This window comes from Oncorhynchus keta, chromosome 35 (genome assembly GCF_023373465.1).
Source record: "Oncorhynchus keta strain PuntledgeMale-10-30-2019 chromosome 35, Oket_V2, whole genome shotgun sequence".
Taxonomy (NCBI): Eukaryota; Metazoa; Chordata; class Actinopteri; order Salmoniformes; family Salmonidae; genus Oncorhynchus; species Oncorhynchus keta.
Window position 1 is genome coordinate 13,995,570 of NC_068455.1, and position 72,089 is coordinate 14,067,658.

Consider the following 72,089-nt stretch of genomic DNA (forward strand, 5'->3'; position numbering starts at 1 on the left):
AGGAGGGCAGTGTAGAGGGGAGGGTGGAGAGGAGGGCAGTGTAGAGGGGAGGGTAGAGGGGAGAGGAGGGCAGTGTAGAGGGGAGGGTGGAGGGGAGAGGAGGGCAGTGTAGAGGGGAGGGTGGAGGGGAGAGGAGGGCAGTGTAGAGGGGAGGGTGGAGGGGAGAGAAGGGCAGTGTAGAGGGAAGGGTGGAGGGAGAGGAGGGGGCAGTGTAGAGGGGAGGGTGGAGGGGAGAGGAGGGCAGTGTAGAGGGAAGGGTGGAGGGGAGAGGAGGGCAGTGTAGAGGGGAGGGTGGAGGGGAGAGGAGGGCAGTGTAGAGAGAAGGGTGGAGGGAGGGTGGAGGGGAGAGGAGGGCAGTGTAGAGGGGAGGGTGGAGGGGAGGGTCGAGGGGAGAGGAGGGCAGTGTAGAGGGGAGGGTGGAGGGGAGAGAAGGGCAGTGTAGAGGGGGTGGAGGGGAGAGGAGGGCAGTGTAGAGGGGAGGGTGGAGGGGAGAGGAGGGCAGTGTAGAGGGGAGGGTGGAGGGGAGAGGAGGGCAGTGTAGAGGGGAGGGTGGAGGGGAGAGGAGGGCAGTGTAGAGGGGAGGGTGGAGGGGAGAGGAGGGCAGTGTAGAGGGGAGGGTGGAGGGGGTGGAGGGGAGAGGAGGGCAGTGTAGAGGGGAGGGTGGAGGGGAGAGGATGGCATTATAGAGGGAGGGTGGAGGGGAGGGTGGAGGGGAGAGAGGAGGGCAGTGTAGAGGGAAGGGTGGAGGGGAGGGTGAAGGGGAGAGGAGGGCAGTGTAGAGGGGAGAGTGGAGGGGAGAGGAGCGCAGTGTAGAGGGGAGGGTGGTGGGGAGAGGAGGGCAGTGTAGAGGGGAGGGTGGAGGGGAGGGTCGAGGGGAGAGGAGGGCATTGTAGAGGGGAGGGTGGAGGGGAGAGAAGGGCAGTGTTGGGGGGGGGGAGGAGGGGAGGGTGGAGGGGAGAGGATGACAGCGTAGAGGGGAGGGTGGAGGGGAGAGGAGGGCAGTGTAGAGGGGAGGGTGGAGGGGAGAGGAGGACAGTGTAGAGGGGAGGGTGGAGGGGAGAGGAGGACAGTGTAGAGGGGAGGGTGGAGGGGAGAGGAGGGCAGTGTAGAGGGGAGGGTGGAGGGGAGAGGAGGGCAGTGTAGAGGGAAGGGTGGAGGGGAGGGTGGAGGGGAGAGGAGGGCAGTGTAGAGGGGAGGGTGGAGGGGAGAGGAGGGCAGTGTAGAGGGGAGGGTGGAGGGGAGGGTGGAGGGGAGAGGAGGGCAGTGTAGAGGGGAATGGAAGGTGGAGCGGTAGGGGAGGGGAGTTGAGGGAAAGGGGTAGGGGAGAGCAGTGTAGAGGGGAAGGTAGAGTGCAGGGTACTGTGGAAGGGTGGGGAAGGTGGAGGGGAAGGGGGGTTGAGGCCTTGCCAGAGTTCTTGGTTGGGCCTGGAAAAGGACTATAAAGCCTTAGTAGCAGCCCACAACCTGTTTATGGATGGATGGCTGAGCGGCTCTGGTGTGAGGGTCCTGATCACTATCCTCTCTACTTCCTCTCCACCCTCACAGCACTCAGCACTGCAACTGTTAAATGAGAGGTGGAGGGAAAGAGGAAGAAAGAGAGAGGAAGAGGGGGGATAGAAAGATACAGTTGAAGTTGGAAGTTTACATAAACTTGGGTTGGAGTCATTAAAACTTGTTTTTCAAACCAATCCACAAATATCTTGTTAACAAAACATAGTTTTGGCCAGTCGGTTCGGACATCCACTTTGTGCATGACAACATTTTTCCAACAATTGTTTACAGACAGATAATTTCACTTATAATTCACTGTATCACAATTCCAGTGGGTCAGAAGTTTACATACACTAAGTTGACTGTGCCTTTAAACAGCTTGGAAAATTCCAGAAAATTATGTCATGGATGTAGAAGCTTCTGATAGGCCACTTGACATCATTTGAGTCAATTGGACGTGTACTTGTGGTAGTATTTCAAGGCCCACCTGTAACGGCGTTCTTCGTTTGTCAAAAGAGAGTCGGACCGAAATGCAGCGTGGTGGTTACTCATGTCTTTAATGAAGGAAGAGCGATACATGAAATAACTATTACAAAATACAAAACAACAAACGGAACGTAAAACCTAATACAGCCTATCTGGTGAACACTACACAGAGACAGGAACAATCACCCAAGAAATACACAGTGAAACCCAGGCTACCTAAATACGGTTCCCAATCAGAGACAACGAGAATCACCTGACTCTGATTGAGAACCGCCTCAGGCAGCCAAGCCTAAACAACACCCCTACTCAGCCGCGATCCCGAATACTACAAACCCCAATACGACAATACAATAACCCCATGTCACACCCTGGCCTGAACAAATAATTAAAGAAAACACAAAATACTAAGACCAAGGCGTGACACCACCTTCAAACTCAATTCCTCTTTGCTTGACATCATTGGAAAATCAAAAGAAATCAGCCAACACCTCTGAAAAATAATTGTAGGCCTCCACAAGTCTGGTTCATACTTGGGAGCAATTTCCAAACGCCTGAAGGTACCACGTTCATCTGTACAAACAATAGTATGCAAGTATAAACACCATGGGACCATGCAGCCGTCATACCGCTCAGGAAGGAGATGCGTTCTGTCTCCTAGAGATGAACGTACTTTGGTGCGAAAAGTGCAAATCCATCCCATAACAACAGCAAAGGACCTTGTGAAGATGCTGTAGGAAACAGGTCCAAAAGTACAGTGGGGAGAACAAGTATTTGATACACTGCCGAATGTGATTTTCTGGATTTTTGTTTTGTCTCTCACAGTTGAAGTGTACCTATGATAAAAATTACAGACCTCTACATGCTCTGTAAGTAGGACAACCTGCAACATCGGCAGTGTATCAAATACTTGTTCTCCCCACTGTATCTACAGTGGGGCAAAAAAAGTATTTTGTCAGCCACCAATTGTGCAAGTCCTCCCACTTAAAAACATGAGAGAGGCCTGTAATTTTAATCATAGGTACACTTCAACTATGTCATACAAAATGAGATTTTTTTTCCAGAAAATCACATTGTAGGATTTTTAATGAATTTATTTGCAAATTATGGTGTATTGTGTGTAGATTGATGAGGAAAACATTTAATTTAATCCATTTTAGAATAAGGCTGTAACGTAAGAAAACGTGAAACAAGTGAAGGGCTCTGAATAGTTTCCAAATGCACTCTATATACAGTAGAGAGAGAGAGAAAGAGAGAGACAAAGAGAGAGAAAGAGAGAGAGAAAGAGAGAGACAATTAACATTTTTCTTTTTCAGCAGCAAGCCACATGCCATGAAAAAAAGGATAGGATAACATGAAATAATGAGGTAAACATTTGAGAGATTTGCAAACATAAAAATGTATTACTTTAACATTGTGGGGTGGAATGGGTAAATGATGTATGTAATTTCCCATAAAATGGTTTTGGGCTTTTGGCATGGGGACTTGCCCACCGTCAGGAGAATGCAGTGTTGGGCAGAGCCAGGCTACAGAGCTGAACAGTCGGGGAAAAGCCCTGGTATGAGAATCACTCCAGAATATAGGCCCAATAGGCGAGGCAGATTGGAAAAATCCCTGTTCATGAAATGCCATGGGTATAACTGGTATGTGAGTTATACTTGGTATATGCATGCATGTGTGTGTGTGTGTGTGTGTGTGTGTGTGTGTTTTATAGGGACGCGTGTCTTCATCTAGACTGAGGGTGCTTCTATAGGATCTCCACCAGACCTGGAGACCAACATCTAAACAGCGATGTCCAGTTGACAGTATAACTCGTCACAAAGTCGCTTGTCATTTACCTAAATGTGCACATTGTCATCTACCTAAATGTGCACATTGTCATCTACCTAAATGTGCACATTGTCATGTACCTAAATGTGCACATTGTCATCTACCTAAATGTGCACATTGTCATGTACCTAAATGTGCACATTGTCATTTACCTAAATGTGCACATTGTCATTTACCTAAATGTGCACATTGTCATCTACCTAAATGTGCACATTGTCATGTACCTAAATGTGCACATTGTCATGTACCTAAATGTGCACATTGTCATGTAACTAAATGTGCACATTGTCATTTACCTAAATGTGCACATTGTCATTTACCTAAATGTGCACATTGTCATGTACCTAAATGTGCACATTGTCATCTACCTAAATGTGCACATTGTCATGTACCTAAATGTGCACATTGTCATGTACCTAAATGTGCACATTGTCATTTACCTAAATGTGCACATTGTCATTTACCTAAATGTGCACATTGTCATCTACCTAAATGTGCACATTGTCATCTACCTAAATGTGCACATTGTCATTTACCTAAATGTGCACATTGTCATTTACCTAAATGTGCACATTGTCATCTACCTAAATGTGCACATTGTCATCTACCTAAATGTGCACATTGTCATCTACCTAAATGTGCACATTGTCATTTACCTAAATGTGCACATTGTCATTTACCTAAATGTGCACATTGTCATCTACCTAAATGTGCACATTGTCATTTACCTAAATGTGCACATTGTCATCTACCTAAATGTGCACATTGTCATGTACCTAAATGTGCACATTGTCATCTACCTAAATGTGCACATTGTCATGTACCTAAATGTGCACATTGTCATGTACCTAAATGTGCACATTGTCATGTACCTAAATGTGCACATTGTCATGTACCTAAATGTGCACATTGTCATCTACCTAAATGTGCACATTGTCATGTACCTAAATGTGCACATTGTCATTTACCTAAATGTGCACATTGTCATTTACCTAAATGTGCACATTGTCATCTACCTAAATGTGCACATTGTCATGTACCTAAATGTGCACATTGTCATCTACCTAAATGTGCACATTGTCATTTACCTAAATGTGCACATTGTCATTTACCTAAATGTGCACATTGTCATCTACCTAAATGTGCACATTGTCATCTACCTAAATGTGCACATTGTCATCTACCTAAATGTGCACATTGTCATTTACCTAAATGTGCACATTGTCATTTACCTAAATGTGCACATTGTCATGTACCTAAATGTGCACATTGTCATGTACCTAAATGTGCACATTGTCATGTACCTAAATGTGCACATTGTCATCTACCTAAATGTGCACATTGTCATGTACCTAAATGTGCACATTGTCATGTACCTAAATGTGCACATTGTCATGTACCTAAATGTGCACATTGTCATGTACCTAAATGTGCACATTGTCATGTACCTAAATGTGCACATTGTCATGTACCTAAATGTGCACATTGTCATTTACCTAAATGTGCACATTGTCAAGCTAACAGTCATTTGCTAGTATCTTGCTACGTGTCAAATGGAGGGCTTCTTTGCAGGGGAACATGGGTAAAAAGCAGGGATTGGAACCAAAATGATTTTCCAATTGGTTCGTTCTTGTCACCAGCGTTAGGCGCATAACGACACTCACCGGGACTCCATCACCTCCTTGATTACCTGCCCTATATATATCCCTCCCTTTGGTTCCTTCCCTATATATATCCCTCCCTTTGGTTCCTTCCCTATATATATATCTCCCTTTGGTTCCTGCCCTATATATATCCCTCCCTTTGGTTCCTTCCCTATATATATCCCTCCCTTTGGTTCCTTCCCTATATATATATATCCCTCCCTTTGGTTCCTTCCCTATATATATCCCTCCCTTTGGCTCCTTCCCTATATATATCCCTCCCATTGGTTCCTGCCCTATATATATCCCTCCCTTTGGTTCCTGCCCTATATATATCCCTCCCTTTGGTTCCTTCCCCATATATATCCCTCCCTTTGGTTCCTTCCCTATATATATATCCCTCCCTTTGGTTCCTTCCCTATATATATCCCTCCCTTTGGTTCCTGCCCTATATATATCCCTCCCTTTGGCTCCTTCCCTATATATATCCCTCCCTTTGGTTCCTGCCCTATATATATCCCTCCCTTTGGCTCCTTCCCTATATATATCCCTCCCTTTGGTTCCTTCCCTATATATATCCCTCCCTTTGGTTTCTTCCCTATATATATCCCTCCCTTTGGTTCCTGCCCTATATACATCCCTCCCTTTGGTTCCTTCCTTATATATATCCCTCCCTATGTTTCCTGCCCTATATATATCCCTCCCTTTGGTTCCTGCCCTATATATATCCCTCCCTTTGGTTCCTGCCCTATATATATCCCTCCCTTTGGTTCCTGCCCTATATATATCCCTCCCTTTGGTTCCTGCCCTATATATATCCCTCTTTTTGGTTCCTGCCCTATATATATCCCTCCCTTTGGTTCCTGCCCTATATTTATCCATCCCTTTGGTTCCTTCCCTATATATATCCCTCCCTTTGGTTCCTGCCCTATATATATCCCTCCCTTTGGTTTCTTCCCTATATATATCCCTCCCTTTGGTTCCTGCCCTATATATATCCCTCCCTTTGGTTCCTTCCCTATATATATCCCTCCCTTTGGTTCCTGCCCTATATTTATCCCTCCCTTTGGTTCCTGCCCTATATATGACTCTCCCTTTGTTTCCTGCCCTATATATATCCCTCCCTTTGGTTTCTTCCCTATATATATATATCTCCCTTTGGTTCCTGCCCTATATATGACTCTCCCTTTGGTTCCTGCCCTATATATATCCCTCCCTTTGGTTCCTGCCCTATATATATCCCTCCCTTTGGTTCCTTCCCTATATATATCCCTCCCTTTGGTTCCTGCCCTATATATATCCCTCCCTTTGGTTCCTGCCCTATATATATCCCTCCCTTTGGTTCCTTCCCCAGTTGTCATTGTTCCTGTACTATGTCGGTGCGTTGTTCGTGTTCTTTGTTTTGTTATTTTATTTATTAAAGGTATTCACTCCCTGAACTTGCACTATTGGTTAGAGCCTGTAAGTAAGCATTTCACTGTAAGGTTGTATTCAGCACACGCAACAAATAAACTTTGATTTGATTTTAACTTGCTTCCCAACTTCCAGCGTACATTGTTCCAGAATGACGACTCAACAAATGGAAGCATCAGGGAGTGTTTTTTTTTTGGGTGGGGGGGTTGATGTTGGGTCCGGATGTTGGAGCCGGAGCTACCTGGGAGGCCTCAGCCAGTTTGTACTGTAGGCTCCCATGCCTCAACGGGTTCGATAGGCTCCCATGCCGAAGCTGGGTGAACAGGTTCCCGTGCCTCAGCCGAGGCAACCAGGGAGGGCTCAGCCAGCTCATCAGGTTCACTCCTCAGCTGGTTCGTCAGGTTTCTGGGCCTCAGTAGAAGCGACCGGTCCGTTCCGAATCCCTAGGATCGTCCCTGTGGCTGGAGCCGAAAGCGCTGGGGACTGGGTACTGTCACGCTCTAGAACCAAAATATGTACAGGTTTATGTTGTTCCTTTCTCTTCCTTTTGAAACATCTGAAATTCTGGGTAGTGACCAGGAAGGAGGTGACTGGTGGGTTCCTGCCAAACAGGCGATAAGTGACCATAATCTTCCTTCTATTCATTGTGTCTCTGCTGGTCGTTGATCCCTTTGTGCAGTCTTGCCAACTCCTATGGTCGAAGTCATTGTAAAGCTATGAATACAGTACCAGACCAGTGATAATGGGCTCAAGTCACCAAACATCCATGCCAACCCAGTTTCATCTGCTGTATTAATGGATAATCAACGTGATCAGTGAGATCAGTGGTCCCCTCTACCACACGCTAAATTCAGCTCCAAGAACCAAACGGTAATAGTCTGTCATGATAGACATACTGAATAACTACTGTACTGTAAGTCAATCTGTGTTAAAAGCACATCACATTCCAGCACTGGAAGCATTCAGCCTCAATCAGCCATTATAAAGTCAGATTCTTCATTCTCACTGCATCTCTCAGATCAGTCTGTTATTGGGTTTAATGGTTTCCCTCACAGATTCCCTCAGTGTGTACACAGCTGCTCTGCAATACGGCTTCATTCTAATTTAGCTCCATTAACTATATTGTCTATAAACAACACAGTGTCTCCTTGGGATTTGTCCAGGAAGCCAATTATCACGAGAGACCAATACCACAGAGAGAGAAGTTAGGGCCTATGGTACAGGGTATTCATCTGGGCTCTAGCTATGCTGTTGGTAGAACTATTTGGTCAGGACAGGCCAGAGTCTCCCATCATTGATATAAATTCAAACAAAAATATTTTGTTTGGCAAAATCAGGTAGTTGTCGATTACTACCGTAAACATTTGGCCAAATTAATCCTCCAGTCACATGAATTGATCTCACCAACAGTCCCTCTCAGTTAGTGGCATTTTGCCAAAGATTTATGTTACTATGAATAGTGTTGTCTTGAAAGCTGAGAGCCACGGCATCTTTTTTCCTTCAGTTAAACTAATGACGTGATTATCAAACATTTCAAACTCCAAACCTGTCTGTCTGCCAGTACACTAAGCCTTTTCAAACACAGAACTGCTGGGAAAGAACCTGTTGCAACAGGTGACCAACGAAAAGAAGGAGCCACGTCCATGAAACTTTCCCTTCTGGGAAAAAGAGGGAGGAAAGCCACACGCACAGATTTACACACTCACTGCTTCTCTCTCTCTCTCTCTCTCTCACACACACACACACACACACACACACACACACACACACACACACACACACACACACACACACACACACACACACACACACACACACACACACACACACACACACACACACACACACACAGATCCCGATGATAAGTGGGAAACCAAACAGAGAAATCAACTTACAAAATAACAATCCGATAGATTCATCCATGACTTCACAGACCCAGTCTGAGCCTAGCCTGCATCCCAAATGGCTACCTATTCCCTACGTAGTGCAGGAGTCTAATGGGCCCACTCAGACACACAAACAACATTAGGAGTCGGTTTATCATTCATTAATCATTGACTACCCGTGTAGCTCAGGGGGACAGCAGTGGACTGGAGATCACATTCTCATGGAATAAAGCACGTTTTCCCTCTCATAGTTTTAGCTGTAGAAGGATTTCATCTCCATAAAATATAGAAAACAGAGCAGGGCTGAGAGAGAGAGAGAGTGAGAGATATGAGAGAAAGAGGGAGAGTAGAGAGAGAGAGAGAGAGAGAGAGAGAGAGAGAGAGAGAGAGAGTGAGAGATATGAGAGAAAGAGGGAGAGTAGAGAGAGAGAGAGAGAGAGAGAGAGAGAGATGAGAGAAAGAGGGAGAGTAGAGAGAGAGAGAGAGAGAGAGAGAGAGAGAGAGAGAGAGAGAGAGAGATGAGAGAAAGAGGGAGAGTAGAGAGAGAGAGAGAGAAATAGAGAGAGAGAGAAATAGAGAGAGAGAGAGAGTGAGAGATATGAGAGAAAGAGGGAGAGTAGAGAGAGAGAGAGAGAGAGAGAGAGAGAGATGAGAGAAAGAGGGAGAGAGAGAGAGAGAGAGAGAGAGAGAGAGAGAGAGAGAGAGAGAGATGAGAGAAAGAGGGAGAGTAGAGAGAGAGAGAGAGAAATAGAGAGAGAGAGAAATAGAGAGAGAGAGATAGACCCAGGGCAACCATCCACACTTTGGAAGGAGAGGATCCAAAGCAGGACTATGTAGGACGTTCAACTCAAGGGGCCACATCATCAAGCTAAACCTAAACCATCTTTTATAGTCTCCCGCGCTGTACGTCCATCCTTTACACAAACCTTACATCTATGTTCCTGCATCCAGTGGCGACCCGTCATTCAGGTCAGGAAGGGCAGAGTAGTGTTACATCTATGTGCCTACTCCACCGTGTTACATCTATGTGCCTACTCCACCGTGTTACATCTATGTTCCTACTCCACAGTGTTACATCTATGTTCCTACTCCATAGTGTTACATCTATGTTCCTACTCCACAGTGTTACATCTATGTTCCTACTCCACAGTGTTACATCTATGTTCCTACTCCACAGTGTTACATCTATGTTCCTACTCCACAGTGTTACATCTATGTTCCTACTCCATAGTGTTACATCTATGTGCCTACTCCATAGTGTTACATCTATGTGCCTACTCCATAGTGTTACATCTATGTGCCTACTCCATAGTGTTACATCTATGTGCCTACTCCACCATGTTACATCTATGTTCCTACTCCACCGTGTTACATCTATGTGCCTACTCCATAGTGTTACATCTATGTTCCAACTCCATAGTGTTACATCTATGTGCCTACTCCACAGTGTTACATCTATGTGCCTACTCCACCATGTTACATCTATGTGCCTACTCCACCGTGTTACATCTATGTGCCTACTCCACCGTGTTACATCTATGTGCCTACTCCATAGTGTTACATCTATGTTCCAACTCCATAGTGTTACATCTATGTTCCAACTCCATAGTGTTACATCTATGTTCCTACTCCACCGTGTTACATCTATGTGCCTACTCCATAGTGTTACATCTATGTTCCTACTCCACAGTGTTACATCTATGTTCCTACTCCACAGTGTTACATCTATGTTCCTACTCCATAGTGTTACATCTATGTTCCTACTCCACAGTGTTACATCTATGTTCCTACTCCACAGTGTTACATCTATGTTCCTACTCCATAGTGTTACATCTATGTTCCTACTCCACAGTGTTACATCTATCTTCCTACTCCACCGTGTTACATCTATGTTCCTACTCCATAGTGTTACATCTATGTTCCTACTCCACAGTGTTACATCTATGTTCCTACTCCACAGTGTTACATCTATGTTCCTACTCCACAGTGTTACATCTATGTTCCTACTCCATAGTGTTACATCTATGTGCCTACTCCACCGTGTTACATCTATGTGCCTACTCCACAGTGTTACATCTATGTTCCTACTCCACAGTGTTACATCTATGTTCCTACTCCATAGTGTTACATCTATGTGCCTACTCCACCGTGTTACATCTATGTGCCTACTCCACAGTGTTACATCTATGTTCCTACTCCATAGTGTTACATCTATGTGCCTACTCCACCGTGTTACATCTATGTGCCTACTCCACAGTGTTACATCTATGTTCCTACTCCACAGTGTTACATCTATGTTCCTACTCCATAGTGTTACATCTATGTGCCTACTCCACCGTGTTACATCTATGTGCCTACTCCATAGTGTTACATCTATGTGCCTACTCCACCGTGTTACATCTATGTGCCTACTCCATAGTGTTACATCTATGTGCCTACTCCATAGTGTTACATCTATGTTCCTACTCCATCGTGTTACATCTATGTGCCTACTCCATAGTGTTACATCTATGTTCCTACTCCACCGTGTTACATCTATGTGCCTACTCCACCATGTTACATCTATGTTCCTACTCCACCGTGTTACATCTATGTGCCTACTCCACCGTGTTACATCTATGTGCCTACTCCACAGTGTTACATCTATGTTCCTACTCCACAGTGTTACATCTATGTTCCTACTCCATAGTGTTACATCTATGTGCCTACTCCACCGTGTTACATCTATGTTAGTGTTACATCTATGTGCCTACTCCACCGTGTTACATCTATGTGCCTACTCCATAGTGTTACATCTATGTGCCTACTCCATAGTGTTACATCTATGTTCCTACTCCATCGTGTTACATCTATGTGCCTACTCCATAGTGTTACATCTATGTTCCTACTCCACCGTGTTACATCTATGTGCCTACTCCACCATGTTACATCTATGTTCCTACTCCATCGTGTTACATCTATTCTCCTACTTAATTGTGTTAATTCTATATTCCTACTCCATTGTGTTAAATCACAGTGACCTGGTGTAGAGCAGTAATACCACAGTGACCTGGTGTAGAGCTGTAATACCACAGTGACCTGGTGTAGAGCTGTAATACCACAGTGATCTGGTGTAGAGCTGTAATACCACAGTGACCTGGTGGAGAGCAGTAATACCACAGTGACCTGGTGTAGAGCAGTAATACCACAGTGACCTGGTGTAGAGCTGTAATACCACAGTGACCTGGTGTAGAGCTGTAATACCACAGTGATCTGGTGTAGAGCTGTAATACCACAGTGACCTGGTGGAGAGCAGTAATACCACAGTGACCTGGTGTAGAGCAGTAATACCACAGTGACCTGGTGGAGAGCAGTAATACCACAGTGACCTGGTGTAAAGCAGTAATACTGCTATAATACCACAGTGATCTGGTGTAGAGCAGTAATACCACAGTGACCTGGTGGAGAGCAGTAATACCACAGTGCCCTGGTGGAGAGCAGTAATACTGCTATAATACCACAGTGATCTGGTATAGAGCAGGAATACCACAGTGACCTGGTGGAGAGCAGTAATACCACAGTGACCTGGTGTAAAGTGGTAATACTACTGTAATACCAGTGACCTGCCATCTGGTTGGGGTATGTTGCGCTGTGTTGCCTGATTTGGTGAAATATTATGGATTCAATTATTTAGAGTTTATTTTGTCTATAGAGTCACAATGGCACTGACAGGTCCTGTCATCCAGGGTTGCTACGCCTGCACACACACATACACCAGCATGGGCGTATGCACACACACACACACACACACACACACACACACACACACACACACACACACACACACACACACACACACACACACACACACACACACACACACACACACACACACACACACACACACACACACACACACACACACACACACACACACACACACACACACACACACACACACACACATACTGAACATACACACACACTGAACATTAACACATTGTGGGCACACACACACAGCTTGTCTGGAATCCAGCCATGTACAGTAACACACTCAGAGATAATATTATACTTCACCACAATGAGCCCTGTCCCAAATATCAGCGTACTTCATACCATCATCAAAACTATCAACTGGCAAACAAAAAAAATGAACAGCTATGATTTGAAATGACACAGATTTAGATTTCACATGACGGCATCTCAGGTTTTTTTGGATAGAATGCCTGTTTTGAATTGCCAGCAGTTTCCATTGTGTGCCGGCGATTAACATGGGTTTGTGATGGACCGTGATACAGTAAGGACTAGGACGAGCATGAATAAGAACAGCTAGTGACTCCCCACACCTTCATTGTTTATTGTGGACAAGCCAGGAGCCACAGCTGTGTGAGTCCTAGCAAGCAGCAACATGGACACGAGCAACCCTCCCCCTTCAACATGCCACAGAGTCCGACAAGCAGCAACATGGACACGAGCAACCCTTCCCCTTCACCATGCCACAGAGTCCTAGCAAGCAGCAACATGGACACGAGCAACCCTCCCCATTCAACATGCCACAGAGTCCTAGCAAGCAGCAACATGGACACGAGCAACCCTCCCCATTCAACATGCCACAGAGTCCTAGCAAGCAGCAACATGGACACGAGCAACCCTCCCCCTTCAACATGCCACAGAGTCCGACAAGCAGCAACATGGACACGAGCAACCCTCCCCCTTCAACATGCCACAGAGTCCGACAAGCAGCAACATGGACACGAGCAACCCTCCCCCTTCACCATACCACAGAGTCCTAGCAAGCAGCAACATGGACACGAGCAACCCTTCCCCTTCACCATGCCACAGAGTCCTAGCAAGCAGCAACATGGACACGAGCAACCCTCCCCATTCAACATGCCACAGAGTCCGACAAGCAGCAACATGGACACGAGCAACCCTCCCCATTCAACATGCCACAGAGTCCGACAAGCAGCAACATGGACACGAGCAACCCTCCCCCTTCAACATGCCACAGAGTCCTAGCAAGCAGCAACATGGACACGAGCAACCCTCCCCCTTCAACATGCCACAGAGTCCTAGCAAGCAGCAACATGGACACGAGCAACCCTCCCCATTCAACATGCCACAGAGTCCTAGCAAGCAGCAACATGGACACGAGCAACCCTTCCCCTTCAACATGCCACAGAGTCCGACAAGCAGCAACATGGACACGAGCAACCCTCCCCCTTCAACATGCCACAGAGTCCGACAAGCAGCAACATGGACACGAGCAACCCTCCCCATTCAACATGCCACAGAGTCCTAGCAAGCAGCAACATGGACACGAGCAACCCTCCCCCTTCAACATACCACAGAGTCCTAGCAAGCAGCAACATGGACACGAGCAACCCTCCCTCTTCAACATGCCACAGAGTCCGACAAGTTGTCTGACAGGAAAAAGAGACACCATCATATATGATTCAGATCAGATGATTATCGGAGTTGGTTTTGGCTCAGGGAGCTAGGCAGTTTGCTCCCATGCAGAAGTGAGAATGAAAAACAGCCTTGTGCCATGGGAGCCAGGGAGGGATTGCTCAACGTGAACACACAGGTGTCATCCATCAAACAGAGACCGAGGAGACACATGGTGAATGACTGTGATTCCTAGTAGTCATAGCGACCAGGTCACATCCACAAGAAGCTGGAATTCCCCTGTGAGATTGACACACACATATGAATGCACATACAGGGTAGGCTACACATGTAGCACAACATTTGTTGTTTAATCTCATATTTGACATTGGCATATTTCCAGTGCGATTCCTCTGGGCCAGTTCCAACAGTGTTCTCATCACTTGTGACATTACCACACGGTAATGGTGAGGTGCATTGACTCTAAGAGAAGAGTCTAATTGCTACAGAGCCGCATGGCAGACACTTTTGTTCAATTGTCTGATACGATATGCCCTGCTGAACATATAGTTGAACCAGTAGTGAGAACCAGTATCTGATTGCCGATGCCTCCATGTTCCTCTATTGACACGTCAGATGTGGAATGCAAAACACCCTCTCAGCTCCACAGAACCATTACTCATCCTGTTAGAACAAGGCTCCCCCTGTATAAAGCCTTACTGTTGCTCTTTCATTTTTACTTAACACCTACTTTTCTTAAAACTGCATTGTTGGTTAAGGGGGTGTAAGTAAGTATTTCACTGTAAAGTCTACACCTGTACGTGACAAATAAAATGTGATTTGATGATCCATCAACACACGGACGACTTTCAGGTTCCAGGAAGGCCAGGACATAAATAACTGGGTGAAGGGTAAAGTATGTATGCAAAGGACATTGTAAGGACAGCCTACTGTTCCTGGTTAGTCCCACAGGCATAGTAACACACTAATGATTCAAGGGCACTTAAAGAAGCAACTATACAGTACTTCTATATAGTCAAATAGCAAAAAGGAAGGACCCATGTTTTTGTCACAAACTATTATAAAGTGAACACATTATTTAACGTGCCTGTGCATGAATAAAAGCAATGGACTCTAAAATATTCCAGAACATTTCCTAACAAAAATGTATGCCATTTAACAGACGTTATTTACAGTAACTCCCATTAGTGCAGGAATACCATTTCATATGGGTGGATCAAGTGCAATAAGTTGACTCCACACCTATAAATGAAAGGGTTTCAGAAAGCACATTATTCAGACAGTAGATGAGACAGTCCGAACGGGAAATGGAGAATAGAAATGTAAAATAGGACTCCCATACGACTGGATCTGTGCTGGACCAATAAACCAAACATATTACTTATAGCAGAAGTCCCACACTTAACAGTGAAACGGTGAGAGAACCAACCATGTTTTTACAGCAAACAGCAGACTCACCGATTCAAATAACATCCTATTACAGTGAAATTGGGAATGTAGACCATTTTCCAACCAAAGGGGCCACAGACCCATCTGTCAAACGCATATAGTCTGTGTCCCTAATATATCCTTTTGTCTATATAGTGCAATACTTATTGCCAGTACGCAATAGGGCTATGATCAAAAGTAGTGCACTATATAGGGAAGATAGTGCCATTTGGGAAACAGAAAATAATCACCTAATTTGGGGTAGAGTGGAGGTGAAATATGCAGTAAAGTACACATACACTGGTGGATATTAAAATGTAATTAACGGCTTTAGCAGAGGAAACACAAGTGAATTAATGCAGAAACAGGCACCCATTAATAACAGTGATTTATGTTCCTATTTCAGAGCTCCTCTCATGTCAGGGAGTCTAGGGATATGTCCTAACTGCACCCTATTCCCTATACAATGCACTACTTTAGACCAGAGCCCTATTCCATTTACAGTGCCCTACTTTAGACCAGAGCCCTATTCCCTATACAGTGCACTACTATAGACCAGAGCCCTATTCCCTATACAGTGCACTACTTTAGACCAGAGCCCTATTCCCTTTACAGTGCACTACTTTAGACCAGAGCCCTATTCCATTTACAGTGCCCTACTTTAGACCAGAGCCCTATTCCATTTACAGTACACTACTATAGACCAGAGCCCTATTCCCTATACAGTGCACTACTTTAGACCAGAGCCCTATTCCCTATACAGTGCACTACTTTAGACCAGAGCCCTATTCCCTATACACTGCACTACTTTAGACCAGAGCCCTATTCCCTTTACAGTGCACTACTTTAGACCAGAGCCCTATTCCCTTTACAGTGCCCTACTTTAGACCAGAGCCCTATTCCCTTTACAGTGCCCTACTTTAGACCAGAGCCCTATTCCCTTTACAGTGCCCTACTTTAGACCAGAGCCCTATTCCCTTTACAGTGCCCTACTTTAGACCAGAGCCCTATTCCCTTTACAGTGCCCTACTTTAGACCAGAGCCCTATTCCCTTTACAGTGCCCTACTTTAGACCAGAGCCCTATTCCCTTTACAGTGCCCTACTTTAGACCAGAGCCCTATTCCCTTTACAGTGCCCTACTTTAGACCAGAGCCCTATTCCCTTTACAGTGCACTACTTTAGACCAGAGCCCTATTCCCTTTACAGTGCCCTACTTTAGACCAGAGCCCTATTCCCTTTACAGTGCCCTACTTTAGACCAGAGCCCTATTCCCTTTACAGTGCCCTACTTTAGACCAGAGCCCTATTCCCTTTACAGTGCACTACTTTAGACCAGAGCCCTATTCCCTTTACAGTGCCCTACTTTAGACCAGAGCCCTATTCCCTTTACAGTGCCCTACTTTAGACCAGAGCCCTATTCCCTTTACAGTGCACTACTTTAGACCAGAGCCCTATTCCCTTTACAGTGCCCTACTTTAGACCAGAGCCCTATTCCCTTTACAGTGCCCTACTTTAGACCAGAGCCCTATTCCCTTTACAGTGCCCTACTTTAGACCAGAGCCCTATTCCCTTTACAGTGCACTACTTTAGACCAGAGCCCTATTCCCTTTACAGTGCCCTACTTTAGACCAGAGCCCTATTCCCTTTACAGTGCCCTACTTTAGACCAGAGCCCTATTCCCTTTACAGTGCCCTACTTTAGACCAGAGCCCTATTCCCTTTACAGTGCCCTACTTTAGACCAGAGCCCTATTCCCTTTACAGTGCCCTACTTTAGACCAGAGCCCTATTCCATTTACAGTGCCCTACTTTAGACCAGAGCCCTATTCCCTTTACAGTGCCCTACTTTAGACCAGAGCCCTATTCCCTTTACAGTGCCCTACTTTAGACCAGAGCCCTATTCCCTTTACAGTGCCCTACTTTAGACCAGAGCCCTATTCCCTTTACAGTGCCCTACTTTAGACCAGAGCCCTATTCCCTTTACAGTGCCCTACTTTAGACCAGAGCCCTATTCCCTTTACAGTGCCCTACTTTAGACCAGAGCCCTATTCCCTTTACAGTGCACTACTTTAGACCAGAGCCCTATTCCCTTTACAGTGCCCTACTTTAGACCAGAGCCCTATTCCCTTTACAGTGCCCTACTTTAGACCAGAGCCCTATTCCCTTTACAGTGCACTACTTTAGACCAGAGCCCTATTCCCTTTACAGTGCCCTACTTTAGACCAGAGCCCTATTCCCTTTACAGTGCCCTACTTTAGACCAGAGCCCTATTCCCTTTACAGTGCCCTACTTTAGACCAGAGCCCTATTCCCTTTACAGTGCCCTACTTTAGACCAGAGCCCTATTCCCTTTACAGTGCCCTACTTTAGACCAGAGCCCTATTCCCTTTACAATGCCCTACTTTAGACCAGAGCCCTATTCCCTTTACAGTGCCCTACTTTAGACCAGAGCCCTATTCCCTTTACAGTGCCCTACTTTAGACCAGAGCCCTATTCCCTTTACAGTGCACTACTTTAGACCAGAGCCCTATTCCCTTTACAGTGCCCTACTTTAGACCAGAGCCCTATTCCCTTTACAGTGCCCTACTTTAGACCAGAGCCCTATTCCCTTTACAGTGCCCTACTTTAGACCAGAGCCCTATTCCCTTTACAGTGCCCTACTTTAGACCAGAGCCCTATTCCCTTTACAGTGCCCTACTTTAGACCAGAGCCCTATTCCCTTTACAATGCCCTACTTTAGACCAGAGCCCTATTCCCTTTACAGTGCCCTACTTTAGACCAGAGCCCTATTCCCTTTACAGTGCACTACTTTCGTACTTTAGCCGTATGGGACGCGTATCTATCATTCTGTTCTCAGCGTATATGAGCGAAAGAGAAAAAATTATAACCAGTTGGGTAAAAAAACATGCAGGCCCCTAAAACAAATACTGGCTTTACGGTAGGAATTATGAAGGAATTTACATATAAAAAAACAAGAGTTATTCTGTAAATGGTTCATTCAGCACCATCTGGAAAGGTAAACGCTACAGCACCAAAAACACAACACACACTGACAGAGAAAACACAACACACAAACACATAGAGAGACAGGGCTGTAAATGAAGAGGAGAGACAGAGTTAGACAGAGGCAGAAAGAGAGAAGAACACAGCTATTAATCACTAAAATCCCCCAATCAGACTTCCTGTCTCTGGGAGCGGCGCAAAGCATCATCCCTCCCAGTTAACCGCCCAAACACGCACGCACACACACACACGCACGCACGCACGCACGCACGCACGCACGCACACACACACACACACACACACACACACACACACACACACACACACACACACACACACACACACACACACACACACACACACACACACACACCATATCCAGTTAAGTCCTGAACAGTCCCTAATTCTGCTCTTGAGAAAGCTCAAATGGCACTTACAAAAACAAGCGGGCCCTCCTCCAATGACAGGGGGGATTTTATTGAGGGCCCCTGTCGAGAGCTGAGCCGGGGATGCATCTGCCCCTACTCTGCAAATACACAGGCATTCCTGGGGCCTGCCCTGGACGAGGCCCTGACTACTGTGTGTGTGTGTGTGTGTGTGTGTGTGTGTGTGTGTGTGTGTGTGTGTGTGTGTGTGTGTGTGTGTGTGTGTGTGTGTGTGTGTGTGTGTGTGTGTGTGTGTGTGTGTGTGTGTGTGTGTGTCATTACTGCTGGCTGCTACTGCTTTATCTGCTATCAGCACCGCCAACCTCTCTGTGGGCTGGGACAGTAGTAGAGTGGTGTCAACTATCACTGGGAATGAGGGAGAGGGAGAGGGAGAGAGAGAGAGAGAGAGAGAGAGAGAGAGAGAGAGAGAGAGAGAGAGAGAGAGAGAGAGAGAGAGAGAGAGAGAGAGAGAGAGAGAGAGAGAGAGAGAGAGGGAGAGAGATGGAGGGAGAGGGAAGGAGAGAGAGGGAGGGAGAGGGAGAGAGATGGAGGGAGAGGGAGGGAGATGGAGGGAGAGGGAAGGAGAGAGAGGGAGGGAGAGGGAGAGAGATGGAGGGAGAGGGAAGGAGAGAGAGGGAGGGAGATGGAGGGAGAGGGAGAGAGAGAGAGAGAGAGAGAGAGAGAGAGAGAGAGAGGGGGGTAGAGCGAGAAGAGAGTGTCTCCTTTCATTCTCAGGTCAACAGCTATGAATCAGTTGAAATGAAAGGAGGGAAGGAACGAGGGAAAGGGAGGTTGTGATGTATCCTCCTCCACTCTGAAACTCCTCTTCAAGCAAGACAAGACAGAACGTTGATCACATCCAATAGGGACAGATGTTTCTGGCTTATATCTACCAAGTGAAGTCAAGCACACCATTACTGGTGAAATACAAGATAACAGGGTGTGTCTCACAGCTGAGGTGTGTTTAAAGTGTAGAAAGCGTTTATCACTGGGCCCTGGTAACTGAACCATATGTGCCACAGAGAGAGACAAAGGTAAGATTAACCATGAGTCTCTGAGGTGAATATGATGCCAGATGAATATGACAGCACTGACAAAGGTAGCTGTGAGGGCATGCTCCTGTGATTGTCACAAAGTGACAGTTGTCACAGGTGTCACTGGGCCACCACTGTCAATTTCGCCGGTGCTAGATTGTCTGTATGCGTGTTAGATAGTCTCAAATCGTGTTAGATAGTCTCTGCCAACCGAACACACTGAAGAGAGGAGAGGAAGAGGATTAACGAATGAAAAACCCTGTTGTAACTGATGTCTGAGAGGAAGTGCTCCATGTCACCCTTTTAAACAAATGACTTCCAACTACACCAGGGCACGTGTCAGGATACTCTAGAGATGATCCAACAATGGCAGAAATCAGGACCAAGTTTGGGAACCCCTGATGTAGATGCATGGGCTCCGATGCGATAAAGGAATGATACTTTTAGAGTGAAACGATTCGGTGCGATTCTATTTGATTAGTGGAATGAATCGATGCGAATTGGTTTGATTTTATACGCTATGATGCACTTACAATTATTGCAAGAACACATTCATTTTCCATTCTAAATTAATATTTGCTACTGATGAAGTTTAGGAGCTCAGCTCAGGGTTGTCAATTGGGTATGGTAGTCAAGACAAAAAAAGTAGACTTAAATCATTCCAACCCAAAATGCAACGGCTGTTTAGCGTAATTGTAAGAGCTGTTTGAAATTTCAGCCTGTTTTGGTGGGATGGAGCTTTGGCCTGCCTGGTGACATCACCAAAAAGAAAGGGCGTTCCAAACCTTCTTCCCGCTCAGACCACTCCCAAGACCACTCTCAAGCTATTTCTGTACATTTCTGACAATTTTAATTGAAAACAATCACAGTAATTTTTAACCAAAAATGCTCATTTAAGAAAGGAGAGAGCAGAGACAGTGCCAGATTGTTTGCTTTGTCTGTCAGCCATTTAAGCAACTTGCTGATTGATTTGAATTTAACATTGACATTTGAACTCAGCCTTGTTAGCCTCACGGCCAGCTGCACCAGTTACTTTCACATTGATGCAAATGGGGCACGTCCAATAGACTAGGGCAAGAAGCTTCCGCTAAAGTAAACGGAAAAGTAAACGGAATACAATTTTCCAGTATTAGTTATGTAATTACTTGTGTCTATACAGAAACAAACACAATCATTGAAAATACTACTCCAGAGAGCAAATAGCGGTCAGTGAAAATCACTTAGGCCTTTAGGCATATCGCAATATTTAAAAAATACAATTGTAGGAAAAACAGTTCAGAAAGCAAATGGCTATTGCTGAAAAGAGAAGACAAAGAAAAGTCTTATATGTCTGCTCTATAAAACTCCTCAACTCCCAATTGAGCGAAGAGTAGCCTTATCATGACACAAGGCGAGACCCAGATGCAGACACAGGAGGCAGATGGTTTGAGTTCTGGTATTTATTATAATCCAAGGGATAGACAAAAGGCAGGTCAGGGACAGGCAAGTGTTCACAGCCAGGGCAGAGTCCTGTATAGGGCGGCAGAGAGGCTCGAGGTCAGGGGCAGGCAGAGTTGTCAGGCAGGCGGGCTCAGAGTCAGGACAGGCAAGGGTCAAAACCAAGAGGACGAGAAAAAGAGCGACTGGAAAAACCAGGCGCTGAGAGAAAACTGCTGGTTGACTTGGCAAACAAGACAAACTGGCACAAACAGACAGAAAACACAGGTATAAATACCCAGGGGATAATTAGGAAGATGGGCGACACCTGGATGGGGGTGGAGACAAGCACAAGGACAAGTGAAACAGATCAGGGTGTGACAAGCCTATCTTATTGGCACCAGCTGAGAGCATCGGCCATATCCCCGGTGAGTGCACACATATTCACTGTCGTTATCATTGGATCAGTACCACTGGAAAGTGTTTTAGGGGACAATAATTCCCTCCTCCAGGCTAGATGGACGAGTGTCTCCCCTTTTCCTAGGCCTGGATTGGATGGTTACATTGCATTGTTCCACAGACCTTTAAAACTAAAACTGTGGAGATAATTAATGGCTTATTCTTTTCTTTGTTCTCCAAATAGCATTGTTTTTATTTTGTCGAAATGCAGTAAATGATCTTCAACTTCCCCCCAAAAATCATCTGAATTTAAGGTGCCATGCAGATGTAGGCTAGGAATATTAGAACAGGGAAGGAGGAGGCCTACATGTCGTTGGCGCGAGCAGCTGCGTCTCCCACGCAGTGAGCACAGTTGTTATCTGAAATGTTGATCAATGTCATATACAGTTACATGCAGAAAAATGTGATAGGCTGAAGGAAAGGACACATCAATTCTGTCACAAGAGGTATATTCGGAATAAGGCAGAAAAATATTATATAAGTAAAAAAATGTTTGTGAACTCATAGCGTTTGAATCTGGGGGTTTTTCTTACCGATGCATGCTTCATTTGGATCGGTTTGACTCCCGCTGACCACTCATCTTAAAACTTCTTATGGCTGGGGGCAGTATTGAGTAGCTTGGATGAATAAGGTGCCCAGAGTAAATTTCCTGCTACTCAGGCCCAGTTCCTAATGTATGCATATTATTAGTAGATTTGAATAGAAAACACTCTGAAGTTTCTAAAACTGTTTGAATGATGTCTGTGAGTATAACAGAACTCATATGGCAGGCAAACACCTGAGAAAAAATCCAACCAGGAAGTGGGAAATCTGAGGTTTGTAGGTTTGCCTATCCAATATACAGTGTCTATGGGGTCATGTTGCACTTCCTAAGGCTTCCACTAGATGTCAACAGTCTTTAGAACCTTGTTTGAGGATTCTACTGTGAGGTGAGGGCTAGTAAGAGCTGAATGAGTCAGGGCTCTGCCAGAGTGGCACGAGCTGATCACGTGCATTCACATGAGAGTTAGCTCTGTTCCATTGCATTTCTACAGACAAAGGAATTCTCCGGTTGAAACATTATTGAAGATTTATGATAAAAACATTCTAAAGATTGATTCTATACTTCGTTTGACATGTTTCTACGAACTGTAATATTACTTTTTGTCTGAACTTTCACCTGGACTTGCCCTCGCGTCGTGAGTTTGGATTGTGTACTAAACGCGTTAATAAAAAGGAGGTAATTGGACATAAATTATGGACTTTATCGAACAAATCAAACATTTATTGGGATTCCTGGGAGTGCATTCGGATGAAGATCATCAAAGGTAATTTATAATGTTATTTCTGACTTCAGTTGACTCCTCAACATGGCGGATATCTGTATGGCGTGTTTTGTTGTCTGAGCACTGTACTCAGATTCTTGCATGGTGTGCTTTTTCTGTAAGTTAAAAAAAAAATCTGACACAGTGGTTGCATTAAAGAGAAGTGGATGTAAAATTCCATGCATAACAGTTGTATCTTTTATCAATGTGTATTATGAGTATTTCTGTAAATTGAAGTGGCTCTCTGCAAAATCACCGGATGTTTTGGAACTACTGAACATAACGTGCCAATGTAAACTAAGATGTTTGGATATAAATATGAACTTTATTGAACAAAACATACATGTATTGTGTAACACGAAGTCCTATGAGTGTCATCTGATCAAAGGTTAGTGATTAATTTGATCTCTATTTCTGCTTTTTATGACTCCTCTCTTTGGCTGGAAAAATGGCTGTGTTTTTCTGTGACGATGTACTAACCTAACATAATCGTTTGGTGTGCTTTCGTCGTAAAGCCTTTTTGTAATCGGACACTGTGGTGGGATTAACAACAAGTTTATCTTTAAAATGGTAAGAAATATTTGGAGGTTTGAGGAATTTTAATTATGAGATTTCTGTTGTTTGAATATGGTGCCCTGCACATTCACTGGCTGTTGTCAACTCGATCTTAGCCGATCTCACCCATAAGAGGTATTAAACATTTGAACCGGGACCGGACCCTTTCTGCGAATCATTATATCCCAAATGACCTTCCACTAACACTTTTTTTACTGTGTACACATACATGCTATTTAGCTGTCAAGCAATATTATATACAGTTGAAGTCGGACGTTTACATACACCTTAGCCAAATACATTTAAACTAAGTTTTTCACAATTCCTGACATTTAATCCTAGTAAAAATTCCCTGTCTTAGGTCAGTTAGGATCCCCACTTTATTTTAAGAATGTGAAATGTCAGAATAATAGTAGAGAGAATGATTTATTTCAGCTTTTATTTCTTTCATCACACTCTCAGTGGGTCAGAAGTTTACACTCAATTAGTATTTGGTAGCATTGCCTTTAAATTGTTTAACTTGGGTCAAATGTTTCGGGTAGCCTTCCACAAGCTTCCCACAATAAGTTGGGTGAATTTTGGCCCATTCCTCTTGACAGAGCTGGTGTAACTGAATCAGATTTCTAGACCTCCTTGTTCGCACACGCTTTTTCAGTTCTGCCCTCAAATGTTCTATAGGATTGTGGTCAGGGCTTTGTGATGGCCACTCCAATACCTTGACTTTTGCCACAACTTTGGAAGTATGATTGGCGTCATTGTCCATTTGGAAGACCCATTTGCGACCAAGCTTTAACTTCCTGACTGATGTCTTGAGATGTTGCTTCAATATATCCACATAATTTTGCTTCCTCATGATGCCATCTATTTTGTGAAGTGCAAAGCACCCCCACGTCATGATGCTGCCACCCCCGTGCTTCACGGTTGGGATGGTTTTCTTCGGCTTGCAAGCTCCCCCTTTTTCCTACAAACATAACGATGGTCATTATGGCCAAACAGTTCTACTTTTGTTTCATCAGACCAGAGGGCATTTCTCCAAAAAGTACAAAAGTCCCCATGTGCAGTTGCAAACCATAGTCTGGCTTTTTTATGGCGGTTTTGGAGCAGTGGCTTCTTCCTTGCTGAGCGGCCTTTAAGGTTATGTCGATATAGGACTCATTTTACTGTGGAAATAGATACTTTTGTACCTGTTTCCTCCAGCATCTTCACAGGGTCCTTTGCTGTTGTTCTGGGATTGATTTGCAGTTTTCGAACTAAAGTATGTTCATCTCTAGCAGACAGAATGCGTCTCCTTCCTGAGTGGTATGACGGCTGTGTGGTCCCATGGTGTTTGTACTTGCGTACTATTGTTTGTACAGATGAACGTGGTACCTTTAGTCGTTTGGAAATTGCTCCCAAGGATGAACCAGACTTGTGGAGGTCTACAATTATTTGTGTTGGCTGATTTCTTTTGATTTTCCCAGGATGTCAAGCAGAGGTACTGAGTTTTGAAGGTAGGCTTTGAAATACTTCCACAGGTACACCTCCAATTGACTCAAATGATGTCAGTTAGCCTATCAGAAGCTTCTAAAGCCATGACATCATTTTCTGGAATTTTCCAAGCTGTTTAAAGGCACAGTCAACTTAGTGTATGTAAACTTCTGACCCACTGGAATTGTGATACAGTGAATTATAAGTGAAATAATCTGTCTGTAAATAATTGTTGGAAAAATTACTTGCGTCATACACAAAGTAGATGTCCTAACCGACTTGCCAAAACAATAGTTTGTTAAAACTTCTTACGGCTGAAATCTCGCTAATGGAATCGATATGACAACAGCCAGTGAAAGTGCAGGGCGCCAAATTCAAACAACAGAAATCTCATAATTAACATTCTTCAAACATACAAGTATTATACACCATTTTAAAGATAAACTGTTGTTAATCCCACCACAGTGTCCGATTTCAAAAAGGCTTTACGACGAAAGCATACCATGCGATTATGTTAGGTCAGCACCTATTCACAGAAAAACACAGACATTTTTCCAGCCAAAGAGAGGAGTCACAAAAAGCAGAAATAGAGATAAAATTAATCACTAGCCTTTGATGATCTTCATCAGATGACATTCATAGGACTTCATGTTACACAATACATGTATGTTTTGTTCGATAAAGTTCATATTTATATCCAAAAATCTTAGTTTACATTGGCGTGTTATGTTCACTAGTTCCAAAACATCTGGTGATTTTGCAGAGAGCCACTTCAATTTACTCATAATACTTAATGCAACCGCTGCGTCAGATTTCAAAAACGCTTTATGGAAAAAGCACACCATGCAATAAACTGAGTACAGCGCTCAGAGACCAAAACAAGCCATACAGATACCCGCCATGTTGCGGAGTCAACAGAATTCAGAAATAGCATTATAAATATTCACTTACCTTTGATGATCTTCAACAGAATGCACTCCCAGGAATTCCAGTTCCACAATAAATGTTTGTTTTGTTCGATAAAGTCCATAATTTATGTCCAAATACCTCCTTTTTGTTCGCGCGTTTAGCCCAGTAATCCAAATGCTCAATGCGCGATCGCTTAGTTCAGACAAAAAGTCCAAAAGGTTATATTACAGTTCATAGAAACATGTCAAACGATGTACAGAATCAATATTTAGGATGTTTTTATCATAAATCTTCAATAATGTTTCAACCGGACAATTCCTTTATCTTTAGAAAGGAAAAGAAACGCAGCTAACTCTCACGGGCGCTCGCCTGACTGAGCTTATGGCATTCTGCCAGACACCTGACTCAATCAGCTCTTATTCTCTCCCCGTTCACAGTAGAAGCCTGAAACAAGGTTCTAAAGACTGTTGACATCTATTGGAAGCCTTAGGAAGTGCAGTCGGACCAAATTTTACATTGTATATTGGATAGGCAAAGACTTGAAAACCTACAAACCTCAGATATCCCACTTCCTGGTGGATTTTTTTCTCAGGTTTTTGCCTGCCATATGAGTTCTGTTATACTCACAGACATCCTTCAAACAGTTTTAGAAACTTCATAGTGTTTTCTATCCAAATCTACTAATACTATGCATATATTAGCATCTGGGACAGAGTAGCAGGCAGTTTACTTTGGGCACCTTATTCATCCAAGCTACTCAATACTGCCCCCAGCCATAAGAAATGTGTGGAGTGGTTGAAAAACAAGTTTTAATGACTCCAACCTAAGTCTATGTAAACTTCTGACTTCAACTGTATGTACTGGTAAAAAAATGACCTTCAATGTTGGTTTACAGTATGTTACAAATTGAGTTAAGAACGTGCTGTAAACTCACTCCACAGCTAGCTTGAAATGTCACCAATGGGGCTATACAATTGGATACTTTAGCTCAAACGCTTAGTACGTTGCCAAGGAGAGCGGTCACGTGTGTATGTCGAGCAGAGAACCACTGGTTTGAGCTTGCTATGGGAACAGGGACAGTGGAAGAAGTTAAACTCTTAGCAGCACATGGAGGTCCGTTTCACTGAAACAATCTACTAAATCAGTCATTGAAGTCTAATTCTTTCCTGATCTAAACTGGTCACATAACCTTAATACAATATATTGAGTAAACAGTAGAGGCTCAGCTCCTCACCAAACAAATGAGATGTCATTCAGTAAACCCAGCCAGCCAGAACCCTTAACACACACACACACACACACACAGAGAGAGAGACAATAGTGGTTATATTCAGGATTAGTCCATAGCATCAGTGTCACCAAAGATCAACAGTATCACAATGACTAGACCATTGAGGAACCCTTTAAAACCAAGATAACAACAATGGTGCTAAACCTCAAACAGTAGTTCCTGTCACACCAAAAGGCTATGACCAAGTATGTTTCCCAACTGCATTTATAGTTCCATAATAATTTTAAATACAATTGATGTTATTGCAACCATTGCCATACTTGATTTCCTGTCCATCTGCCAGTCAGCAGAAAAGGCCCTGGGTTATGAATCTGTTGGCTGGCACATATTTAATTTGAGCCCTACATGGGTGTGTGTCACTGGAGGCTGTTGAGGGGAGGACGGTTCATAATAATGGCCGGAACAGAGCAAATGGAATGGCATCAAACGCCTGGAAACCATGGAAACCATGTGTTTGATGTATTTGTTACCATTGGACTAATTATGCTCCAGTCATTACCACGAGCCCGTCCCCCCCAATTAAGGTGCCACCAACCTCCTGTGGTGTATGTGTGTGTCAAATCAAATCAAATTTGATTACATGCTCAAATTTACTTACGGGCCCTTCCCAACAATGCAGAGAGAAAAATATGATTAACGATAACTTGGCTATATATAGGGAGTACCAGTACCAAGTCGACGTGCAGGGGTACGAGGTAATTTAGGTAGATATGTACATGTTGGTACCGGTAAAGGGACTAGGCAACAGGACAGATAATAAACACTAGCAGCAGTGTATGTGATGAGTCAAAAGTGTTAGTACCAAAATTATCAATGCAGATAGTCTGGGTAATTATTGGTGAACTATTTAACTAACTATATAACAGTCTTAGGGCTTGAGGGTAGAAGCTGTTCAGGGTCCTGCTGGTGCATCGGTACCGCTTGCCGTGCGGTAGCAAAAATAAACTTCTATTGTTTGGGTGGCTGGAGTCTTTGACCATTTTCAGGGCCTTCCTCTGACACTGCCTGGAATAGAGGTCCTGGATGGCAGGTAGCTTGGCCCCAGTGATGTACTGTGCCGTACGGACTACCCTCTGTAGTGCCTGTGTGTGTGTGTACGTGTGTGTTTGTTGGACAGGGATTCCATCCATCAGGAGACGAACTGTGTCATTACTGTCACCTAGTGGACAGAGAGATGAGTAGAAAGATAGGTAGAGAGAACGAGAGAGGGAGATAGGATATATATATATATATATATACGTATATATAGCCTATATAGAGAGAGAGACCTAACATAGTAAAAAGATGGATAAAAGGCCACTTTTAGAGAGATAATGTATCATTGCACAATAAGACGATACACAGTGGAGAGAGAAACGGAGAGGTATAGCAACGTTCACACCACATCTCTGGTCAGTTCTCTTTGTGCCGCGAACTGACTGGAGAGCCAGCTTCTTGACCGAAGAGAAGAGAGCCCAGTCCACTTTCTCTCAGAAGCTCACCTGAGTCCATAAAAGCTGATAATGGGTGTGATTATGGGTAGAGTTAGGGTTAGTAGAGTTAGGGTTAGTAGGGTTAGTAGGGTTAGTAGAGTTAGGGTTAGTAGAGTTAGTAGGGTTAGGGTTAGTAGAGTTAGTAGGGTTAGTAGAGTTAGTAGGGTTAGGGTTAGTAGGGTTAGTAGAGTTAGTAGGGTTAGGGTTAGTAGAGTTAGTAGGGTTAGTAGAGTTAGGGTTAGTAGAGTTAGGGTTAGTAGAGTTAGGGTTAGTAGAGTTAGTAGGGTTAGTAGGGTTAGAGTTAGTAGGGTTCGTAGGGTAAGTAGGGTTAGTAGGGTTAGTAGAGTTAGGGTTAGTAGGGTTAGTAGAGTTAGGGTTAGAGTTAGTAGGGTTAGTAGAGTTAGTAGGGTTGGGGTTAGTAGGGTTAGTGGAGTTAATAGGGTTAGTAGGGTTAGTAGAGTTAGAGTTAGTAGAATTAGTGGAGTTATAGTTAGTAGGGTTAGAGTTAGTAGGGCTAGTAGGGTTAGTAGAGTTAGTAGGGTTAGTAGAGTTAGTAGGGTTCGTAGAGTTAGTAGGGTTAGAGTTTGTAGGGTTAGTAGAGTTAGTAGGGCTAGAGTTAGTAGGGTTAGGGTTAGTAGAGTTAGTAGGGTTAGTAGAGTTAGTAGGGTTAGCAGAGTTAGTAGGGTTAGGGTTAGTAGAGTTAGTAGGGTTAGTAGAGTTAGTAGAGTTATTAGGGTAAGTATAGTTAGTAGGGTTAGTAGAGTTAGTAGGGTTAGTAGAGTTATTCGGGTTAGTAGAGTTAGTAGGGTTAGTAGAGTTATTAGGGTTAGTAGAGTTATTAGGGTTAGTAGAGTTAGTAGGGTTAGTATAGTTAGTAGGGTTAGGGTAAGTAGAGTTAGTAGGGTTAGGGTTAGTATAGTTAGTAGGGTTAGGGTTAGTATAGTTAGTAGGGTTAGGGTTAGTAGAGTTAGTAGGGTTCGTAGAGTTAGTAGGGTTAGGGTTAGTAGAGTTAGTAGGGTTAGAGTTAGTAGGGTTAGTAGGGTTAGTAGAGTTAGGGTTAGTAGGGTTAGTAGAGTTAGGGTTAGTAGGGTTAGCAGGGTTAGTAGAGTTAGTAGAGTTAGTAGCGTTAGTAGGGTTAGTAGAGTTAGTAGGGTTAGTAGAGTTAGGGTTAGTAGAGTTAGTAGGGTTAGTAGGGTTAGTAGAGTTAGTAGGGTTAGTCGAGTTAGGGTTAGTAGAGCTAGAGTTAGTAGGGTTAGTAGGGTTTGTAGAGTTAGGGTTAGTAGGGTTAGTAGGGTTAGGGTTAGTAGAGTTAGGGTTAGAAGGGTTAGGGTTAGTAAGGTTAGAGTTAGTAGGGTTAGTAGAGTTAGTGTTAGTAGTGTTAGGGTTAGTAGGGTTAGAGTAAATAGGGTTAGTAGGGTTAGAGTTAGTAGGGTTAGTAGAGTTAGGGTTAGTAGGGCTAGTAGGTAAGGGTTAGTAGGGTTAGTAGGGTTAGAGTTAGAAGGGTTAGTAGGGTTAGAGTTAGTAGGATTAGTAGGGTTAGGGTTAGTAGAGTTAGTAGGGTTAGTAGAGTTAGGGTTAGTAGAGTTAGTAGGGTTAGTAGAGTTAGGGTTAGTAGGGCTAGTAGGTTAGGCTTAGTAGGGTTAGTAGGGTTAGAGTTATAAGGGTTAGTAGGGTTAGAAGGGTTATAGTTAGTAGGGTTAGAGTTAGTAGGGTTAGTAGTGTTAGTAGGGTTAGTAGGGTTAGAGTTAGTAGGGCTAGTAGGTTAGGGTTAGAAGGGTTAGTAGAGTTAGTGTTAGTAGGGCTAGTAGGTTAAGGTTAGTAGGGTTAGTAGAGTTAGGGTTAGTAGGGCTAGTAGGGTTAGGGTTAGTAGGGTTAGTAGAGTTATGGTTAGAAGGGTTAGTAGAGTTATGGTTAGGAGGGTTAGTAGAGTTATGGTTAGAAGGGTTAGTAGAGTTATGGTTAGGAGGGTTAGTAGAGTTATGGTTAGAAGGGTTAGTAGAGTTATGGTTAGTAGGGTTAGTAGGTTAGGGTTAGTAGGGCTAGTCGGTTAGGGTTAGTAGGGTTAGAGTTAGAAGGGTTAGTAGGGTTAGGGTTGGTAGGGTTAGTAGAGTTAGGGTTAGAAGGGTTAGTAGATTTATGGTTAGAAGGGTTAGTAGAGTTATGGTTAGTAGAGTTAGTAGGGTTAGTAGAGTTAGAGTTAGTAGGGTAAGTAGGGTTAGTAGAGTTAGAGTTAGTAGGGTTAGTAGTGTTAGTAGGGTTTGTAGGGTTAGGGTTCGTAGGGTTAGTAGAGTTAGAGTTAGTAGGGTTAGTAGTGTTAGTAGAGTTAGTAGGGTTAGGGTTGGTAGAGTTAGTAGAGTTAGGGTTAGTAGGGCTAGTAGGGTTAGGGTTAGTAGGGTTAGTAGAGTTAGGGTTAGTAGAGTTATGGTTAGAAGGGTTAGGGTTAGTCGGGTTAGAGTTAGTAGGGTTAGTAGAGTGGCCCTGTCGTTCCACCCTGCTCCAGCGGCCAAGGTCCGGAAATCCAGCGCAAAGCCCTGCTCGCTCCTCGTCCCCTGCTGGAGATGGAACAACCTCTCACCTGCTGCTCGGCCCCCCGGAGGATGATCCAACACGGGCCGGAAACGGCGGGTGAACTCCGGGTAGTGGCCCTTTGCTGAGTCGGGCCCGTTCCAGACGGCATTGACCCACTCCAGGGCTCTACTCGTCAGGCAGGAGACGAGGACACTCACGCTCTCCTCGTCCGAGGGAGCAGGCTGAACGGTGGACAGGTAAGAGCTCTAGTTGTAGCAGAAATCCCTGGTACCCCGCCGCCGCTCCATCGTACTCCCTCAGAGGCATGATACACAGAGCGCTGGCACCGGATCCCGCTGGAGGAGATGGTAGAGTTGCTGGTGGGAGGGTAGGTGGGGTAGTAGGGAGACCACTCCTCTCCCAACGATCCACCCTCTCCATCATTTGATCCATCGCTGGTCTGATGCGATGGAGGGTGGACGTATGATGAAGGACTCTCCTCCATCGTGGGGAGAGGGGTGGTCGCTGCTCCTGCTGACTCCATATAGTGGTGCGGGCTTCTGTAACGTTGGGAGAGTGATGGGTGTGGAGTCAGACGCAGAGAGCAGAAGGTAGATGGGAAAAAACGCTTTAATGTCCTCAAGCACAGTAACAGGTACAAACATGGGTGAAGCCCAAACCACAGGCGCAACAAACCCAAAACCACTCTTACCAAAATACCGGACAGCGAAAACCCAAAGTACACAAACACCACTAACGTAAAATAACCACAAGCACGCACAAACACCACTAACGTAAAATAACCACAAGCACGCACAAACACCACTAACGTAAAATAACCACAAGCACGCACAAACACCACTAACGTAAAATAACCACAAGCACGCACAAACACCACTAACGTAAAATAACCACAAGCACGCACAAACACCACTAACGTAAAATAACCACAAGCACGCACAAACACCACTAACGTAAAATAACCACAAGCACGCAGAAACACCACTAACGTAAAATAACCACAAGCACGCAGAAACACCACTAACGTAAAATAACCACAAGCACGCACAAACACCACTAACATAAAATAACCACAAGCACGCACAAACACCACTAACATAAAATAACCACAAGCACGCAGAAACACCACTAACGTAAAATAACCACAAGCCCGCACAAACACCAGCGGGCTAAACAAACTTAAATAACACCCATCCCAAAACCCCAACAAGGAACAGGTGAAAACAATTCGACAAAAACAAACTAAAAGGAAAAATGGATCGGTGGCAGCTAATAGACCGGCGACGACGACCGCCGAGCGCCACCCGAGCAGGAAGGGGAGACACCTTCAGTGGCAGCTAATAGACCGGCGACGACGACCGCCGAGCGCCACCCGAGCAGGAAGGGGAGACACCTTCAGTGGCAGCTAATAGACCGGCGACGACGACCGCCGAGCGCCACCCGAGCAGGAAGGGGAGACACCTTCAGTGGCAGCTAATAGACCGGCGACGATGACCGCCGAGCGCCACCCGAACAGGAAGGGGAGACACCTTCAGTGGCAGCTAATAGACCGGCGACGATGACCGCCGAGCGCCACCCGAGCAGGAAGGGGAGACACCTTCAGTGGCAGCTAATAGACCGGCGACGATGACCGCCGAGCGCCACCCGAGCAGGAAGGGGAGACACCTTCAGTGGCAGCTAATAGACCGGCGACGACGAGCGCCGAGCGTCACCCGAGCAGGAAGGGGAGACACCTTCAGTGGCAGCTAATAGACCGGCGACGACGACCGCCGAGCGCCACCCGAGCAGGAAGGGGAGACACCTTCTGTGGCAGCTAATAGACCGGCGACGACGACCGCCGGCGCCACCCGAGCAGGAAGGGAGACACCTTCGGTGGCAGCTAATAGACCGGCGACGACGACCGCCGAGCGCCACCCGAGCAGGAAGGGGAGACACCTTCAGTGACAGCTAATAGACCGGCGACGCGACCGCAGAGCGCCACCCGAGCAGGAAGGGGAGACACCTTCAGTGGCAGCTAATAGACCGGCGACGACGACCGCCGAGCGCCACCCGAGCAGGAAGGGGAGACACCTTCAGTGGCAGCTAATAGACCGGCGACGACGACCGCCGAGCGCCACCCGAGCAGGAAGGGGAGACACCTTCAGTGGCAGCTAATAGACCGGCGACGACGACCGCCGAGCGCCACCCGAGCAGGAAGGGGAGACACCTTCAGTGGCAGCTAATAGACCGGCGACGACGACCGCCGAGCGCCACCCGAGCAGGAAGGGGAGACACCTTCAGTGGCAGCTAATAGACCGGCGACGACGACCGCCGAGCGCCACCCGAGCAGGAAGGGGAGACACCTTCGGTGGCAGCTAATAGACCGGCGACGACGACCGCCGAGCGCCACCCGAGCAGGAAGGGGAGACACCTTCGGTGGCAGCTAATAGACCGGCGACGATGACCGCCGAGCGCCACCCGAGCAGGAAGGGGAGACACCTTCAGTGACAGCTAATAGACCGGCGACGACGACCGCCGAGCGCCACCCGAGCAGGAAGGGGAGACACCTTCAGTGGCAGCTAATAGACCGGCGACGACGACCGCCGAGCGCCACCCGAGCAGGAAGGGGAGACACCTTCAGTGGCAGCTAATAGACCGGCGACGACGAGTGCCGAGCGTCACCCGAGCAGGAAGGGGAGACACCTTCAGTGGCAGCTAATAGACCGGCGACGATGACCGCCGAGCGCCACCCGAGCAGGAAGGGGAGACACCTTCAGTGGCAGCTAATAGACCGGCGACGATGACCGCCGAGCGCCACCCGAGCAGGAAGGGGAGACACCTTCAGTGGCAGCTAATAGACCGGCGACGACGACCGCCGAGCGCCACCCGAGCAGGAAGGGGAGACACCTTCAGTGGCAGCTAATAGACCGGCGAAGACGACCGCCGAGCGCCACCCGAGCAGGAAGGGGAGACACCTTCAGTGGCAGCTAATAGACCGGCGACGACGAGCGCCGAGCGCCACCCGAGCAGGAAGGGGAGACACCTTCAGTGACAGCTAATAGACCGGCGACGACGACCGCCGAGCGCCACCCGAGCAGGAAGGGGAGACACCTTCAGTGGCAGCTAATAGACCGGCGACGACGACCGCCGAGCGCCACCCGAACAGGAAGGGGAGCCACCTTTAGTGGCAGCTAATAGACCGGCGACGACGACCGCCGAGCGCCACCCGAGCAGGAAGGGGAGACACCTTCAGTGGCAGCTAATAGACCGGCGACGACGACCGCCGAGCGCCACCCGAGCAGGAAGGGGAGACACCTTCAGTGGCAGCTAATAGACCGGCGACGACGACCGCCGAGCGCCACCCGAGCAGGAAGGGGAGACACCTTCAGTGGCAGCTAATAGACCGGCGACGACGACCGCCGAGCGCCACCCGAGCAGGAAGGGGAGACACCTTCGGTGGCAGCTAATAGACCGGCGACGACGACCGCCGAGCGCCACCCGAGCAGGAAGGGGAGACACCTTCGGTGGCAGCTAATAGACCGGCGACGACGACCGCCGAGCGCCACCCGAGCAGGAAGGGGAGACACCTTCAGTGACAGCTAATAGACCGGCGACGACGACCGCCGAGCGCCACCCGAGCAGGAAGGGGAGACACCTTCAGTGGCAGCTAATAGACCGGCGACGACGACCGCCGAGAGCCACCCGAGCAGGAAGGGGAGACACCTTCAGTGGCAGCTAATAGACCGGCGACGACGACCGCCGAGCGCCACCCGAGCAGGAAGGGGAGACACCTTCAGTGGCAGCTAATAGACCGGCGACGACGACCGCCGAGCGCCACCCGAGCAGGAAGGGGAGACACCTTCAGTGGCAGCTAATAGACCGGCGACGACGACCGCCGAGCGCCACCCGAGCAGGAAGGGGAGACACCTTCAGTGGCAGCTAATAGACCGGCGACGACGACCGCCGAGCGCCACCCGAGCAGGAAGGGGAGACACCTTCGGTGGCAGCTAATAGACCGGCGACGACGACCGCCGAGCGCCACCCGAGCAGGAAGGGGAGACACCTTCAGTGGCAGCTAATAGACCGGCGACGATGACCGCCGAGTGCCACCCGAGCAGGAAGGGGAGACACCTTCAGTGACAGCTAATAGACCGGCGACGACGACCGCCGAGCGCCACCCGAGCAGGAAGGGGAGACACCTTCAGTGGCAGCTAATAGACCGGCGACGACGACCGCCGAGCGCCACCCGAGCAGGAAGGGGAGACACCTTCAGTGGCAGCTAATAGACCGGCGACGATGACCGCCGAGCGCCACCCGAGCAGGAAGGGGAGACACCTTCAGTGACAGCTAATAGACCGGCGACGACGACCGCCGAGCGCCACCCGAGCAGGAAGGGGAGACACCTTCAGTGGCAGCTAATAGACCGGCGACGACGAGCGCCGAGCGCCACCCGAGCAGGAAGGGGAGACACCTTCAGTGGCAGCTAATAGACCGGCGACGACGAGCGCCGAGCGCCACCCGAGCAGGAAGGGAGACACCTTCGGTGGCAGCTAATAGACCGGCGACGACGACCGCCGAGCGCCACCCGAGCAGGAAGGGGAGACACCTTCGGTGGCAGCTAATAGACCGGCGACGGCGACCGCCGAGCGCCACCCGAGCAGGAAGGGGAGACACCTTCGGTGGCAGCTAATAGACCGGCGGCGACCGCCGAGCGCCACCCGAACAGGAAGGGGAGCCACCTTCAGTGGCAGCTAATAGACCGGCGACGACGAGCGCCGAGCGCCACCCGAGCAGGAAGGGGAGACACCTTCGGTGGCAGCTAATAGACCGGCGACGACGACCGCCGAGCGCCACCCGAGCAGGAAGGGGAGACACCTTCAGTGGCAGCTAATAGACCGGCGACGACGACCGCCGAGCGCCACCCGAACAGGAAGGGGAGACACCTTCAGTGGCAGCTAATAGACCGGCGACGATGACCGCCGAGCGCCACCCGAGCAGGAAGGGGAGACACCTTCAGTGGCAGCTAATAGACCGGCGACGACGACCGCCGAGCGCCACCCGAACAGGAAGGGGAGACACCTTCAGTGGCAGCTAATAGACCGGCGACGCCGAGCGCCGAGCGCCACCCGAGCAGGAAGGGGAGACACCTTCAGTGGCAGCTAATAGACCGGCGACGACGAGCGCCGAGCGCCACCCGAGCAGGAAGGGGAGACACCTTCAGTGGCAGCTAATAGACCGGCGACGACGAGTGCCGAGCGCCACCCGAGCAGGAAGGGGAGACACCTTCAGTGGCAGCTAATAGACCGGCGACGACGACCGCCGAGCGCCACCCGAGCAGGAAGGGGAGACACCTTCAGTGGCAGCTAATAGACCGGCGACGACGAGTGCCGAGCGCCACCCGAACAGGAAGGGGAGACACCTTCAGTGGCAGCTAATAGACCGGCGACGACGAGCGCCGAGCGCCACCCGAGCAGGAAGGGGAGACACCTTCAGTGGCAGCTAATAGACCGGCGACGACGAGTGCCGCGCCACCCGAGCAGGAAGGGGAGACACCTTCAGTGGCAGCTAATAGACCGCGGCGAGCGACCGCCGAGCGCCACCCGAGCAGGAAGGGAGACACCTTCAGTGGCAGCTAATAGACCGGCGACGACGACCGCCGAGCGCCACCCGAGCAGGAAGGGGAGACACCTTCAGTGGCAGCTAATAGACCGGCGACGACGAGCGCCGAGCGCCACCCGAGCAGGAAGGGGAGACACCTTCAGTGGCAGCTAATAGACCGGCGACGACGACCGCCGAGCGCCACCCGAACAGGAAGGGGAGACACCTTCGGTGGTATTCGTGACACAGACATTAACAGACAGACATTAACAAAGAGACAGACATTAACAGACAGACATTAACAAAGGGACAGACATTAACAGACATATATTAACAGACAGACAGACAGACATTAACAGACAAACAGACATTAACAGAGAGACAGACATTAACAGACATATATTAACAGACAGACAGACAGACATTAACAGACAAACATATATTAACAGACAGACAGACAGACATTAACAGACAAACAGATATTAACAGTACATTATCTTAGCAGCTTGGAGAGAGCATCACATGGCTGGTGTGGTTAAAATGGGTTTTCAGAAGGATATGCCTATGCAACCAGACCCAAAAACCTGATCAGAGGTTCTGGGTGACTCTGAGAGCCATCCCTGCCAGCTCCCCAGCTCACCTTTACTCAATCTGGGGCCAGGGGCCCACTGCAGCCCTGGAGCCTACCTGAGAGCCCTGGGGACCTACCACATCCATCCTGGAAGGAGACCGATCCTCGAGTACAATACATTACAGATCCACTGGTGGGGCTACCCTCCTTCCTTTAGTGTGAGAGTCAGAGGCAGGAAGCCATTACTGAAGTGTAAATGCAGTCAGCCATCACTGGCCAAACACAGTCCCAACATGTTTCACCACTCATACAAACACAGTCCCAACATGTTTCACCACCCATACAAACACAGTCCCAACATGTTTCACCACTCATACAAACACAGTCCCAACATGTTTCACCACCCATACAAACACAGTCCCAACATGTTTCACCACTCAAACAAACACAGTCCCAACATGTTTCACCACCCATACAAACACAGTTCCAACATGTTTCACCACTCATACAAACACAGTTCCAACATGTTTCACCACCCATACAAACACAGTTCCAACATGTTTCACCACTCATACAAACACAGTCCCAACATGTTTCACCACTCATACAAACACAGTCCCAACATGTTTCACCACTCATACAAACACAGTCCCAACATGTTTCACCACTCATACAAACACAGTTCCAACATGTTTCACCACCCATACAAACACAGTTCCAACATGTTTCACCACTCATACATACACAGTTCCAACATGTTTCACCACCCATACAAACACAATTCCAACATGTTTCACCACCCATACAAACACAGTCCCAACATGTTTCACCACCCATACAAACACAGTTCCAACATGTTTCACCACCCACACAAACACAGTCCCAACATGTTTCACCACCCATACAAACACAGTCCCAACATGTTTCACCACCCATACAAACACAGTCCCAACATGTTTCACCACCCACACAAACACAGTCCCAACATGTTTCACCACCCATACAAACACAGTCCCAACATGTTTCACCACCCATACAAACACAGTCCCAACATGTTTCACCACTCATACAAACACAGTCCCAACATGTTTCACCACCCATACAAACACAGTCCCAACATGTTTCACCACTCATACAAACACAGTCCCAACATGTTTCACCACTCATACAAACACAGTCCCAACATGTTTCACCACCCATACAAACACAGTCCCAAATGTTTCACCACCCATACAAACACAGTCCCAACATGTTTCACCACTCATACAAACACAGTCCCAACATGTTTCACCACTCATACAAACACAGTCCCAACATGTTTCACCACCCATACAAACACAGTCCCAACATGTTTCACCACCCATACAAACACAGTCCCAACATGTTTCACCACTCATACAAACACAGTCCCAACATGTTTCACCACTCATACAAACACAGTCCCAACATGTTTCACCATCCATATAAACACAGTCCCAACATGTTTCACCACCCATACAAACACAGTCCCAACATGTTTCACCACTCATACAAACACAGTCCCAACATGTTTCACCACCCATACAAACACAGTCCCAACATGTTTCACCACCCATACAAACACAGTCTCAACATGTTTCACCACTCATACAAACACAGTCCAACATGTTTCACCACTCATACAAACACAGTCCCAACATGTTTCACCACCCATATAAACACAGTCCCAACATGTTTCACCACCCATACAAACACAGTCCCAACATGTTTCACCACTCATACAAACACAGTCCCAACATGTTTCACCACCCATACAAACACAGTCCCAACATGTTTCACCACCCATACAAACACAGTCCCAACATGTTTCACCACCCATACAAACACAGTCCCAACATGTTTCACCACTCAAACAAACACAGTCCCAACATGTTTCACCACCCATACAAACACAGTTCCAACATGTTTCACCACCCATACAAACACAGTCCCAACATGTTTCACCACCCATACAAACACAGTCCCAACATGTTTCACCACCCATACAAACACAGTCCCAACATGTTTCACCACCCATACAAACACAGTCCCAACATGTTTCACCACCCATACAAACACAGCAGCAGGGCTTGCTGCTAACAATGGTCTAGGTCTGAGAGAGAATGAGAGTGAGAGAGTGATAGTGAGAGAGAAAACATGCTATTCCCTCTGACTTTCCCCTAGAGAAAAAAAGAAGAGAGACAGAGAGAGAGAGAGAGAGAGAGGAGAAAAAGAGAGTTCCCTCCATTGTTCTTTCTCTCCAGCTTTTTCCCCAAACATTACATAAGTCAGCTCCGTGTGCACGCTGGTGGTTTAGACCTGATGAGAGTGTGTGATTATGTTACATACGGCAGTGGTTTAATCCAATAATTATCCAATCAGCAGAGTGCTCTGTGTTGTGGGGGTGATTTATAGGCATTATTTAAATCAAGTTAATTAACAGTCCCTGGCAGGGGGTAGAGTGACAAAGTGTGTGTCATGTTGTGTGTGTCATGTTGGGTGTGTCATGTTGGGTGTGTCATGGTGTGTGTGTCATGGTGTGTGTGTCATGGTGTGTGTGTCATGTTGGGTGTGTCATGGTGTGTGTGTCATGTTGGGTGTGTCATGTTGGGTGTGTCATGGTGTGTGTGTCATGGTGTGTGTGTCATGGTGTGTGTGTCATGGTGGGTGTGTCATGGTGGGTGTGTCATGGTGTGTGTGTCATGGTGTGTGTGTCATGGTGGGTGTGTCATGGTGTGTGTGTCATGGTGTGTGTGTCATGGTGGGTGTGTCATGGTGGGTGTGTCATGTTGTGAGTGTCATGGTGTGTGTGTCATGGTGGGTGTGTCATGTTGTGAGTGTCATGGTGTGTGTGTGTCATGTTGTGTGTGTCATGGTGTGTTTGTGTCAGTGTGTGTGCCGTATGGCTCTAGGCCATACGAGGGAAACACGCTTGCCTGTCGACCCGTCCGCCAGCCTGTCGACCCGCCCGCCCGCCTGTCGACCCGCCCGCCCGCCTGTCGACCCGCCCGCCCGCATGTCGACCCGTCCGCCTGTCGACCCACCCGCCCGCCTGTCAACCCGCCCGCCCGCCTGTCGACCCGCCCGCCCGCCCGCCTGCCCAGAAATCAACATCTAAGAGCAGAGGAAGAAGGTTATCATAGAGGGGAGTGATTGGGACAACAGTAGTGTGAAGGTAGGAGGAGTTAGAGAGCTGAGTGGGAGTGTGGGGTGACAGAAGGGAAAGTTGTAGGGGTGTGAGGGGAAAATCAGGGTGGGAGAGGGTAACAGAGAGGGTGAGAGAGAGTGGTGGTGGTGGTGGTAGTAGTGGTGGTAGTATGAGGGTAGTAGGCGGTGGTAGTAGTGCCAGTGGTGGTGGTAGTGATGGTAGTAGTGGTGGTATAGGTGGTGATGTAAGGGTTTGGGTGGTGGTGGTGGTAGTGGTGTGAGAGTAATGGTGGTAGTGGTGGTGGTAGTAGTAGTGGTGTTGATAATAGTGGTGGTGGTTGTAGTAGTGGTGGTAGGGGTTGTAGTAGTGGTTGTAGTGGTGATTGTAGTGGTGGTAGTAGTGGTGGTGTGAGGGTACTGTAGTGGCGGTAGTGGTGGTGGTGTGAGGGTGGTGGTGGTAGTGGTGGTGGAAATAGTGGTGGTGATAGTGGTGGTCGTGGTGGTGGAAATAGTGGTGGTGGTAGTAGTGGTGGTGGTGGTAGTTGTAGAAGTGGTGGTGATGTGAGGTTATTGGTGTTCGTGGTGGTGATGGTGGTAGTAGTGGTGGTAGTGGTGTGAGGGTAGTGGTACTGGTAGTAGTGGTGGTGGTGTGAGGGTAGTGGTGGTGTGAGGGTAGTGGTACTGGTAGTAGTGGTGGTGGTGTGAGGGTAGTGGTACTGGTAGTAGTGGTGGTGGTGTGAGGGTAGTGGTACTGGTAGTAGTGGTGGTGGTGTGAGGGTAGTGGTGGTGTGAGGGTAGTGGTACTGGTAGTAGTGGTGGTGGTGTGAGGGTAGTGGTGGTGTGAGGGTAGTGGTACTGGTAGTAGTGGTGGTGGTGTGAGGGTAGTGGTGGTGTGAGGGTAGTGGTACTGGTAGTAGTGGTGGTGGTGTGAGGGTAGTGGTGGTAGAGGTGGAGGTGATCAAATAAAAAAAATCTAATGTATTTTTTAGCCCTTGTTACATCAGCTGATGCCACCAAGTGTGTTACAGAAACCCAGCCTAAAACCCCAAACAACAAAGCAGGTGTAGAAGTGGTGTGAGGTTAGTGGTAGTAGTGGTGGTGTTAGTAGTGTGAGGTTAGTGGTAGTAGTGGTGGTGTTAGTGGTGTGAGGTTAGTGGTAGTAGTGGTGGTGTTAGTGGTGTGAGGTTAGTGGTAGTAGTGGTGGTGTTAGTGGTAGTAGTGGTGGTGTTAGTGGTGTGAGGTTAGTGGTAGTAGTGGTGGTGTTAGTGGTGTGAGGTTAGTGGTAGTAGTGGTGGTGTTAGTGGTGGTGTTAGTGGTAGTAGTGGTGGTGTTAGTGGTGTGAGGTTAGTGGTAGTAGTGGTGGTGTTAGTGGTGTGAGGTTAGTGGTAGTGGTGGTAGTGGTGAGTTAGTGGTAGTAGTGGTGGTGTTCGTGGTGTGAGGTTAGTGGTAGTAGTGGTGGTGTTAGTGGTGTGAGGTTAGTGGTAGTAGTGGTGGTGTTAGTAGTGTGAGGTTAGTGGTAGTAGTGGTGGTGTTAGTGGTGTGAGGTTAGTGGTAGTAGTGGTGGTGTTAGTGGTGTGAGGTTAGTGGTAGTAGTGGTGGTGTTAGTGGTGTGAGGTTAGTGGTAGTAGTGGTGGTGTTAGTGGTGTGAGGTTAGTGGTAGTAGTGGTGGTGTTAGTGGTGTGAGGTTAGTGGTAGTAGTGGTGGTGTTAGTGGTGTGAGGTTAGTGGTAGTAGTGGTGGTGTTAGTGGTGTGAGGTTAGTGGTAGTAGTGGTGGTGTTAGTGGTGTGTGGTGTGAGGTTAGTGGTAGTAGTGGTGGTGTTAGTGGTGTGAGGTTAGTGGTAGTAGTGGTGGTGTTAGTGGTGTGAGGTTAGTGGTAGTAGTGGTGGTGTTAGTGGTGTGAGGTTAGTGGTAGTAGTGGTGGTGTTAGTGGTGTGAGGTTAGTGGTAGTAGTTAGTGGTGTGAGGTTAGTGGTAGTAGTGGTGTGTTAGTGGTGTGAGGTTAGTGGTAGTAGTGGTGGTGTTAGTGGTGTGAGGTTAGTGGTAGTAGTGGTGGTGTTAGTGGTGTGAGGTTAGTGGTAGTAGTGGTGGTGTTAGTGGTGTGAGGTTAGTGGTAGTAGTGGTGGTGTTAGTGGTGTGAGGTTAGTGGTAGTAGTGGTGGTGTTAGTGGTGTGAGGTTAGTGGTAGTAGTGGTGGTGTTAGTGGTGTGAGGTTAGTGGTAGTAGTGGTGGTGTTAGTGGTGTGAGGTTAGTGGTAGTAGTGGTGGTGTTAGTGGTGTGAGGTTAGTGGTAGTAGTGGTGGTGTTAGTGGTGTGAGGTTAGTGGTAGTAGTGGTGGTGTTAGTGGTGTGAGGTTAGTGGTAGTAGTGGTGGTGTTAGTGGTGTAGTGGTGGTGTTAGGTTAGTGGTAGTAGTGGTGGTGTTAGTGGTGTGAGGTTAGTGGTAGTAGTGGTGGTGTTAGTGGTGTGAGGTTAGTGGTAGTAGTGGTGGTGTTAGTGGTGGGTTAGTGGTAGTAGTGGTGGTAGTAGTGGTGGTGTTAGTGGTAGTAGTGGTGGTGTTAGTGGTGTGAGGTTAGTGGTAGTAGTGGTGGTGTTAGTGGTGTGAGGTTAGTGGTAGTAGTGGTGGTGTTAGTGGTGTGAGGTTAGTGGTAGTAGTGGTGGTGTTAGTGGTGTGGGGTTAGTGGTAGTAGTGGTGGTGTTAGTGGTGTGAGGTTAGTGGTAGTAGTGGTGGTGTTAGTGGTGTGAGGTTAGTGGTAGTAGTGGTGGTGTTAGTGGTGTGAGGTTAGTGGTAGTAGTGGTGGTGTTAGTGGTGTGAGGTTAGTGGTAGTAGTGGTGGTAGTAGTGGTGGTGTTAGTGGTAGTAGTGGTGGTGTTAGTGGTGTGAGGTTAGTGGTAGTAGTGGTGGTGTGGTAGTGGTGGTGTTAGTGTGTGAGGTTAGTGGTAGTAGTGGTGGTGTTAGTGGTGTGAGGTTAGTGGTAGTAGTGGTGGTGTTAGTGGTGTGAGGTTAGTGGTAGTAGTGGTGGTGTTAGTGGTGTGAGGTTAGTGGTAGTAGTGGTGGTGTTAGTGGTGTGAGGTTAGTGGTAGTAGTGGTGGTGTTAGTGGTGTGAGGTTAGTGGTAGTAGTGGTGGTGTTAGTGGTGTGAGGTTAGTGGTAGTAGTGGTGGTGTTAGTGGTGTGAGGTTAGTGGTAGTAGTGGTGGTGTTAGTGGTGTGAGGTTAGTGGTAGTAGTAGTGGTGTTAGTAGTGTGAGGTTAGTGGTAGTAGTGGTGGTGTTAGTGGTGTGAGGTTAGTGGTAGTAGTGGTGGTGTTAGTGGTGTGAGGTTAGTGGTAGTAGTGGTGGTGTTAGTAGTGTGAGGTTAGTGGTAGTAGTGGTGGTGTTAGTGGTGTGAGGTTAGTGGTAGTAGTGGTGGTGTTAGTGGTGTGAGGTTAGTGGTAGTAGTGGTGGTGTTAGTGGTGTGAGGTTAGTGGTAGTAGTGGTGGTGTTAGTGGTGTGAGGTTAGTGGTAGTAGTGGTGGTGTTAGTGGTGTGAGGTTAGTGGTAGTAGTGGTGGTGTTAGTAGTGTGAGGTTAGTGGTAGTAGTGGTGGTGTTAGTGGTGTGAGGTTAGTGGTAGTAGTGGTGGTGTTAGTGGTGTGAGGTTAGTGGTAGTAGTGGTGGTGTTAGTGGTGTGAGGTTAGTGGTAGTAGTGGTGGTGTTAGTGGTGTGAGGTTAGTGGTAGTAGTGGTGGTGTTAGTGGTGTGAGGTTAGTGGTAGTAGTGGTGGTGTTAGTGGTGTGAGGTTAGTGGTAGTAGTGGTGGTGTTAGTGGTGTGAGGTTAGTGGTAGTAGTGGTGGTGTTAGTGGTGTGAGGTTAGTGGTAGTAGTGGTGGTGTTAGTGGTGTGAGGTTAGTGGTAGTAGTGGTGGTGTTAGTGGTGTGAGGTTAGTGGTAGTAGTGGTGGTGTTAGTGGTGTGAGGTTAGTGGTAGTAGTGGTGGTGTTAGTGGTGTGAGGTTAGTGGTAGTAGTGGTGGTGTTAGTGGTGTGAGGTTAGTGGTAGTAGTGGTGGTGTTAGTGGTGTGAGGTTAGTGGTAGTAGTGGTGGTGTTAGTAGTGTGAGGTTAGTGGTAGTAGTGGTGGTGTTAGTGGTGTGAGGTTAGTGGTAGTAGTGGTGGTGTTAGTGGTGTGAGGTTAGTGGTAGTAGTGGTGGTGTTAGTGGTGTGAGGTTAGTGGTAGTAGTGGTGGTGTTAGTGGTGTGAGGTTAGTGGTAGTAGTGGTGGTGTTAGTGGTGTGAGGTTAGTGGTAGTAGTGGTGGTGTTAGTGGTGTGAGGTTAGTGGTAGTAGTGGTGGTGTTAGTGGTGTGAGGTTAGTGGTAGTAGTGGTGGTGTTAGTGGTGTGAGGTTAGTGGTAGTAGTGGTGGTGTTAGTAGTGTGAGGTTAGTGGTAGTAGTGGTGGTGTTAGTGGTGTGAGGTTAGTGGTAGTAGTGGTGGTGTTAGTGGTGTGAGGTTAGTGGTAGTAGTGGTGGTGTTAGTGGTGTGAGGTTAGTGGTAGTAGTGGTGGTGTTAGTGGTGTGAGGTTAGTGGTAGTAGTGGTGGTGTTAGTGGTGTGAGGTTAGTGGTAGTAGTGGTGGTGTTAGTGGTGTGAGGTTAGTGGTAGTAGTGGTGGTGTTAGTGGTGTGAGGTTAGTGGTAGTAGTGGTGGTGTTAGTGGTGTGAGGTTAGTGGTAGTAGTGGTGGTGTTAGTGGTGTGAGGTTAGTGGTAGTAGTGGTGGTGTTAGTGGTGTGAGGTTAGTGGTAGTAGTGGTGGTGTTAGTGGTGTGAGGTTAGTGGTAGTAGTGGTGGTGTTAGTGGTGTGAGGTTAGTGGTAGTAGTGGTGGTGTTAGTGGTGTGAGGTTAGTGGTAGTAGTGGTGGTGTTAGTGGTGTGAGGTTAGTGGTAGTAGTGGTGGTGTTAGTGGTGTGAGGTTAGTGGTAGTAGTGGTGGTGTTAGTGGTGTGAGGTTAGTGGTAGTAGTGGTGGTGTTAGTGGTGTGAGGTTAGTGGTAGTAGTGGTGGTGTTAGTGGTGTGAGGTTAGTGGTAGTAGTGGTGGTGTTAGTGGTGTGAGGTTAGTGGTAGTAGTGGTGGTGTTAGTGGTGTGAGGTTAGTGGTAGTAGTGGTGGTGTTAGTGGTGTGAGGTTAGTGGTAGTAGTGGTGGTGTTAGTGGTGTGAGGTTAGTGGTAGTAGTGGTGGTGTTAGTAGTGTGAGGTTAGTGGTAGTAGTGGTGGTGTTAGTGGTGTGAGGTTAGTGGTAGTAGTGGTGGTGTTAGTAGTGTGAGGTTAGTGGTAGTAGTAGTGGTGTTAGTAGTGTGAGGTTAGTGGTAGTAGTGGTGGTGTTAGTGGTGTGAGGTTAGTGGTAGTAGTGGTGGTGTTAGTGGTGTGAGGTTAGTGGTAGTAGTGGTGGTGTTAGTGGTGTGAGGGTAGTGGTAGTAGTGGTGGTGTTAGTGGTGTGAGGTTAGTGGTAGTAGTGGTGGTTAGTGGTAGTGGTGTTAGTGGTGTGAGGTTAGTGGTATGAGGGTAGTGGTGGTGGTGGTAGTAGTAGTGGTGGTGGTATTCTGCTGGTGGTGATGGTGGTGGTGGTGATACTGTAGTGGTGGTAGTAGTGGTAGAGGTGGTGGTGGTAACTGTAGTGGTGGTAACTGTAGTGGTGGTGGTATTAGTGGGGGTAGATAAGGTGGTGATGTGAGGGTGGTGGTAGTAGTTGTAGTGAGGGTGGCTATAGCTGTTTGTTGTGCCTGCTCTGCTTAGACAGATGTTGGAGATTAAGTTCAACATGTCCCTCTCTGGTCTCCAGCAGGCAGCTGCCCGGGATGGCTCACTCTGTGTGTGTGTGTCCGTCCATACGTCTGTGTGTTTCTCTCTCTCTCTCTCTCTCTCTCTCTCTCTCTCTCTCTCTCTCTCTCTCTCTCTCTCTCTCTCTCTCTCTCTCTCTCTCTCTCTCTCTCTCTCTCTCTCTCTCTCTCTCTCTCTCTCTCTCTCTCTCTCTCTCTCTCTCTCTCTCTCTCTCTCTCTCTCTCGATGAGGGGAGCAGAGCAACAGGATGGATCAGCAGCAGGCAGACAGGCGATCAGGGAGGTTGGCTATAATGACACACCAGGGACACATTAGCTTCCTGTCCATCAGAATTCCATCACGAAGAGCACTGATTTACAGCTCCAACGACCAGCCTGCTGCCCCACCGCCCGACACACAAAGACAACAAACCGCCCCTCTGTAGGGGTTAAAGGGGGATACCTAGTCAGTTGTACAACTGAATGGATTCAACTGAAATGTGTCTTCTGCATTTAACCCCTCCGAATCAGAGAGGTGCCGGGGGGCTGCCTTAATCGACATCCACAGCGCCCCCGGGAACAGTGGGTTAACTGCCTTGCTCAGGATTTTTACCTTGTGAACTAGGGGATTCGATCCAGCAACCTTTCAGTTACTGGCCCGATGCTCTAACCACTAGGCTACCTGCCGGGTGCGTGTGTGTGGTGAGAGAGAGTATAAACGAGGTCTTGGAACACTCATGTGTGTTACATCTCAATACACACAAGTCTTCCTAGATGAATGTGTGCTGTAAGACTTGTTGGTGTAAGACTTGATGGTGTGTGAACACATCTAGATGACATCCAGCCACAACCGGATTGTCCACAATGTTGCAGGAGGAATAAGATGGACAGACCCATTGAAGAAGACGCCACCTCCAAACACAACAGGGATTAATCACACAGAGTAAATTATAAGCACCTGTGTGTATGAGTGGCCGGATGGCCAGCACAACCCTCACCTCTCCTCTCCCACTGTCTGACTCTGCATGCTTTCACTCTCTCTCCTAGACAGTTCCCCCTCCCCTCAACTCATGCAGAGAGAAAATCCTGCAGAAAAGAAATGAAAAAATAAATGCCTCAAAACACTCAATCATTTTAACTTCAAGTTTCCGAAAATTCTCATGATTTATGTAAGAATTCTTGAGCTTGAGCAGCAAAATAGCAACGATAAAGGACTGTAAGTGCAGATGAGATGGTCCATGGTGAATCAGAGAAAGGCTACATATCAAATGTGAAACATTAAATCCTCTGTTGCCAACGAAAAGTGTTGTATTTCTGCATTACTAAGTTAATTGCAATACAGAAGCTTTAGGTTATGTGGAATTCCGTTTTTCACCATCTAATTCACGGAATGTGCTCAACGGAAAAAGTATGATTCAACTTTCCAACTCAAAGGGGACTTGGACTGTGGCCCTCTGTGCAAACTAAGCTCACTTGAATACATTATGCTAATGAGGTATGCTAACGAGCTATCCCTGCTGAAAGGCACGCAGACTGATGGGAGGAAATATGAGTGTGATTAATGTGAGCTTATTGAGCTGTGCACAATGTTCCCCAGCTTCAGTTGAACCAGTCGCCTGACATCAGGCTCAAGCAGCCTATGTGTGTGTGTGTGTGTGTGTGTGTGTGTGTGTGTGTGTGTGTGTGTGTGTGTGTGTGTGTGTGTGTGTGTGTGTGTGTGTGTGTGTGTGTGTGTGTGTGTGTGTGAAGACGTGTGTCCCCTCTCCCTCCACTGTGCTCGACACTTCACAGCAAATAACCAACAGACCTCTCCAACACAAGACGTCTCAGATTAGACCTGCATAAATCTAAAAGGCACAGAGCAAATGAGAACCATACTCCGCCCTGACAGCTTATAACTTATACAATGAGAGTGATGTCTATCCTGTTTTAACTGTATACATATCAAACACTGCAGCCCGCTGGACTGAAACACAAGCATGTGTGAGCACACACACACACACACACACACACACACACACACACACACACACACAGACAGACAGACAGACAGACAGACAGACAGACAGACAGACAGACAGACAGACAGACAGACAGACAGACAGACAGACAGACAGACAGACAGACAGACAGACACATACAGACAGACAGACAGACAGACAGACAGACAGACAGACAGACAGACAGACAGACAGACAGACAGACAGACACACATACAGACAGACAGACAGACAGACAGACAGACAGACAGACAGACAGACACACATACAGACAGACACACATACACATACAGACAGACAGACACACATACAGACAGACAGACACACATACACACACACACATACAGACACACACACACACACACACACATACACACACACACACACGCACACGCACACGCACACGCACACACACACACACACACACACACACACACACACACACACACACACACACACACACACACACACACACACACACACACACACACACACACGTACAAACACACACACACACACACACGTACAAACACACGCCGGTACATGTGGCTGTCTGTGGTCCCCCAGCTATATTAAACTATCCAGACAAGAGCCGTGCCCACAGTGCAGACGGTTTCCCTGGAGACTGTATCTCAGGAGACAGACCATCTCACAAACGGGACAGAGACTCTTGAGCTGCTTTTGTTTACGGTCACAGCCCCTGCCCCTTGCCCTGCTGCTTAGCATAAAGGAGAGAGAGGGGAAGAGAGAGAGAGAGAGAGAGAGAGAGGGAGGGAGGGAGGGAGGGAGGGAGGGAAGGAAGGAAGGAGAGAGGGGAGGGTGATAGAGAGAGTGAGCGAGAGGGAGAAGGGGAGAAGAGAGGAGAATGAAAAGGAGGGAAAGAGAAAGCAAGTGAGAGAGGAAAAGGGGAAAGCAGCAGTATAGTGGTGATCTGATCCCCAGGCCCCCAGGTACCTGCCTCTACAGTGTAGTGGTGATCTGATCCCCAGGCCCTCAGGTACCTGCCTCTACAGCCACTCTCCCTTCCCCCTCTCCCCTCTCTCCATTTCCCCCTCTCCCCCTCACTCCATTTCCCCCTCTCCTTCCCTTTTCTCTCTCTCCTTCCATTATCGCCTCTCTCTCTCCCTCCCTTCTCCTCTCTCCTCTTGCTCCCTTTCCCTCTCCCCTTTCTGCCCCCCCCCCCCCACTCCCCTCTCTCTCCAAATGTTTACTTTGGACCAGCCTGACCTCCAACTGGTTGCAATTGCCCCTCTGCATGGACGAGTTAGAGAGAGAACATGAAACTTTCCCTTCTGGGAAAAAGAGGGAGGAAAGCCACACGCACAGATTTACACACTCACTGCTTCTCTCACTCTCTCACACACACACACACACACACACACACACACACACACACACACACACACACACACACACACACACACACACACACACACACACACACACACACACACACACACACACACACACACACACACACACACACACACACACACACACACAGATCCCGATGATAAGTGGGAAACCAAACAGAGAAATCAACTTACAAAATAACAATCCGATAGATTCATCCACTGCCTCTCTCTCACACACACAGATACTAAAACACATCCAGTATGTATAAACAGAGATACAAAAACACAGAAACACCAAAACAGGCATATTGTTTACAACAGTAAAAAGGCAAATCACTACACCTCATACAGTGATTGGGACCTTCACCGGTATAAAAAAAAACAAAAAGGAGTTTAAAATAAGGGAATATTCTTATACAAGCTGGGAGGATGCATTAGGTGATGGAAGTGGATAACAAATATCATCAGGGTAAAAAGAGTCTGAGCCAAAGTCTCAAGTGGCAGAGGTCACTGCTACAGCAGGCCTGGTGCCACTCACAACCAGTAGAGAAGAGACTGACACAGAAAGAGGCCTGGGCACACACAGTCAACCACTACTCCACGCCACACCAACCCCACAGTCCCTACAGCCTGGCCGTGGACACAACCCTTCTGTCTACCTGCCTGCCTGCCTGCCTGCCTGTCCAACACACAACCACTACAGCCTGGCCGTGGACACAACCCTTCTGTCTACCTGCCTGCCTGCCTGTCCAACACACAACCACTACAGCCTGGCCGTGGACACAACCCTTCTGTCTACCTGCCTGCCTGCCTGTCCAACACACAACCACTACAGCCTGGCCGTGGACACAACCCTTCTGTCTAACAGCCTGCCTGCCTGTCCAACACACAACCACTACAGCCTGGCCGTGGACACAACCCTTCTGTCTAACAGCCTCCCTGCCTGTCCAACACACAACCACTACAGCCTGGCCCTGGACACAACCCTTCTGTCTAACAGCCTGCCTGCCTGCCTGTCCAACACACAACCACTACAGCCTGGCCCTGGACACAACCCTTCTGTCGAACAGCCTGCCTGCCTGTCCAACACACAACCACTACAGCCTGGCCCTGGACACAACCCTTCTGTCTAACAGCCTGCCTGCCTGTCCAACACACAACTATCCTGTCTGTCTAATAGCAGTAAAACAGAAAAACTTGACAAGCCAGGGAGAGAGAGAGAGGAAGAGAGGGAATGAGAGAGTGAGAGTGAAGGAGGGAGAGAGAGAGATAGAAGGAGAGAGAGGGAAGGCGAGAGGGAGAGAGAGAGGTAGAGAGAGAGGGAAGGAGAGCGAGAGAGAGGTAGACAGAGGAGAGAGAGAGAGAGAGAGAGAGAGAGAGAGAGAGAGGGGAAGGAAGGAAGGAAGGAAGGAAGGAAGGAAGGAAGGAAGGAGAGAGAGAGAGAGAGAGAGAGAGAGAGAGAGAGAGAGAGAGAGAGAGAGAGAGAGAGAGAGAGAGAGAGAGAGAGAGAGAGAGAAGGGGAAGGAAGGAAGGAAGGAAGGAAGGAAGGAAGGAAGGAAGGAAGGAAGGAAGGAAGGAAGGAAGGAAGGAAGGAAGGAAGGAAGGAAGGAAGGAAGGAAGGAAGGAAAGAAAGAAAGAAAGAAAGAAGGAGAGAGAGAGAGAAGGAATGAAGGAAAGAGAGAGTGAGTGAAAGAGAGAGCGAGAGAGAGGTCTAGTTCTGGGTCTAGACCCTGTGGACTAAATAAAACCTCCAAATTCTCATGAACTGCTCCATATGAGTATTACACCCCTGACTCTGAGCACCCCTTCCCAGGGAATGGAACTCATCTTGGGGCTAAAACATTAGCATGGATGCCTCCTCCTCCTATTCCTGAAAGCTTCTGGTGCAGCCTGCCTGGGTCCAACACACACACACACACACGCACGCACGCACACACACACACACACACACACACACACACACACACACACACACACACACACACGCACGCACGCACGCACACTCACACACACACACACACACACATACACACACACACACACACACACACACACACACACACACACACACACACACACACACACACACACACACACACACACACACACACACACACACACACACACACACACACACACACACACACACTCCAGGGTTCTATAATGGTCCTGGTGTTCCACTGAGCCAGGCCCTGGATTCCACTACAACACTAATGATGCTAACCCTCAATCTACCTTCCAAAATATGGATGACAGAATACGCTTATGATGAAAAATTCCCTGGAAAATGTAAATGAGTGGGGTCGGCAAGCTAAATGAGATGATTGCTGCTACCCCCTATAAGTGAGTGAGTATGTGTGTTTCTGTGTGTGTGCGTGTGCGTGTATATATATGTGTGTGTGTTTCTGTGTGTGTGCGTGTACAGGGGCATCATGCAATCCCAAAATCTGTGGCTGCACAAAGTACCTGAGGAAAGCTGGGGGGTGGTCTGGAGGTTGGAAAATTTTGCATTTTTTAAAGACCTGAACCAGCTTTTTTCCTGCACTCTAGAGCCATAATCATTATGCTTAATTCATTCTATGTAAAAAGAAATATGTATATTTTTCGGAATACCTCTTGAGCTGTCTGTATCCTCATGACTGGTGGTTATTTCTTTAGGAGAAACTAAATATGCTTCTCTGCATCTCTGCTAAATATCTGGGTAAAATATTGAAAGGAATGTGAGTTGTATTCAGCACATTTAGTTATTGCTTGCTACCAACCTTGCCAGCAGGCATGCCAGCTAAGATAGTTAGACAAATTAGCTACTCTAATTTGATTAATAGCCTGAAATATATTTTTGGTAGCTAGTTTTGGAACCTATCTGGGCTAAAGCCAACTTCTTAAAATTGCTAGGTGGCTAGTCATATTACAGAGAAGCAACAACAAAACAAATACATGTACTATATACTGTATATACTGTATACAGATACATGTACTATATATATACATATGTACTATATATATATACTGCATAAATACATGTATTATATATATATAGATATACACACACTGCTTAAATACATGTACTATATATACATATATTATAGTACATGTATATATACTGTATAAATATATGTACTATATATATACTGTATAAATACATGTACTATATATATATATATATATAAATACAAAAAAATACAATTAAGTACATTTTAATCTCAATTTGTAACACAATAAAATGTGGAACAAGTTGAGGGCTTGTGAATACTTCCTAAAGGCACTGTACACGCATAGAGGCGTTGTGCACATAGGGGGCACAGGGGCACGTGCCCCCTCAGATTTGACCTGTTTCCAAAAAAATATATATATATATATAGAAATATATATATATACTTTTTAAACAGGACAAATCTGGGCCTCCAGAGTTTAAGGCACTGCATCGCAACCTCCGTGATCGGGAGTCCCATAATGTGGCGCACAATTTGCCCAGCGTCGTCTGGGTTAGGATTTGGCCGGGGGGGCTTTACTTGGCTCATCTCGCTCGAAGAACTCCTTGTAGCGGTTCGGGCGCCTGCAGGCTGACCTCGGGCGTCAGTTGAATGGCGTTTCCTCCAATACATTGGTGCAGGCGGGTGTTAAGAAGCGTGGGTTAAGCCTCCCGAACCTTAAGCCTCCTTTGGGGAGTTGTAGTGATGAGATAAGATCGACATTGGGGAGAAAAAGGGGGTAACCCCCCCCACAAAAAAAACAGGACAAATCTCAGGAGAATTTCTAAAAACATAATTCCACTTTTACATTATGGGGTATTGTGTGAAGATCAGTGAAACAACAATCTAAATGTAATACATTTTATATTCAAGCTGTTAAAAAAAGTAAAAGGCTGTGAATACTTTCTGAAGGCACTGTATACAGTGGGGCAATTTAGTCAGCCACCAATTGTGCAAGTTCTCCCACTTAAAAATATGAGAGAGGCCTGTAATTTTCATCATAGGTACACTTCAACTATGACAGACAAAATGAGAAAAAAAATATCCAGAAAATCACATTGTAGAATTTTTTGTTAATTTATTTGCAAATTATGGTGGAAAATAAGTATTTGGTCAATAACAAAAGTTTATCTCAATACTTTGTTATATACCCTTTGTTTGCAATTACAGAGGTCAAATGTTTTCTGTAAGTCTTCACAAGGTTTTCACACACTGTTGCTGGTATTTTGGCCCATTCCTCCATGCAGATCTCCTCTAGAGCAGTGATGTTTTGGGGCTGTTGCTGGGCAACACAGACTTTCAACTCCCTCCAAAGATTTTCTATGGGGTTGAGATCTGGAGACTGGCTAGGCCATTCCAGGACCTTGAAATGCTTCTTACGAAGCCACTCCTTCGTTGCCCGGGCGGTGTGTTTGGGATCATTGTCATGCTGAAAGACCCAGTCACATTTCATCTTCAATGCCCTTGCTGATGGAAGGAGGTTTTCACTCAAAATCTTATGATACATGGCCCCATTCATTCTTTCCTTTACACGGATCAGTCGTTCTGGTCCCTTTGCAGAAAAACAGCCCCAAAGCATGATGTTTCCACCCCCATGCTTCACAGTAGGTATGGTGTTCTTTGGATGCAACTCAGCATTCTTTGACCTCCAAACACAACGAGTTGAGTTATTACCAAAAAGTTATATTTTGGTTTCATCTGACCATATGACATTCTCCCAATCTTCTTCTCGATCATCCAAATGCCCTCTAGCAAACTTCGGATGGGCCTGGACATGTACTGGCTTAAGCAGGGGGACACGTCTGGCAGTGCAAGATTTGTGTCCCTGGTGGCGTAGTGTGTTTCTGATGGTAGGCTTTGTTACTTTGGTCCCAGCTCTCTGCAGGTCATTCAATAGGTCCCACGGTGTGGTTCTGGGATTTTTGCTCACCGTTCTTGTGATCATTTTGACCCCACGGGGTGAGATCTTGCGTGGAGCCCCAGATCGAGGGAGATTAACAGTGGTCTTGTATGTCTTCCATTTCCTAATAATTGCTCCCACAGTTGATTTCTTCAAACCAAGCTGCTTACCTATTGCAGATTCAGTCTTCCCAGCCTGGTGCAGGTCTACAATTTTGTTTCTGGTGTCCTTTGACAGCTCTTTGATCTTGGCCATAGTGGAGTTTGGAGTGTGACTGTTTGAGGTTGTGGACAGGTGTCTTTTACAGGGATAACAAGTTCAAACAGGTGTCATTAATACAGGTAATGAGTGGAGGATAGAGAAGCCTCTTAAAGAAGAAGTTACAGGTCTGTGAGAGCTAGAAATCTTGCTTGTTTGTAGGTGACCAAATACTTATTTTCCACCATAATTTGCAAATAAATAAATAAAAAATCCTACAATGTGATTTCCTGGATTTTTTTTCTTCTTCTCATTTTGTCTGTCATAGTTGAAGTGTACCTATGATGAAAATTACAGGCCTCTCATCTTTTTAAGTGTGAGAACTTGCACAATTGGTGGCTGACTAAATACTTTTTTGCCCCACTGTATGTGTGTGTGTATAAGTATGTTGCTTGGACATAAAGGTGCACTGCACAGTTCATTATACTACTACCACTACTGAGAAAACACTGCATAGTTCATTATACTACTACCACTACTGAGAAAACACTGCACAGTTCATTATACTACTACCACTACTGAGAAAACACTGCATAGTTCATTATACTACTACCACTACTGAGAAAACACTGCATAGTTCATTATACTACTACCACTGCTGAGAAAACACTGCATAGTTCATTATACTACTACCACTACTGAGAAAACACTGCATAGTTCATTATACTACTACCACTACTGAGAAAACACTGCATAGTTCATTATACTACTACCACTACTGAGAAAACACTACATAGTTCATTATACTACTACCACTACTGAGAAAACACTGCATAGTTCATTATACTACTACCACTGCTGAGAAAACACTGCATAGTTCATTATACTACTTACTACCACTGCTGAGAAAACACTGCATAGTTCATTATACTACTACCACTGCTGAGAAAACACTGCATAGTTCATTATACTACTACCACTGCTGAGAAAACACTGCATAGTTCATTATACTACTACCACTACTGAGAAAACACTGCATAGTTCATTATACTACTACCACTGCTGAGAAAACACTGCATAGTTCATTATACTACTACCACTGCTGAGAAAACACTGCATAGTTCATTATACTACTACCACTGCTGAGAAAACACTGCATAGTTCATTATACTACTACCACTGCTGAGAAAACACTGCATAGTTCATTATACTACTACCACTGCTGAGAAAACACTGCATAGTTCATTATACTACTACCACTACTGAGAAAACACTGCATAGTTCATTATACTACTACCACTGCTGAGAAAACACTGCATAGTTCATTATACTACTACCACTGCTGAGAAAACACTGCATAGTTCATTATACTACTACCACTGCTGAGAAAACACTGCATAGTTCATTATACTACTACCACTACTGAGAAAACACTGCACAGTTCATTATACTACTACCACTGCTGAGAAAACACCGCAGCTCTGCCACCCAGTGAATACAAATCAGGAGGAGTTGAATCTGGTTATTATTATTCAATAAAACGCACATTTAAACCAAAAACATAACCATGCACCACTCCCCTGACAGCCCTCTCATTGAACCCACTCAACAGCATACACTACACCTGAGCACAGACAGACGCAGGGCTGCACGGCACGCTAGGCTGGAAACAGAGAGAGAAGGCAAGAGGGAGGGGAGCAGGGGGAGGCAGGTTGGCATTTGACTCCAGGGCAGTCATTACTCAACATTGTCACCATGCACAAACACAAATTATTGAATTATAACTACGGATGTAAGCGAGTGAGTGAGTCCTGGCCAGACTAACTCAGCTAAGACAGGGAGGGAGGGAGGTAGGTAGGTAGGTAGAGCAATCACAGACTAGCTGGTCTGGGGAGGTTCAGGTCAGTATGGGTCAAACTGGCCTGGTGGTTAGATGTCAATGGGAGTTACTCTCTACCTGGGTTGGCTATGTTTACACCCTCTTTAACAGGGGTTCTCAAAGTGGGTTCCAGAGGTACATATTAGTTTAATGAATATTACTAACAACAACAGATTAAACGGAATTTGAAAAAAGGATCAGAGTAATATGTTTAGAGGGTGTAATACAATACAATACAATGTAATAATATGAATCTACAATGAATGGTCTTAACTCTGGGCAACATGAGCCTGGGAGGCTCACAGGGATATTGGTATCCACAGTACTCCATCAATACTTCTTGTATCCACTTTTTTTTTTTTGATAAATGCACTCATTTAAGCCTTAAAACGGCAAAGTACTCTCTGCCTGATGGCAAAATTTGTAGAATTTCAGGATATTAGCTTAAAAGCCGCAACGGTCACGGCCGTCAAAAGAAGTGGACCAAAGTGCAGCGTGGTGAGCGTACGTCTTATTTTATTTTAAAATGTCGCCAAAAAAACATAAGCAGAAATAAACAGCCTACCCACACTGAAGGAGGGGAAAAGGGCTACCTAAGTATGATTCCCAATCAGAGACAACGATAGACAGCTGTCCCTGATTGAGAACCATACCCGGCCAAAACAAAGAAATAAAGAAACAGAACACAAAACATTGAATGCCCACCCCACATCACACCCTGACCTAACCAAATAGAGAAATAAAACGGCTCTCTAAGGTCAGGGCGGGACAGCAACAAAAAAAAATATCTCTCATCCATGACGGAATTGTAAGAAATTTGCGTGAAAACGGCAAAATGTAACACTTCATATTAACTAAGGTCCCTTAGTAAGGGAAAGTGAAAGGGGGATTCCTAGTCAGTTGTACAACTGAATGCATTCAACTGAAATGTGTCTTCCACATTTAACCCAACCCCTCTGAAACAGAGAGGTGCGGAGGGCTGTCATAATCGACATCCACATCTTTGGCGCCCGGGAAACAGTGGGTTAACTGCCTTGCTCAGGGGCAGAACGACAGATTATAACCTTGACAGCTCGGGGATAATAAACCATGTATAAACTGTTTGTAAAGAGTTTACTTTCCACGTATTAATCATTATTCCTACATTTGTAAATGTCAATAAGCAATCTCTCAATGGTCAATTACCCATTTATAAACCCTCTGTCACGCCCACAGTATTCTGTGTTTTCTTTATTATGTTGGTTAGGCCAGGGTGTGACATGGGTGATTTGTGTCTTGTTTTGTCTAGGGGTTTTGTAGTCTATGGGGTTGTGTTCAGTTGAGTGTTCTAGGTAAGTCTATGGTTGCCTGGAGTGGTTCTCAATCAGAGGCAGGTGTCTATTGTTGTCTCTGATTGGGAACCATATTTAGGCAGCCATATTCTTTAGGTATCTTGTGGGTGATTGTTCCTGTCTGTGTTTTGTACCAGTTAGGACTGTTTCGGTTTTTCCACGTTTTCTATTTTGTATAGTGTTCACGGTTTCATCGTTCATTAAAGATGTTTATATATAACCATGCTGCATTTTGGTCCTCCTCTCCTTCCCAGGAAGAAAACCGTTACACCCTCTTATATTTAAAGGAACTGCCTTTGTCGGCTAGCTGATGCTAAAGCAGCCCATTGGTTTCCATTAAAATGTGATGCCTAACATTGGGGTAAGTTGCTGCCGGAAGTGTTGTGGAATCCAATGGGCTGCTTTAGCATTAGCTAGCCTAACATTCTGATAAAAAGTTGAATTAAAATAGTGTTTACAAATATGTAAATTACCATTTAGATATTTGCTTATTAACATTTACAAATGTAGGAACAATGATTCATAAAATGGTAAGTAAACTCTTTACAAACTGTTTATAAAGTTTATTAAGGGACCCTGATATAAAGTTTAACCAACGTTCTCGCCAATGCCGAGAAATGGACCTTTAAAAGGTTTCATCCGGGCGATGCACTGCCCAAGTCATAGTACCACTCCTTGTATGCTATTTTTATCTCACTCCAGTTGTGTTCTGATTATGAGGAGGTCCCTATCGGTCCCTGGCTCCAAATAAGTTTGAGAACCCTTTACAACCACCGTGGTTATTATTTGACCCTGCTGGTCATCTATGAATGTTTGTACGTCTTGAAGAACAATCTGGCCTTAATGGCCATGTACTTAAAATAACTGCCCAGTGTTTCCAGATTTCTATAAACTATTACCTTTAATTAATTACAATATGAGTGAACGTTTCCATATTTTCTGTGTTGGATGGTGTGACAGTCGAGCTGACAACATCAGGAAAACAATGTGCACGCTACAATGGGGGTAGAAGTCCATGCTTTGACGTGATTCAGGATGGCCAGATAGCCAGCAACAATGACAAGAAGCTGCCATGTGGAGGATCGTAGGTGGCTCGTTTTATCTTGTTCTTGATAACAATTTGTTTAAAGGTGTTTTCACTGTTGCTAATTAGAATTCGCTAACTAGCAAGTGTAATGATACATTTGAGGGACAACAAGCACACATTGTGAAATTATTATTAATTTAACTAGGCAACTCGGTTAAGAACAAACAGCCTAGGAACAGTGGGTTAACTGCCTTGTTCAGGGGCAGAACGACACATTTTTACCAGCTCTGGGATTTGATCTAGCAACCTTTACGGTTACTGGCCCAATGCTCTAACCCCTAGGCTACCTGCCACCCAATGTATTTAAGTTTTCAATAAACATTGTAAACTTAATATAGTTTACATGTTAACAATCTAAGCCAAACCCATCTGTTTTGCCCCACAGTTGCGCACGCTTCGGTTTTGTTGCTAAACAAACAACCTATCTATACCGGTCATTAAAAATATTAATGTGAGTAGATCTCTGATTGGCCAGCTCATCCTCCTCAGGAGGATGACATCATCCTCTATGAGGAAATAGCAAGCAATTTTTAAACGGTCTGTTTGAGACACTAGTTTGAGGTGGTTATTTTTACTTCATGTCTCATCGCTGCAACTCCCCAACAGGCTCTGGAGAGGCGAAGGTCAAGTCATGCGTACTCTGAAACATGACACGCCAAACCGTGCTTCTTAACACCAGCTCGCTTAATCCTTAAACCAGCTGCACCAAAGTGTCTGTCACGCCCTGGTCGAAGTGTTTTGTGTTTATCTTCATTTATTTGGTCAGGCCAGGGTGTGACATGGATTTTTGTATGTGGTGTGTATGTAGTGGGATTGTAGCTTAGTGGGGTGTTCTAGGTAAGTCTATGGCTGTCTGAAGTGGTTCTCAATCAGAGGCAGGTGTTTATTGTTGTCTCTGATTGGGAACCATATTTACGCAGCCATATTCTTTGGTTGTGTTGTGGGTGATTGTCCTTAGTGTCCTGATGTCCTTGTTCTGTGTTAGTTTACACAAAGTATAGGCTGTTTCGGTTTTCGTTACGTTTATTGTTTTGTAGTGTTTGTGTTTATTTGTGTTTACGTTGTTTATTAAACATGGATCGCAATCTACACGCTGCGTTTTGGTCCGACTCTCCTTCACCACTAGAAAACCGTCACAGAATCACCCACCACAGGACCAAGCAGCGTGTCAACAGGCAGGAGCCGCAGGAGAAGCAACAAAGGCAGCAACAGCGGCGCAATGAGGATTGGACATGGGACGATATATTGGATGGCAAGGGTTGCTACACATGGGAGGAGATCCTGGCGGGAAGGGATCGCCTTCCATGGGAACAGGTGGAGGCAGCGAGGAGAGCAGAGGCAGCCGGAGAGAGGAGCCGGCGATATGAGGGAACACGGTTGGCAAGGAAGCCCGGGAGTCAGCCCCAAAAATTTATTGGGGGGGGCTCACAGGGAGTATGGCTACGCCAGGTAGGAGACCTGCGCAAACTCCCTGTGCTTACCGGGGGGCTAGAGAGACCGGGCAGGCACCGTGTTATGCTGTGGTGCGCACGGTGTCTCCAGTGCGGGTGCATAGCCCGGTGCGGTATAGTCCAGCTCCGCGTATCGGCCGGGCTAGATTGTGCGTCGAGCCAAATGCCATGAAGCCGGCTCTACGCATCTGGTCCCCAGTGCGTCTCCTTGGGCCGGCTTACATGGCACCAGCCTTGCGCTCGGTGTCTCCGGTTCGCCTGCATAGCCCAGTACGGGCTATTCCACCTCGCAGCACTGGCAGGGCGACCGAGAGTATTCAACCAGGTAAGGTTGGGCAGGCTCGGTGCTCAAGAGCTCCAGTGCGCCTGCACGGTCGGGTATATCCAGTACCACCTCCACACCCCAGCCCTCCGGTAGCAGCTCCCTGCACCAGGCTTCCTGTGCGTGTCCTCGGTTCAGTACCACCAGTGCCAGCACCACGCATCAGGCCTACAGTGCGCCTCGCCTCTCCTGCGCTGTCGGAGTCTCCCGCCTCTCCAGCGCTGCCGGAGTCTCCCGCCTGTTCAGCGCAGCTAGAGCCTTCTTCCTCTACAGCGCTGCTGGAATCTCCTGTCTGTTCAGCGCAGCCAGAGCTGTCAGCCTGCATGGAGCAGTCAGCGCTGTCAGCCTGCATGGAGCAGCCAGAGCTGCCAGTCTACATGGAGCAGCCAGAGCTGTCAGTCTGCATGGAGCAGTCAGAGCTGTCAGTCTGCAAGGAGCTGTCAGTCTGCAAGGAGCTGCCAGTCTGCAAGGTGCTGCCAGCCTGCATGGAGCAGCCAGAGCTGTCAGTCTGCAAGGTGCTGCCAGCCTGGATGGAACAGCCAGAGCTGTCAATCTGCATGGAGCAGTCAGAGCTGTCAGTCTGCATGAAGCAGCCACAGCTGTCAGTCTGCATGAAGCAGCCAGAGCTATCAGTCTGCAAGGAGCTGTCAGTCTGCAAGGAGCTGCCAGTCTGCAAGGAGCTGCCAGTCTGCAAGGAGCTGCCAGTCTGCAAGGAGCTGTCAGTCTGCAAGGAGCTGTCAGTCTGCAAGGAGCTGCCAGTCTGCAAGGAGCTGCCAGTCTGCAAGGAGCTGCCAGAGCTGCTAGTCTGTAAGAAGCCGCCAGAGCTGTCAGCCTACATGGAGCAGCCAGAGCCGCCAGTCAGCGTGGAGCAGTCAGAGCCGCCAGTCAGCATGGAGCAGCCAGATCTGCCAGTCAGCCAGATTCTTCCAGATCTGCCAGTCAGCCAGAATCTTCCAGATCTGCCAGTCAACCAGGCTCTTCCAGATCTGCCAGTCAACCAGACTTTTCCAGATCTGCCAGTCAACCAGACTCTTCCAGATCTGCCAGTCAACCAGAATCTTCCAGATCTGCCAGTCAACCAGACTCTTCCAGATCTGCCAGAACTGCCAGTCGGCCAGGATCTGCCAGTCGGCCAGGATCAGCCAGTCAGCCAGAATCCGCCAGATCCGCCAGTCAGCCAGGATCTGCCAGTCAGCCAGGATCTGCTGAGACCACCAGCCAGCCAGGATCTGGTAGATCTATCTACCTGCCTGAGCTTCCTCTCACTCCTGAGCTTCCTCTCACTCCTGAGCTTCCTCTCACTCCTGAGCCTCCTCTCACACCTGAGCCTCCTTTCACTCCTGAGCTTCCTTTCACTCCTGAGCTTCCTTTCACTCCTGAGCTTCCTTTCACTCCTGAGCTTCCCCTCAGTCCCGAGCTGCCTCAGTCCCGAGCTGCCCCTCAGTCCCGATCTGCTCCTCAGTCCAGTGGGGTTCTGGGTGAGGACTACTAGGCCATGGTCGGCGGCGAGGGTGGACTATCCAAGGACGCGAGGAGAAGGGACTAAGACAGTGTTTGAGTGGAGTCCACGTCCCGCGCCGGAGCCGCCACCATGGATAGACGCCCACCCGGACCCTCCCTATTGTTTTGAGGTGCGTTCGGGAGTTCGCACCTTAGGGGGGGGGGGTTCTGTCACGCCCTGGTCGAAGTGTTTTGTGTTTATCTTCATTTATTTGGTCAGGCCAGGGTGTGACATGGGTTTTTGTATGTGGTGTGTATGTAGTGGGATTGTAGCTTAGTGGGGTGTTCTAGGTAAGTCTATGGCTGTCTGAAGTGGTTCTCAATCAGAGGCAGGTTTTTATCGTTGTCTCTGATTGGGAACCATATTTAGGCAGCCATATTCTTTGGTTGTGTTGTGGGTGATTGTCCTTAGTGTCCTGATGTCCTTGTTCTGTGTTAGTTTACACAAAGTATAGGCTGTTTCGGTTTTCGTTACGTTTGTTGTTTTGTAGTGTTTGTGTTTATTCGTGTTTAGGTTGTTTATTAAACAAGGATCGCAATCTACACACTGCGTTTTGGTCCGACTCTCCTTCACCACTAGAAAACCGTCATTCAATTGACAACCGAAGTCAGCCTACAGGCGCCTTACTCCACAAGGAGTCGCTAGATCGCTATGAGCAAAATAAAGCCCCCTCAGTAAAACCCTTATGATGCTGGGCCAATTGTGCGCTGCCCTGCTACTCCCGGTAGCAGCTGGTAATGACACAGGCTGTAGTGAAGCCACAACACTGCGATGCAGCGCCTCAGACCGCTGCGCCACTCAGAAGGCCCTGCGGTGGGGGTTTTTGTCAAGAGTTTTTCTCCAATTAATGTTTTGGCCACAACTACAAGTATAGGATGAGTCAAAAACATTATTTGGGTAGGAGTTCAAATCAAATGTATTTATATAGCCCTTTGTACATCAGCTGATATCTCAAAGTGCTGTACAGAATCCCAGCCTAAAACCCCAAACAGCAAACAATGCTGGTGTTGAAGCACGGTGGCTAGAAAAAACTCAGTATAAAGGCCAAAACCTAGGAAGAATCCTAGAGAAGAACCAGGCTATGAGGGGTGGCCAGTCCTCTTCTGGCTGTGCCGAGTGGAGATTATAACAGAACATGGCCAAGATGTTCAAATGTTCAGAAATGACCAGCATGGTCAAATAATAGGTCTGGGACAGGTAGCACGTCCGGTCAGGATTCCATTGCCGCAGGCAGAACAGTTGAAACTGGAGCAGCAGCACCGCCAGGTGGACTGGGGACAGCAAGGAGTCATCATGCCAGGTAGTCCTGAGGCATGGTCCTAGGGCTCAGGTCCTCCGAGAGTGAGAAAGAGAATTAGAGAGAGCATACTTAAATTCACACAGGACACCGGATAAGACTGGAGAAGTACTCCAGATATAACAAACTGACCCTAGCCCCCCGACACATAAACTACTGCAGCATAAATACTGGACGCTGAGACAGGAGGGGTCAGGAGACACTGTGGCCCCATCTGATGATACCCCTGGACAGGGCCAAACAGGAAGGATATAACCCCACCCACTTTGCCAAAGCACAGCCCCCACACCACTGGAGGGATAAGAGAAAATGAACTTTTAAAAGTGAGTTTTTCACTGGACAATTACTTTAAAATCTCCACCAACCAGAAGAGGACTGGCAAACCCTCAACGTTGGACAGACAGGCAGACAGACGGTCAGACAGATGGACAAGATGGACAGACAGATAAAAATGGAAAAAAAGAGCGAGAGAGAAGAAGAGAAACAGTGTGAGAAATCCATATGGTACAGCACGTTGCTCCTCCCTCTGTGTGAGAAAGAGTGTGAAGAAGAGAGGGTGAGGTGAACCGCTCAGATACGGTGGGCCAGACACGGTATGCTTATTTATAGAGACCACAGTTTACTCTCTAGACCACACTTTGCCCCACTGGGACGTGGCTGGAGAGAGCACAGGCCAGAGACTACACACACACACAGACACATACGCGTGAACACGTACGCACACACACATGCACACGCACGCACACACCCACACATACGCACACACACCCTTAGAGAGAAGCTGCCTCTACAGACACACACACCTCTAATACTGTACCCCATAGGAATATGTGACCTTCACAGGAGAGGCTTTTTAATTCAAACTTTTCTTAAATCAAAATGCATTTTTTGATAGTAATATCTTCTGGAACATGTGAACTTTCATGTGCCTTAATAACAAATGTGTATGCCAGCTGTAAATATGAGTACAATTGTTAAATTACGAGCTTTGTTGGTTTATCCATGTAAAAATACAGGAACCTTCCCGCTAGCCATGATTGGCTGAGATAATGTATGGTCTGGACATGCCGAGAGATGAGTTTGGATTGGTCTGCCATGTAGCACGTGTCTGTCTATAACATGAGCTGCTCAGTATGTGTAGATAATCCTTTCTGGATTTAAAAAAAGATATAATTAAGAACTGAAAAGGTGTTGCTACTGCTCTCAACATTGCTGCCCTGAATTTAACAGGTGCTATCAACAAATTCTGAAAATGAATCAACCGATGAGGAAATCCCTGATTTACTGTAGGTAAAAATATTTGTATTGAACCAAATATTGTAGAGTCTTCTGATGACAGTGATAACTGATGACAGTTATTTATTATTATATTATTATTATTGATGGGGAAGAAATGACGATCAACAGTGTTGTTGTCATGGAAGAAGATAACCGAGTTTTAAAATCAGTGGAATGAGCGTTGGAAGCACTGAGACGATTGCCAAAATGAGAACACAGAAGGCTGTTATATAAAACACCTGTCCCCAGATTACATCTTCAAACTAAGGGAAACCAAGGCATCCTTGACAGAGAGGGAGAAGCGTTCATCCATGTATATCGGTTAGAGTCTAGCTACATTTTCAGATAATATACGTTTCTAATTTAGCCAGAAAGTCGTTTTCATTACAAGTTAAAGCGTGCTGTTACACTACATAACCAAAAATATGTGAACACCTGCTTGTCGAACATCTCATTCCAAAATCATGGGCATTAATATAGAGTTGGTCCCCCCTTTGTTGCTATAACAGCCTCCACTCTTCTGGGAAGGCTTTCCCTTAGATGTTGGAACATTGCTGAGAGGACTTGCTTCCACTCAGCCACAAGAGCATTAGTGAGGATTGTTGAGTAGTATACTCGGGAGCGGTGGGCGATGTGCCCGTCTACGGAGCCTGACCAGAAGACCGCTCTATCTGCCCCTTCTGCGGCACCGTTGTTTTGGGTCGCCAGCTGGGATCCGATCCATTGTCCTGGGTGGTAGACCAAACAGAGGATACTCTTCGGGAAAGTCATATTCCTGGTTGTAATGTTGGTGAGTTGACGTTGCTCTTATATCCAATAGTTCTTGCCGGGTTTATGTAATAAAACTTAAGATTTCCTGGGGTAACAATGTAAGAAATAACACATAAAAAAACGAAATACTGCATAGTTTCCTAGGAACGTGTGAAGAACAACATGACCTGTACCAAAGTCAGATTAGGATATACTGTACGCCAAGGACTAGAGAAAGTTTATTTTTCTACTACTTTTTGCTACTACTTTCACCACTTTTAGTCGTGAAATCTTTGGTTGTTTACTACACTACCTTATTCACGCTGTTTAGCACATGGCCTCACAAGTGAAGCCTTAACGATATTCACGGGCCATTTTCTCAAAAGTGGGGTTACAAGTTTGTCAACTTTTAAAGCAGAATTACTTTGCCATTGTTCCTGTAGTGTATGATATCATTTTCTAGCACTGAGACTCCAATGTAAAAAAATACAATTTAAAATGTTGCTATGTAGGACCGAATCGAGCTGCTCGGTTACATACTGTATGTGTAGAGGATGTGTGGCTTGAAGGAGCATAGGCCAGAGCCTCCTCTCCTCTCACTCACAACTCAGTGGTTGCCTCTACAGATATACACACCCCACTGCTTGTCCACACACAACCCAGAGAGCTCTGCCTCTATAAGACCTCACTCTGAAATCCCTGCTAAAAAGGTACACTCTAATACATACACAGATATTTCATCACAGAGCAGCGGAGGTCAGAGTGATGACAGAAGGGAAGGCTGCAGTTACACGCCGTCATTAGTCCTCCATCAGGTTTTAAATAGCTACTGCCCCTAAAAACTAACTCATCCCTTCCAAAACAGACTATGTGGCATCGACATGTGTCAGAAAAAAAGGTATTCCAGTGTCAAAATTGACTACAAAAGTGTAGCAAGGATAATTTTGGTCATAAAGTCAGTTTCGTCTAAACGGAGTTTGGAACCTCGAGTAAATTAAGGTTGGGTTTGGATTAGAATTATGTCAACAAATAATGCCCTCAAGCTCCATGTGCAAATTGACCCTCCACCCACTTCACTTCCCTTCATTGAAATGGGCTTCATTGTTTCATAGCCCACAACGCGTTCAGAGGATCGCAGCCGATTGATATAGAATATATACAGAAAGCCCTAAACTATGGCTTGCATGCCCTGCCAAAGGACCCTATCATGCCGAATAGGTGGTTGGAGTTCGTTGGTCCCCAGTGGTGGCGAGCATAACGGTAGCTAGACCATAGACTGCTGGTTGTGTACACTGAACAAAAATATAAACGCAATATGTAAAGTGTTTCATGAGCTGAAATAAAATAATTTTACATAGGCACAAAAAGCTTATTTCTCTCAAATGTTGTGCACAAATTTGTTTACATCCCTGTTAGTGAGCATTTCTCCTTTGCCAAGATAATCCATCCACCTGACAGGTGTGGCATATCAAGAAGCTGTTTAAACAGCATGGTCATTAAACTTTGTGCTGGGGACAATAAAATGCCACTCTAAAATATGCCACAAATGTCTCAAGTTTTTAGGGAGCGTGCAATTGGCATGCTGACTGGAGGAATGTCCACCAGATAATCGAATATTGATTTCTCTACCATAAGCCCCCTCCAACGTAGTTTTAGAGAATTTGGCAGTACCTCCAACAGGCCTTACAACCGCAGACTAAGTCTAACCCCGCCAGCCCAGGACCTCCACATCCGGCTTCTTCACCTGCGGGATCATCTGAGACCAGCCACCCGGACAGCTGATGAAACTGTGGGCTTGCACAACCGAAGAATATTTGCACAAACTGTCAAAAAAATGTTTCAGGGAAGCTCATCTGCGTGCTCGTCATCCTCACCAGGGTCTTGAACTGACTGTAGTTTGGCGTTGTAACAGACTTCAGTGGGCAAATGCTGACTTTCGATAGCCACTGGCATGCTGAAGAAGTGTACTCTTCACAGATTAATCATGGTTTTAACTATACCGGGCAGATGGTAGACACTGTGTATGGCATCGTGTGGATGAGTGGTTTGCTGATGTCAACGTTGTGAACAGTGTCCCATGGTGGCGGTGGGGTTACGGTATGGACAGGCATAAACTACGGACAACGAATACAACTGCATTTTATCGATGACAATTTCAATGCAGAGATACTGTGACGAGATCCTGAGGCCCATTGTCGAGCCATTCATCTGCAGCCATCACCTCATGTTTCAGCATGATAATGCACGACCCCATGTCGTAAGGATGTGCACAAAATCCCTGGAATCTGAAAATGTCCTAATTCTTTCATGTTCTGCATACTCATCAGACATGTCACCCATTGACCATGTTTGGGATGCTCTGGATTGACATGTACGTCAGCGTGTCTCAGTTCCTGCCAATATCCAGCAACTTCACATGTGAAATCCATCGACTAGGCCACTAGGCCACTAGGCCTAATGCATTTTTTGTATTGACTGATTTCCTTACATGAGCTGTAACAGTAAAATCTTTGAAACTGTGTGTTTATATTTTTGTTCAGTGTATATTTTGATCATCATCACCGCTATAATCACTAGCATAGCTAACGTTAGCCTACCTAAAAAAAACTTGGATTTGACGTTGAAACATGATAACACATCAAAAGAAGGCAAATAATTAGCAGTCATGATTGTGATGTCGCCAGATTGACTTTAGATGCAGTATAACTTTAGCCAGCTAACTAAAACTGAGGGATCCACCGTATTTTAGCTGGCTAACATTAGCATTGCTAGCTATTTTTGATTAACTTTGCTAGTAACAGTAATGGCAAGATTGCCATCGCTCTAAAGTAACTTTGACAACATCATAACATGGCAAAGTGGTAACTAGATGGAACTCTCTGCCACCACAGGTAATTAAAGACAATAGAGCCAGTATTAAATAGAGCCATGACTAGATGGAACTCTCTGCCACCACAGGTAATTAAAGACAATAGAGCCAGTATTAAATAGAGCCATGACTAGATGGAACTCTCTGCCACCACAGGTAATTAAAGACAATAGAGCCAGTATTAAATAGAGCCATGACTACATGGAACTCTCTGCCACCACAGGTAATTAAAGACAATAGAGCCAGTATTAAATAGAGCCATGACTAGATGGAACTCTCTGCCACCACAGGTAATTAAAGACAATAGAGCCAGTATTAAATAGAGCCATGACTAGATGGAACTCTCTGCCACCCCAGGTAATTAAAGACAATAGAGCCAGTATTAAATAGAGCCATGACTACATGGAACTCTCTGCCACCACAGGTAATTAAAGACAATAGAGCCAGTATTAAATAGAGCCATGACTAGATGGAACTCTCTGCCACCACAGGTAATTAAAGACAATAGAGCCAGTATTAAATAGAGCCATGACTAGATGGAACTCTCTGCCACCACAGGTAATTAAAGACAATAGAGCCAGTATTAAATAGAGCCATGACTACATGGAACTTTCTGCCACCACAGGTAATTAAAGACAATAGAGCCAGTATTAAATAGAGCCATGACTAGATGGAACTCTCTGCCACCACAGGTAATTAAAGACAATAGAGCCAGTATTCAATAGAGCCATGACTAGAGGAAACTCTCTGTCACCCCAGGTAACTAAAGCCAATAGAGCCAGTATTCAATAGAGCCATGACTAGATGGAAATCTCTGCCACCCCAGGTAACTAAAGACAATAGAGCCAGTATTAAATAGAGCCATGACTAGATGGAACTCTCTGCCACCCCAGGTAACTAAAGCCAATAGAGCCAGTATTCAATAGAGCCATGACTAGATGGAACTCTCTGCCACCCCAGCTAACTAAAGCCAACAGAGCCAGTATTAAATAGAGCCATAACTAGATGGAACTCTCTGTCACCCCAGGTAACTAAAGCCAACAGAGCCAGTATTAAATAGAGCCATGACTAGATGCAACTCTGTCACCCCAGGTAACTAAAGCCAACAGAGCCAGTATTAAATAGAGCCATGACTAGATGGAACTCTCTACCACCCCAGGTAACTAAAGCCAATAGAGCCAGTATTAAATAGAGCCATGACTAGATGGAACTCTCTGCCACCCCAGGTAACTAAAGACAATAGAGCCAGTATTCAATAGAGCCATGACTAGATGGAAATCTCTGTCACCCCAGGTAACTAAAGCCAATAGAGCCAGTATTCAATAGAGCCATGACTAGATGGAAATTTCTGCCACCCCAGGTAACTAAAGCCAATAGAGCCAGTATTAAATAGAGCCATGACTAGATGGAACTCTCTGCCACCCCAGGTAACTAAAGACAATAGAGCCAGTATTCAATAGAGCCATGACTAGATGGAAATCTCTGTCACCCCAGGTAACTAAAGCCAATAGAGCCAGTATTCAATAGAGCCATGACTAGATGGAAATCTCTGCCACCCCAGGTAACTAAAGCCAATAGAGCCAGTATTAAATAGAGCCATGACTAGATGGAACTCTCTGCCACCCCAGGTAACTAAAGCCAACAGAGCCAGTATTAAATAGAGCCATAACTAGATGGAACTCTCTGTCACCCCAGGTAACTAAAGCCAACAGAGCCAGTATTAAATAGAGCCATGACTAGATGCAACTCTGTAACCCCAGGTAACTAAAGCCAACAGAGCCAGTATTAAATAGAGCCATGACTAGATGGAACTCTCTGCCACCCCAGGTAACTAAAGCCAACAGAGCCAGTATTAAATAGAGCCATGACTAGATGGAAATCTGTCACCCCAGGTAACTAAAGCCAACAGAGCCAGTATTAAATAGAGCCATGACTAGATGGAACTCTCTGTCACCCCAGGTAACTAAAGCCAACAGAGCCAGTATTAAATAGAGCCATGACTAGATGGAACTCTCTGCCACCCCAGGTAACTAAAGCCAACAGAGCCAGTATTAAATAGAGCCATGACTAGATGGAACTCTCTGCCACCCCAGGTAACTAAAGCCAACAGAGCCAGTATTAAATAGAGCCATGACTAGATGGAACTCTCTGTCACCCCAGGTAACTAAAGCCAACAGAGCCAGTATTAAATAGAGCCATGACTAGATGGAACTCTCTGCCACCCCAGGTAACTAAAGCCAACAGAGCCAGTATTAAATAGAGCCATGACTAGATGGAAATCTGTCACCCCAGGTAACTAAAGCCAACAGAGCCAGTATTAAATAGAGCCATGACTAGATGGAACTCTCTGTCACCCCAGGTAACTAAAGCCAACAGAGCCAGTTTTAAATAGAGCCATGACTAGATGGAACTCTCTGCCACCCCAGGTAACTAAAGCCAACAGAGCCAGTATTAAATAGAGCCATGACTAGATGGAAATCTGTCACCCCAGGTAACTAAAGCCAACAGAGCCAGTATTAAATAGAGCCATGACTAGATGGAACTCTCTGTCACCCCAGGTAACTAAAGCCAACAGAGCCAGTATTAAATAGAGCCATGACTAGATGGAACTCTCTGCCACCCCAGGTAACTAAAGCCAACAGAGCCAGTATTAAATAGAGCCATGACTAGATGGAACTCTCTGTCACCCCAGGTAACTAAAGCCAACAGAGCCAGTATTCAATAGAGCCATGACTAGATGGAACTCTCTGTCACCCCAGGTAACTAAAGCCAACAGAGCCAGTATTAAATAGAGCCATGACTAGATGGAACTCTCTACCACCCCAGGTAACTAAAGCCAACAGAGCCAGTATTAAATAGAGCCATGACTAGATGGAACTCTCTACCACCCCAGGTAACTAAAGCCAATAGAGCCAGTATTAAATAGAGCCATGACTAGATGGAACTCTCTACCACCCCAGGTAACTAAAGCCAATAGAGCCAGTATTAAATAGAGCCATGACTAGATGGAACTCTCTACCACCCCAGGTAATTAAAGACAATAGAGCCAGTATTAAATAGAGCCATGACTAGATGGAACTCTCTGCCACCCCAGGTAACTAAAGCCAATAGAGCCAGTATTAAATAGAGCCATGACTAGATGGAACTCTCTGCCACCCCAGGTAACTAAAGCCAATAGAGCCAGTATTAAATAGAGCCATGACTAGATGGAACTCTCTACCACCCCAGGTAATTAAAGACAATAGAGCCAGTATTAAATAGAGCCATGACTAGATGGAACTCTCTACCACCCCAGGTAACTAAAGCCAACAGAGCCAGTATTAAATAGAGCCATGACTAGATGGAAATCTGTCACCCCAGGTAACTAAAGCCAAAAGAGCCAGTATTCAATAGAGCCATGAC